The 61,534-nt window shown below is 50.2% G+C and overlaps 1 protein-coding gene across 2 annotated transcripts; it reads right to left on the bottom strand.

Annotated features, from left to right (window-relative positions):
- Positions 1-29,296: 29,296 nt before the first annotated feature.
- On the bottom strand, positions 29,297-58,530 carry SLCO4A1 (solute carrier organic anion transporter family member 4A1). 2 transcript variants are annotated; one of them, XM_074605417.1, is made up of 12 exons: positions 58,468-58,530; positions 43,333-44,312; positions 42,175-42,265; positions 41,159-41,280; positions 40,729-40,840; positions 36,011-36,165; positions 35,131-35,326; positions 34,375-34,540; positions 33,567-33,739; positions 33,125-33,189; positions 32,446-32,594; positions 29,297-31,667 (listed from the first exon to the last, which is right to left on the bottom strand). In XM_074605417.1, the coding sequence occupies exons 2-12, from the start codon at positions 44,156-44,158 to the stop codon at positions 31,518-31,520; spliced, it is 2,205 nt and encodes a 734-aa protein (XP_074461518.1). In that variant the 5' UTR covers positions 44,159-44,312; positions 58,468-58,530; the 3' UTR covers positions 29,297-31,517. The 2 variants fall into 2 exon arrangements, with proteins under 2 accessions (XP_074461518.1, XP_074461517.1); XM_074605416.1 differs by lacking the exon at positions 58,468-58,530 and having other exon boundaries at positions 43,333-44,625.
- Between the last annotated feature and the right edge of the window lie 3,004 nt (positions 58,531-61,534).

The raw sequence follows: 61,534 nt of genomic DNA, 5'->3' as shown, positions 1-61,534 counted from the left end.
AGGGATGCTCCATTACCCTTGGACGTCCGTATGTCCTGCTGGTCCCCAAATACCCACCCACCTGCTGCTGCCAGGAGAAATGCATTTAAAGGAGGGGAAAAAAAAAACACTTAAAAACATCTACCTCCGCCCTGGTGTGCCTGGGACCCCCTCGGCACCATGGCACAGCAGTGACAGCAGCGACCTGCTTTGCTTTGGTCCCCACCAGTGACTTTTCTCTTACGCACATAGCCTCAGATTTGGGGTCCTCTCTCAGCTGTCCTGTTGCGGGGGCTGTGGGGGTGGCACAGTGATGCTGAGGGTGACAAGGGGATGGCCCACATGAAAGGCCCCCCTGGGGATGAGCGTTCTGTGGCGGGGTTACCCTCTCAGCCCCGGGGCGCTGAGCTGCCCTGTGAAACTCCAGCGGGCTGTTGGTCCACTCCGTTGTCTTCATGATAAACCTCTTTACAAATGCATAGAGGAGATCTAGGAAAATCTCATTCAGGAAATCACTGATTTGCCCAAAGACAGCCATGGTTTATCCCATTTATTCATTAGCGGGTGTTGGGTACCTGGTTGCCAACAGCCAGTGGGCTCTGTGTGTGCTGAGGCCCCCGCAAACTGCTTATCTATTTGATGCAAGAACACGTTGATCAAATCATCTCTGCATGCAAACAGTGAACTTTCCACCAAGCCATTCACCAAGAGCCAATATTCCCCCAAGCTTTCCTCCTCTTAAATCCATCCAATAGGATCTCCATGGAAGACTAACCAAAATCAGATTTATTTAGTCATATTATTCATGCAAATTTGGAGAGAAATGTTTTCCAGCACTCAGCCCACACTAGTTTAAAGAATGACTAATAATCTCTTAACACCAATGTTCCTTGCCTTTAAAAGCTTCTGTGAGGAAATTTCTATTAGCCGAGAGGAGTTGGTCAGGGTTGATGTTCCCAGCCTGGTCTCACCTGTGGTTCCTGGTCCTTGGACGGGTTCTTGGGATGGATCCAGAATATTTATCCTGAAGAAGGGAAGTGGAATGTGGAACAAATGGTGAGTCGTACTTACTGAAGGAGAGCAGCAGGTGGGGTGAAGCATTCTCTGGGGTGCCTGCTGTCCCTATTCTGCAGCCCCCAAGTTGGGGGGAGCTTATGGCCCCGTGGTCCAAGCACAGACCCACGCTCCTGGACTAAAGCACTTGCCCCACAGAGGCAGCAAGTGAGTTCCATTGGGATCCTTGTCTATAATGAAGAGTTGTTGTCCCTTCCTGGTCCTATAACTTCATTTTGGCCTTGTAGAAAGCAATCGCTATCCCACAAACAAGATACCCATCTGCTGGTCTAATTCTGCAGTGTGGGTGTGCGCGTTTGTATCAATAGCTGTCTCTAGAAACGCTCTGTTTTGGCTGCTGTTGCCGCGTGTTTCTGCACACAGGCGACGCGCGAGCACGGCTGCTAACAGGGAGGGTATCGCACCTCCCTGCTCCGTCCCAGCAGCTGTTCCCGAGGCCTCCGTGTGCCGCCTCCTCCGCTTTCCCTCCCCGCCAAGTACTGGCAGGGAATATCAGGAGACAGAGTTAAAAAATAATTCTATTTACACCCTGAAATAGCAGCTACCCGGGATCAATGCGGCTGTTGATTTACAATCCACACCTTTACCAGGCTGGCGCACCTTGTACCAGCCAAGTCTCTCCTTCCATAACAGTGCATTAGGCGGGTACCGGCCGCCCAACGAATGGGCTGGGTGCTCCCATCATTAAAGGCTTCAGCAGCATATTTCTGTGAGCTAATTTAATAAATTCCATTAATTCCTTGGCAAGCTTGTCTCAGCCGCACGTGGAGCATTCTCGCTCTGCTCTGTTCTTTTTCTCATAGACCTGGGTTTGAGCAAAGAGCTCATCTTCCGGGACGAGCCATTCCCCATGCAGACCCCATTCCCCCTCACTTCTTGTAAGGGAGAAAATAAAAGAAAGTCTCGTCTCTCTCCAGATGGGAAGGGGTCAACCTCTCCCCTCTCTTTTTAGAAAGCTTTTTGTCCGGGCAGGTTCCACCTTCTGTCCCGACATCTCTTTTACAGAGCTGGACACCCGCTGCTGGTCCAGAGCCCACCCCCTGCAAACCCTGGGAGCAGGAGGAGGTTCTGTGCTGCCAGAGGAGGACGTGGACCCCATTCCTGCCTCGCTGCCCAGCACCCCTTTACTCTCCCCATTGCTACCGCGTGGCCTGGGGGATGTGTGAACTCCCTTTCCTGGTGTGAGGTAATGAAATGAATGACAAAAGTATCTCTTCTCGCCTTCGCTTCTGCTCCCTGCAAGGTTTTAATCCATATTCCCCTTCCAGCAAAAGCAGAGCTGGAGATGCACCGCTCTCTTCTTGCATGCCGAAGTCTCCGACCTAAATCCCTGCTGTTTGTCTCTGAACGAGCCGACCTTTTAGCTAAGCTGGGCTCGTTTTAATGTATTTTGTATGTGTGTGTCTGTGGCTTAAAAAGGAAAAGAATCATGGAAACCGAGAGGCGCCTGGTCTCAAATGTTACAGCGAGGCATTTACTTAAAATCTTGCAGGAAAATGTCACCCAAAGACCTCCTCTATTAAAACTGCCTGGACTTTGAGCTGAGGGTCCCACAGTGCCCGAGGTGCGAGGCCCACAGGTTGCCTCACCCCCTTCTATGTTGACCCAAGTGTTTTTCATCTTTGCTTTTTCCAGGCGCAACCGGGGACCACTAGGAATTTTTCCTATTAATCCGGTTCCCATCTGATTTCGCCGCGTGGGATTTTTCCGAAGGGCACGGAAAGCAGCAGAGAGAAAGCTCTGCAAGAGCTGGGTGCCAAGAGACACCATCAGCCTTTATCCCATTGAAGTCTGAGCACCCAGCCCCAAATACCTGTTAGAGGATGTTCCCAAGTCAGGTAACACTGGGCTGATTCAAGCCTTTAAAATCAATTCCCAGTGGACTCACTATAGACAGGGTCTCCCTAAAAGTAAGGAGTGCCTAAGGTGGGTTAGGAAGGTAAAATCCTGGGGTATACAGGGCTTTTTTAACGACACTGAGCTTGAAAAACAAGGAAGTGAGGGAGAAAGGGACATTTATCGGCTTTGTTGATGACAATATTGACTGTATCATTACTTGCAGGCATGGAGATGCATCCCTTCTTACACTCAACATATTGCAAAATAAAGTATTGCTGGTTTGGATGAGCAATAAAAATTCCCAACGGCTGCATGTTATTTACTGCCTTTAGCTGAACTGATTTCAAGAGAGTGTTTTAAATCAAAGCAGCTGATGCACGGGATATTTCTTGCCTCTGGTTTTCACAGCAGAGCACTTGCCGTGTGGGCTGGCAAAGTGGCCAGACCATGCCCAAGGCAGGGAATGATCACACACTCCAGCACCCGTGTCCCTGGGCGGGTTTAAAAATAAATAAAAAAAAAAAGGCAACCCAAAAAGCAGAACACACCAGGATGTGTATGATGATATCGGTAAGGGAGTTACTCTGAAGAAGGATGAGTCTCTGAGAGGAGACAGCTGGGAAATGAGGCGTTCGGTCACCTTTCACTGGTTCTGTGTGCTGCGTGGTCAAATCCAGTCCTTTGCTTTGACAAAACTCCGTTAAAGTTAACGGATGTACTGGCTGACAGAGCCTGGCATATTTGTCTCAAACAGACAGAGGCTGGTAGATTAACTGGACACACACGGGAGATAGCAGCTGCTTTGGTTTAGAGATAAAGTAGTTTTTGGGTCCCCTGGGCTGTTAAAGCAACAAGCCCAAATCAGATTCCTCGTGGCGATAAATGCATTTTGTCTTCATATGTGCCCTGTAAGTGTTCAATATGTGCAATATAAGCATTCAACACATAGGCAGTCGTGCTCACACACTGTGCACAGGGTTTCCCTTTGGAAACCCTCCGTTTTATTCCAGGAACAAATACAAAGAAAAGGGACAGGGGTGTCCAAGGGGAGATCTTGCATTTGCTGCAGCCGGGAGCCTCCCCCGCAGCCCCACGCTGCCGCACCCCCCCGAGCGCCCCCGCAGACGGGCCCTTCCTCGATTCCCGAAGGATTTAATCTGCTTTTGCAGCCCTGGCTCTCCAGAGCCTCAGCGGCTTTTGCCAGCGGCTCTTCCAAGAGCTCCGCTCAGCGGTGCCGGCTCGGAGCACAGCCCGCGCTGCCGGGGCACCGTCCCGCTCCAGCCCCGGCTCCCGGCTCGGCACCGGCCCTTCTCCCCTGCACCCCACCGACATTCTTCAGGAAATCTCAGGAGGCACGGATTAATCCCCTTTTCTCTCCCTCCCCCCGCCCCCCGCCGCCCCCAAATAATTCCTGTTGTTTTTCGAGGTTTCAGCGTGCCCGGCAATTTTAAAATGCAAATGAAAACGCAGCACAGTAAAAAGCCCCGCAGCCAAACACGCTTTACTGTCTTTTTTCTCAGTGGCCTTCCCATACTTTTGAAATGCTCCCAAGTCCTTATTAAATGCCTTGGATTTCAGGAAACACGTGAAGCACAGGATGTGCTTCTGGCTCTTTCCTAGGGTGAGACTTTTTATCAGATGCTGGAAATACCATGGGCTGGTAGGGCTTTGTCTTTGGGCATATGTCACCCAACAACATGACATTTGTTCAGACACCCCTCTCTGCCTTGGTCCCTTACACCCAGGAAAGCCCTTTCCTTACTCTGGGGAGAGCGGGGCTGCAGGAAGCAGCAGGGTCAGCCCCAGAGAGGTTCCCAGTGGAAATTTTCCTGGGATGCCCTAGACTGGCTTACAGTCACTCTGGGCCGCTTCAGCAAACTTAAAAACTTGGCACTTCGTGTCTTCCAAAGCACACTGTGACCTGCTGTAAACACATATTATTTGTACTCTGCGATCTGGCTCGTTCCTGCTATTCTTCCCTTTAAGAGCCCACATCCTCCCATTTTTCGCAGCCCCAGCACCCTGGATTTGCCTCCTCCTGACCCCACGCTGGCACCCCTCTGGCTGTGCGAGGAGAGGGTGCTAACACTGGTCTGCAGCCTCGGCGAGTGATGAGAAGGTTCCTCCAGACCATCACCAGGAGGAGGAACGAGAGGCTGCAGAGGCTCCTGAGCTCCATCCCTGCCCGTACAGGCAAAGGCACCGCGCAGACGCCTGGGCACAGACAGAAAAAGTCCCGTTTCTGTCCTGCTGCTCCGTCTGCAATGTTTCTGCAGGACCTGCTGCTCCGATGGAGAACGTGAGCTTGCGAGGAAGGGTTTATTCACACCCCTGTGGCCAGGGAACTGGCGGGAATGCTTCTCCATGGACTCTCCTGGGGCCATTCCTTTCCTAAGGCACTCCCCGGGTTGTCCCACAGACCCCAGCACGGCTCCCAGCCCCATGCACGCCGGCCCAGCCTAACATCCCCAAAACACAACCTCACACCTCAAATGCTGCCAATTTTCTTCCTCCGTCTTGGCCAGACTTACCCAGATGCTTTCTCAGTTGGAGCATCTTGGCCCAGAGATGACAAAAATAGTTTTAACCCTCTTAGAGTGGGCAGAGGGTCCCCGGAGGGGGATTTTCTCTTCCTTCTTGTGTTGTGGCTCAGTGGTTGTTGCAGCCACCCCAAGGGAAAGGGCTCCCACGCCTGGGGAACAGCCCCTGTCCCAGGCTGCAATGCCCTGGGGCTGCTCTAAATTAAGTCGTAAGAAAACAGCCGGAGGAGGCAGGACAGGAAAAAAGAAAAAAAATATCTGTAAGAAATGGTCAGGGAGGATAATTCAGTTCAGCCTGCATTAGAGAGGGAGCTCATTCCCTGCTTTTCAGCGTGATACTGGGGCTGCATTGTAGTTGCATTCAGCGGCTGAGATTTTTTTGTAAGCCTGATCAGAGCTGTTTGGGGAACTGCAGATACTAAAGAAATTTTGGGGAAAGAAAAGCCCAGCTTGTGTGAAATAAATCTTTGGTTGATTTAGTGGAAAAATGTTTACCGAGAAGGGGAACTCTCTGGACAATAACTATCTTTCTAAACTTTCTCATAAATCACAAACTGTTCTCACTCCAAGGACAAGTATTTCCAACTGTTTCATTGTTAAAAAAGAAATGAATTTTGCCTCTTACAGAAAACAATGTCTGCTCTTGCGGTGTGTGCTCCTTTTTGCTTCTGGAGAGTTCCCCCTTTCGCTTGTCCTATCTAAACTGCAATTATCTTTTCAAAACCCAATGGCAAAGCAAAGGGATGGTCCCACAGTGTCTTTGCTACAACTGATCACTTGCTCCTCAGGGGACGTGGCTGTAGCTGTGAGATGAGGAGAAGCTTCTCTGGTGGAAGCCTGTAGCAAATGGTGCGAAGAAACCATGGTACAAGCTTCATCTCAGGCTCTTCTAGAATACCTTCTGAAGAAGACAATCCACCTCTTGGCTTGAAATAAGGAGTCCTTTACTGGTGCAAAGGACATTTAAAATAATAATTTGCTTCTAGCTTAGATTTTACAGCATTTAAGGAGTCTTCATGAGGAGCCTTATCCAACCCGTGGTTTCACGTAGCCTAGTACCACTGAAAAGCCTGTATATGGGTATTGAAACCAAAATCACTTCTCTTTTAGGGCAGTACACGACTTCGCAGCAAAACAGAAAAAGCTGCCCACCCAGCCTTGAACCAGGGCTGAATGCTGGAGGAGAAAGTCTAGAAAATGATTTGGGCGGAAGCGTGCATTCATACAAGAAATTGCTAAACAGCAGCAAGGCCACACTGATGACAGGGAAGCAAAATAGGTTAGAAAAATTACGTGGAGTCCTTCTTGCTCAGTAATGATCATTTCACCAAAGAAGGTCATATTTCACCACGTGGCAAACGCAGAAGGAACCACGATGATAGCTGCCACACAAGCAGCTGCGAGACGAACTGGCAGAGAGCTGAACAGAGTTCAATTAGCAAAAAGATTTCCCTAAATGATTTGATTCTCCAGAATTTGCTCAGGTTCTTCAGCCAATCCTTCAGCAAATTTTGCAGCCGCCGGTCAGCTTGGCACAGACGTTGTATAAGGAGACGGTGCGGAGAAACTCTTACAGTCTTTGCCTCTCCTGGAGCTACGCCGACAAGACGACTGGCTTGACCTCAGTGCAAGGATCAATGTTCCTCTGCCGGCGAGGAACGAGGAGAAACAGAACCTATGAAATTCAAGAATTAAAATCCAAAACCCATTCTGAAGTCACAGTGGCAGAATCCGTGCCCATTTTGTTTGCGCAAGTTATAATTTTGGAGGGCAGAAGTACCCATACAACACCTTCTTTCACCTCTACAGTTTAATTTGGAAATGCTTGGAAATGCTTCTCCAGTGTTTGGGGCGTATAATAATGTGCGGCACCTAACCATAAATGTCAGGAGCTACTAATAAAGATTTTTAGTTCTTCATTTGCTGTCTCCAAACAGCTTGTCTCATTTGGGTGTCTCACTGGAGAAAGAGAGGCCCCTGAGGTGTTTCAATGGTGGATCACAACTGAGAAAACAACTTGAACTATCAGCATTTCGTGAGCCTCTGGAACAACTGGCAAATGAGCTGAGCAAGCAGCGAGTCCTAAAGGCATCTTTGTGAGGACTTACATTCCAAAGCATTAGGAAGCTCTGTGCTTCCCACTTGCTCACATCTACACCTTAATGGAGACCTTCACTTTCCAGAAGCCCCTCCAAAGAGCTGAGAAATATGCCCCTGCCCTCTGCCAGGCTGGCTGCTTTCCTTGATAAGAATGCGAACCCATTTGCTTACGAGCCTAATAGACCAGGTAGAATAAGAAATTGATAGTTCGCCATATAAAGAGATTTGAGAATACGCTTGAAAAAGGGCAGACTTATGAGAAATAAAATACACATCCTGTCGCAATATGAGCAACCTCTTTATCCATTCATCTTTTATTGGAATAAAAGGGCATTTGTAGGTATTGAGTTAGCCGCGTGACATGTCTCGGGCTGAGCTCTAAGTGGTATGAAAAGAAACATTTTGATCAAATGCATGCTTACTTCAAAATTTAAAAGGGATTATGTTAAGAGACAATTTTGCATATTTCAGATTCAGAACAGATTTTGGACGGCAGATAGAGACAGCAGGTGTGCAAATCCCACCCTCACCAACCGATCATCCCTCCACAAACCCAGCTGCAGGGGTCCTGTCACAGCTGGTCCCTTCCCTCCTGCTGCCCAGATTGAGAACTCATCCAAGACGTTTAGCACATAACTCTGCTTTAGCTCCTGCAGCTTTATCTTGGCTTTGTCACACCGCGAAGAATGGTACAAGAAGAAGAGCCAAAGATGGGGAGTCCAAGTGGCCACTTTCACTTGAGGGATGAATCCTAATCCTGTTCTGTGGCTTCTGAATTTAATCAGAAAGGATTTGGGAGACAGTGATGTTCCTAATCCAGGAGAGGGGCTGTAGTCTCATGTTCAGTCACTGGCAGGTTGAGTTTCTTCTGGCACTGAAAGTCAACTAGGGAGGTTGAAGGAAGATTCCTCTATAGATTCTTAATTTGCCTAATTGCCAACTTCCTTGCAACTGTGATGCTCATGGAGGACTCGGAAGGCAAGAAGCTATTTTCATTCTTCATTTAACTTTTTTAAGCCATTAGCAACTGAGAAGTTGTGATTAGTGCTGCGAGTTCTCCTGTAAAACAGTTATCCAGTGAATCACTCTTCACTGACAAGCCTCTGCCCACCTTCCCACCAGCCTCACCGTGTGATAGCCTATAATTATAACTCCTCTGGGGACCACCTATTTCACAGAGACAGTCTTTTTTTTCTTCTCCTGCCTAGTAGGGAGCTGGTCTGCTCAGCTCCATAGCAAGCAGCGGTTGCTGATGGAGATGTCCCCTCCGGCTCTTGGTGCTTCCAGGGTATCCTCACGGATGGGGCTTCACCTGCTTCCACACCAGAGAGTCCTGGGGAATGTTCCTGCTGGCTCCAAGGAGCTCATAAAGCTGGAAACAAAGAAATGCGCCCCTAAATTCCTGGAGATCCACTGTCTAGGACATGCAGGGTGATGTGAAGTGGTGGTTCTGGGTTATGGAGATGAAGTTTTCCACTTGAGCAGAAGTGTCCCCCCTTGCCTTAGCCAGCTCCAGCTGGATCAGGAGGGCATTCGCCCAAAATGAGGACTTCCTTCCAGCATCTGGTGTATACAGCACTCCTGTCCTCCTCTCTCTGCCAAAATCAATGCACAACAATGCAAAATCAATGCACAGCCATGTGCAGTGTTTTGCCCCTGCTGCGTCTCACCGGGAGGAGAAGGGAGGAGCGGATCCAGACCTGCTGTAATGACTTGTCCTTCCATCCCAGTGGATGGGCTGGACTGGGCTCACCAGGTGTCCAGAAACACTGCTATTGATCCTCATTAGATTGTGCTGGAGAGGAACTGCTAATGACGACAATAATCGTCATCATTCTCCTTATAATGCAGACAGAGCCCCCAAACGCAGCAATGACAGGAACCCCCTGCGAGCATCTTTGATTTTCTCTTCGGGAAATCGCAAGTTTTGCTGTTGTTCCCGAAAGAGATTGCATGAAACTCATCACAAGGCAAATTAGGTTCAAATATTGCCAGTTCGTGGAGAGGGGATGGAGACAGCCTCATTGAGTGATTTGTCTCTGATGTACCCAGGGTCGGTGGGTGGGCTCCACAGGTGAGCCCCATGCTGCCTCCGACTGCCCAGACCTCCTCCAGAAATGAGGAATTTCTGATTTTTGCCACCTCCCAGCTGACTCCGGGAGCTAATTAACAGGCTGTGTTCGCATATCACCACCAATGCGTTTCAACCTTCCCATGCTACCACCTAAATCAACATGAGCGGAGAAATAGCAGGGCCGAAAGCCATCCCCTTCCTCTAACTCAATGTACACGTATCTTACTGTCTCCAGCTAATGATTACAGCTTGTGTTTATGTGTTTTTTGCCAACCTAGAAAATAGCAGCGAATCCTCACACTTGGTTTTGGCTTTGAGCAACCACCTCAAACACAACCTCCCGTGAAATGGTCGGGTTCCTGCAGCCCTTGGGTTTGCTGTCATCGTCTTGGGTCCTATATGATTTAAATGGTGTGAAGTGATTTATCCCGGCTTTCCTGTGGCTCCAAGAGCAACCCCCATTCCGGAGTGCAATTTCTACCCTGGCACACACAAGTGAAGTCAATTTTGTGTGACCGTATGCAAAGAAATGCCCTTGCCTTGGAATAAAGGAAGGAGCGAGCTGGCAGCTCAGCTTGCAGTAAAACCACAGGTAACCTGCTATCACTGCTCAGAGCCGCTGTTACCGGAGGCAGGCTCAGCACCAGCAGTGCAATAAGGCATATAATTCTAGATTATATGCAAATTATATGTAAATACTATGCATAACATGGTTTGGCCAGCACATGTGAGTTTGGGTCCATGAGAGGAGCTGTAGCCTTTATTTTCCCTCCCCATCTCTGCCCGCTGAAGATTTTCTTCTGCAGAGAGAAGATATAAATCCCTACATTTATAATAAGCTCTGAGCGTGGGGTGAGTGGATGTTAAATGTTAAACATTGAAGCTAAACGCAGCAACTTCTGCTGTTCGGACAGGAACCCGCTCCCTGGGGATGCTCTTTCGTAGGTGTGTGTATTGGGATCATCCTCGTAGGAGCCAAAAGCGATGCTGAGTCCGCTACGACACGACCGCGGAGCTGAAGCCGAAGCCTGTGAGCCCCCTGGTCTCGTGCCGGGGTCCCAGCTCAGCCTGCGGTGAGGGGACGTGCATCCATTCCCAGAAACTCCAAGGCAGCTTCATGGTACAGGGATTACAATTTTCCAAAGTGCTTTGCTCTAATTACAGGCTTCCTGTTAAATGAAATGCTTGAATAATTCTAGAAATAGGCTTGAACTAGAAAATACTTCACCTGTAACTACAATTTGCTGGGAAATAGGGGAAAAAAAGGAAAAGCTCAAGCAAAAGCAACTAGTGTGAGCATAAAGGGGGCCGGGAGAGAGGAATTAAGTGTGAATATTTATCACCATCAACTTACATTTATGTTACCCTCACAGAACAGAGAATCCTGAAGACAAAATCCATGAACAAACCAGGATAAATATTAAATTTGCATTTATGTTCACTTTCACTTCGGCAGGGCGAATACTTAAGCACATTAAGAAAGATTTAGATTTTCTAGATGGTCAAAGGTTTTGTAGGCACTGCCAAATTTGATTGAAGGTGATGAACAGGTTTGCGTGTTATGTATGCACGTGCATCTTAGTAAGCCTTGTGCCCAACCTAAAAAGCAAGACATTTTTAAGCAGCAGACTGCAAAGAGGATCCACACGACCTTCTCATGTTTGCTCTGGAAATTTGAACAAAGCAGAGGTTCCCCAGACCCTCAGGAAGGACTTGAGCTGACCGATGCGCGGGCTGTGACAACTCCATGCCCATGCCAAGAATTTGGCTGTGGGACAGAAACTTTGCTTTGGGAATTAAAAAAAACCTGAAAATCTTTATGTAGGAGCACAGACGGCTTAAAATGAGGAGATGCAGCCTCAGCCACAGACGCGCAGATCTGGTGTAAATTAAAACAGAGCTGGAAACCCAAAGTATTTTTCTTTAACCTGGAAACTTGACCTCTAACATCACCACTTCTCTGTGTGTCGATTTACTCTCATTACACCACCAATAACATCTGAACCGTTGAAACGGCGGGGGGGTTGGAACTAGGTGGTCTTTAAGGTCCCTTCCAACCCAAACCATTCTGTGATTCTATGAAATAAACTCTCCTTCTGTGCATCTCAGGTACATAACGACAAAGTTGGGAAGAAACGTGCCACATCCAGACCCGCAGATCACCGAGACTTATTGCTCAGGAAGACGCAGGTAACGCAGTGAAGGCCCCTGCTTCCATCCTTCTGATGTTATTAAGGCTTTTTTATAAAATTGATGAACAATAGTAAGACAGACTCATGGGACTGTCTGTGCTGCAAACACAGAAACAATTGGTAGGAAGGGGAAAAAAAATAAATCTGCATAACAGATGGTGTCCCTCCGCTTGCCATTCGTAAATGAATAAAAATACCCCCAGGCTCAAAAAATCTCTTGCTTTGCTGCTGTGTCTGCCGACTGACACTTATTCGAAGCTAACGTGAAGATTTTATAACCAGCCTTGAAGAGGAGAACAGAGGGAATGGCTGAGCAAGTGAGGGGATCGGCTCGACGACTGCCTGCAAAACACCTCCCCGTGCCCGTTCCTGCCCTGCTCCGGGCCCGACGCGCGGCCAGGGCCGGTCCCAGAACCCAGGAGAATGGCACTGGGTTGTCTTCTTGCTTCTGCAGCTCCGGGGGGCTGATGGAGCCTCTGGGATGCTTCAGCCCATCTGCCCGGTAGCCTGGATGGCTGGGATCGGTGGGCACCGGTGGAAATGCAGCTACTGCAGCTTCGCATTTGGGACCTCTCCAGCCCCGTTCCAGCACCTGGCCAGGCTTTCCCGGCTCCCCACTGCCACCTCGGCTGCCCCTTGCTGTCGGGCATCGCCTCCTGCACACGGGCAGGAGGACAACGGCCAGGTTCTGAGGCAGAGGCTGAGTTTGGTGCCCGGTGATGAGAAGCTGCATGGAGAGGTGCAGGGGGCATAACCCGTGATGAAGCAGCGGTGGGAGAACACAGCCTTCCCCAGCGGATGAGCCACGTTTTCCTTGCAGGAGGCTGGAGAAGATGAGCCCAGGACTGGCCAGGCTGTTCGTGTTTAACCGAAGCCCTTGCTCCAATCCGTCATGTTTCTCTGTTGATTCATTTGAGAATTCAAGTGTGACCGAGGGCTGGAGGCACGGCAGCTGCTAAAAGGCTTGTGCTGCTGCGGCTGCCGAGCTGGAGGGTGCTGGGAGCCCGTGGGGGCCTCCTGACCTGTGGGCTGCAGCCCCCAGGAGCTGCTGGGCTTTCCCCCTGCCCTCCCCGTGGCTGAAAGGAGATGAAACCACGGGAGGAGAGAGCCGGGGCAGGAGCAGGCGCCATGCCCAGCCTGGGGCAGGTGTGTGCGATAACTCCAAGAAAGCAAAGGTGTGTTTGTCCCCTGATTTCAGTGACTCCGGCTGGTGGTGCCGGGTGTCTGGTGGCCGTGGTGGCGGCTCCATCACCCAGCTCAGGGACCTGGTCCACCTGAACACTCACCTTCTGCGAAGGATGAACGGCTCAGCTAGACCCTGTGCAGGGCAGCAAGCACTGTCTGGAGCCACAGACTGCTTTTTATTTGGGAATTAGATGAATTTAAGGCATCCGTGGCATTGCAGTATGAAAGGGGTCCTGGGGCGGGTGCGCGGTGCTGTGCTCTTGGGAAGACTCGGCACAGGGAAAGACACGTGTCCACCACAGCTTTGTCCACATTTTCTGGAGATGGGAAGAGGCGACAACATCTGGATTGATGGCGATGTTGATGCTATTTAATTTTCAGGCTTGTAAAAGCGGTTACAAACTTGAAACTTTGACTCATGACTAAAAGCAACATATGATTACTACAACATTTGGACCAAAGTATCGGTGAAAAAGAAAAGCAGCATATGAGGCAACATATGGTAAATATGTATTTAGAAGCACAGAAAGTAGACAAACTCATTTGGGTCAAGATTTAATCAGATAATGTCTGGTTTAGACCCAGCACTAATGCTACTTAAGAAGCACATTACATTGGAATCAGTATTTAAAACTCTGTTAAATGCAAATGGAAATACAAAACAAGAGAAAAAAAAGAAAGAAAGAGTGGCAAATTTATGGCATGGCAAATTTATATTTCTTTGGCAACCAGAAGATCAAGTCTAATTAATCTGTGCACATCGGCTTTCTCCATGCAGCTTGCTGAAAGGGCTGGCCTGGGTACGTGTGTGCATGTAATGAGGTTCACAGCTAATTTCCTTTTGGTTTCTTCTTCTTTGTTCATTAGTTTCTGGGTTCCAACTAGATTTACAAATACCATCTTAGACTCTGAAGAAGCTCCTGAAACGGGGAAGAAGAAAGGCTATGACAATATTGGAAGTCCTCCATATGTTAATGCAAGCCCTTGTGGTTCAAGATGCCCTGCAGGTTTTTAAGCATAATATTTTCCCCAAAAGCCAATGAATAACAAAGCACAATCAGTACTATCATGGCTTGGAATAGTGCTGTAAGAGCACCATGGCCCTGGAGACATAATATCATCTAATGTTTCTCCAGTGCCTTTATAATTTCCCAATTCCATCACTCTGTGTCCTTTGACAGTCTCCATAAGCATATGCGTATTGTCGCTCCAGTGCAAAACACATCGGCCGCTTTCAGATCTCTCTTACTTAGGTGAAGACAACGGAGCATCATCACTATCAGCAGGGTGTGAAGCAAATCAGGATCCACCCACAATCTTTTCTTCAGCCAAATGGCTGTAGCTTCAAGCCATGAATAACACAAGACGCATGGGATTTAAACATGAACATGCATGAACCCGTGGTACACACAGACTGCCTCTGCGTCCTGGTGGACGGGGTGATTCAGCTCCGTTCTCCATCACTTCTTTCCCCCCAGGACCGTCCCATCGCAGATGGCCCCTCGAGGTATGCAGAGCTCCAGCACTCCCTCGCTGCAACACAAGCCCAGCGACCAGCAGAGCCTCTCACGCCTGCTTTCCATCACCTCCTGCTTGAAACAGTATGGACTTTGTGACTTTTCATTATTCCGCCGCTTGGCCTTGGCCAAATTCTCAAAAGTCACAAAATCTCTCCCCCATTTTGTACAGGGTGCCCTACCCAACTTGCATTAACATGTATGATTTAATCCTTTTAGTGAGAACTTAAGGACTTGGTAAAGATCACAGGAGGGGGTGCGGACTGCACAATAGTTAAGACCCAGGAGAAATAATTTCTGAGCAGGTATGTCTTTCTTTGAGGGTCAGGTTTAAGTTAGGATCAGGCATTTGATGGGGTCTCTGAATTTCCTACGTATTCACGACTCTACACATGAGAAAAGTTGCCAATTTTTATCCTTAGAAACGAAACGAGAAGAGTTCGAAGTTTACTCCTCTTTTATCAAAGGCAGCAGGTGGCTGGCAGAGAAGCTGTGTGACTTAGCAGCGAGCAGAGCAGAAGGCTGGCTGCGAACGAGCGCCGAGCTCTCGCTGAACGAAGCCAAGCGGATGAAGCTGCGGGATGGAGCCCCTCCAAGTGCTGAAAGGAGAAAGGAAGGGGGGCCAAGCCGGTGAGAAAACCCTGGCACCTCTTCCAGGCAGTCACAGAGACCTTAAACACTCCGTTCTGACAACTGTGAAATCATCGCCTGTCGAGACACGTGCTTTGCCTCCATGTTATTGTTCCTCGCAAGGGCTGCTGTCTATAGGACAGGGATTGCAGTGGCCCCCCCTGGGAAGCATAACCCATTAAAACATATGGCTCTGCTCCTATACATCTGCTCGGATATGGTAGCAGCGGTTCTCACGCAAGATCCTCAGCAAAGGTGGAGATGTGCAGTAGCGGTTCACAGGTACCTATGGCTTTGGAGGGAAAAATTCCACTCTCCTGGTTTTGGGGCCATCTCTCCTAATTCCACCAGATTATGGTGTTAGTGAGGGTGGGGGAGGCAATAAGCCTAATGCATTAGCATTTCAGGCGCTGGGGGATTTACTACCCTCCTTTTCCTTATATCGCAGAGATCCAACGTGGTTTGACATGGATATTGTGACTGTGTGCAAGAAGCTTCTCCCGAGTCCTGGGAGTAATTAATGTGTCCCTCCATTTTAAAAAGACAAATGAAAATAACAGACTTTTGGGGGGCTTGTGACTTTTGTTATCAGGATTACCAACAGGTATTAAAAAGTATATGGGTTTGAGTCTGCCCAGGAGATCAGACAAATGAGAAAGGAATATCTCCAATTTTAACCGGAGAGGACTCAGATAAAGGATCACAAAGCTGCCAGACACCGTGTGCTGCCTCAGAGAGTGCTCTGAATAGCCACAAGGCAGTAAAAGCAATTACTAGAACATTTTCCTTTTCCTTCTCGGTGGGGATTCAGATGAGTCCGGGCAGCACCAGTGACGAGTTCCATTTGCATGAATAGCAAGGGAAGTTCGAGCACAGCTCTCAGAGCTCCACTTTGGCTGAACGCGTCGGAGAGGACAAGCTTTTCCCAAGCTATTGCAGCCCCCATCAGCTCCATGGGAGATCCAGAAGCTGAGTTTATCCCATGATTTCTCCTAGTTTTGCTCGAGTAAGGTTTGCAGCAAGCAATGTCTGGCTGGAGATCTTCCCCTGGCCGAGCAGGTTGGGTGCTCCCTCCCTGCAGAGCCCTCGGTTCTCCCTGCTCTCTGCCGCCAGCTTAGCAGCGATCTTCTCTTTATCCCCCTGCCTGTACATCTGCTGCGAGCCCTCCTCAGAGCTGGTGTCTCCGGGGGGGTAATCCTCTTTTAGTGCCTTTAACTTTAATTAAAAGGTCACCTTCCAAACGCAAGTGAGAGGAGCGCGGTGGTCCTTTCTGCTGTTCTCACAAAACGAATTAGCCGTGAAGTTACGGCTGGGAAATTCAGCATCTCTCAGCACCGGTGATAATTAATCCCCATTTCACTTTAAAGGACTGTCTCATTCACCCATGACAGCAGCCACGAGGAAAAGGAAAAAAACTGAGGAACTGTGAATGACGATCTTAATCCAACAACGTTATTGTCAAGTCAACGAAGCCTTGAGAACAGGTTAACAGACTAGAAACACAAACAGAATAAAAATGGAAAGAGGGGAAAACTACACCTTCTTCATGGCGGTCACGTTCTGCTGCCAGTTTGAACTGGGATGATCAAAAGGAGGAAGCACTGGGAATATTCTTCTTGCGTTACAATCCATGTAATGGTATTTTGGGGCAGGTGACGTTGAAAGTTACTCTCTTTTTAAACGTCCAAGAACCAGGTAAGCTGGCTTTGTGGGTGAACACAATGTGGTCCATACATCCTCCACCAAAAAGTCTCGGTTTCTCTTCTCCTCCCTACGTGCCACCAACCAGGAGGTCTCAGCCACGAAGTCCTGGCCGGAGGCACAGCAGGTCGGCGAGGAGCCCTTCCCGCTGCCACGGGGGGATGGTGGGGAGGAGCGGTGTTTACAGCCTCCCCTTGGCTGAAACAAAAGAGGCAGAGCAGGACTGCTAACGAACATGGCAAGGCGAGTAGTCAAAGCCACAGGGACAGTTTCATAGTGCCTCTGGTAATTTGTAGCTGCTCGCTGGAGTTTTCCCTCACTGCTATTTCACAATGCCGGCTGATTAAATTTTGCTGTCTGGTATTAAGTCTAAATAATAATTAATAACTTATGAGGTCTTCTAATGAAGGGCGCTCCATTCCTGTGATTCATTTGGTGCAAAGCGCTGGGACCCAGGGGAGTCAGCCAGGTCTGCTGCCCATTTTCCATAAGTTTGGATGTGGCTTGGTGAGTGTCTGTAGCTGTCCCCGCCGGGGACGTTCCGCTGCCTTTGAGCTGATGGGTGAGGGGACCCCAACCATCGCCCCGGCTCCCGCAGCGCCGAGCATCGCAGCCAGCTCAGGCGGTGAGGTGACCAATGAAGTCCCCAGGCAGAATACGAAGATGAAAGCCCACCAGCCCCCCTGGAAGCATCCAGCCTATTTCCTCTTACCCAGCTTTTATTAGTTTTGCCTTTTCTGCTTTTAGGATGTCAGGTAATGGTAGGACTAGAGGGAGTAGATTAAAACTAGAGATGGATCAATTCCTACTGGATGTTAGGAGGAAGTTCTTCACCATGAGGGTGGTGAGACACTGGCACAGGCTGCCCAGAGAGGTGGTGGAAGCCCCATCCCTGGAGGGGTTCAAGGCCAGGCTGGACGGGGCTCTGAGCAACCTGATCTAGTGGGAGATGTCCCTGCCCATGGCAGGGGGGTTGGAACTGGATGATCTTTAAGGTCCCTTCCAACCCTGACAATTCTATGATTCTATGCTTAAGGCACGACTCCACCAGAATGAAGCACTGGGTGAGATAATTTGAAATATTTTAAGTCCTACAGCAGGTTTCAGCTCTCCCAGCTCCCATGTGTGGTGGAAGAAGACAGTGATTCTGCCCAGAAATGGTGCAAAAATATACATTGGCTTTTCCTGGCTGAACTAGTGGGAACTCCACCACATCTCACTCCCCCTACACCCCGGGCAGCGGGGTATTTGAGCCCACCAAGGGTGGGGTATTTAAATCAACTCGCTTCGATACGAACTGTGTAGCCGGTTCACAACGGCAGCTCTGAATTCCCCGGACTGAAATGCACTCCAGCAGCTCTTGCGCAACTTCAGCTCTGATGATCCACCATCAGCCGGGTAACGCAAAGCGCCTGGTTCCCCTCCAGCCTGGGAGGAGGTGATTTCCTCAGCCCGAGCGCCGCGTGTGTCTCCGAATCGCATGAAGAGCTGCTTAGGTACTAGTCGCCAGCGCCTGCCAAACAAGAAATAGATTTGCCTTCCACATTCAAGTGAATTTTTGATTTTGTCAATCTTGCCTCTCTTATAACAAGCCCCCCCGTAAAATGTGTTGAATGGAGACAACCAGGCACGATGTGTCCTCGGGGATTTGCAGTGGCAAGAAAACAATCTTGATATTCACAATGAAAAATGTCAAGTAGTTTTATGCCACTTATAGTATCAAACGATGATGGCTTTTATATCCTGTCTGTGGAGAGTGTGCTTCGGGAAAAGCTAGACTATGCGAGTTTATGTACGTGTGTGTTTATTTAGTGCAACCACCGATCGGATCAAGAAAACAATGAGAAATCACAAACAAGCCTCATCATTTTCCCTGCACACCCCAGGCTTGCTTTTCTCTCTGTGTTTTGTTTTTTTTTTCCCCCTGTCTAATTACAGTGATGATATCACCCAAATTAGCCGCTGCGAAAGCTCACAACACCGCAGGCAAACACACGGGAAAACCTTTGCAGGATCAGGTGCGATGGCAGCGAGACAAGTGCCACCAAGAACTGGTAAAGTGCTGTCACAGCCAGAAGGACCAAACAGGTGGGATTTTGGGGAATCTCCTCTGTTCCCTGCAGCTACGGGATCCCTGAAGTATTTTATTCTTTGTTTCTTTACTCTTTGTGGACCGTTATCTAAACACAACTTAGAATTCAGAGCACCTCTGAGGACCCCGCGTAGGGAAGGCAGCGGGAGGAAGGTTTACTCACCAAAGGGGATTAATTAGGCGAAAAGCAGCTGATGAGCATTGAATCAATAGGAACTTAAGGGTATGAATGAGTAAGAGTGAGACAAGAGCATTTCTCTCTCAGCTACTGGTTTCACCGTGTGTTTTCTGGTTTCTGGCATCTTCCTCAGCAGGAGGAGTGCTTAAAAAACCCAAGGCAGTGAAATGAAGCCCATTTTCCAAACACATGCAATTGGCCTGGGGGAGAATGACTTGTGTTAACTCTGTCTCTCTCGCGTGAACTTTTAAAAAGACAAGGCAAATGTTTCATTTCCCAGGAGATTTGTGCAGACGCTGTAAATCGGGGGTGGTCAGAAGTGGCCTGAGCACTGAGACCCACACCCCGCGGAGATGTAAGACCCACCCCTCCTCGTGTTTTATGTCAGACCTAACGCTCCTAAAATTAGGCAAACGCACGCATGTTTGCATTATCTAATCTGAATTCAGAACTGGACCTGTCAAGGTTTGGCAGCATTTGGGTCTGATACAGTTTTAACTTAATCCACCCGGTCTTCATGTTATACCGCGACAAACCTCAGCCTTGATCTCACTTCCATCTTTTCCAAGGTGACTTTCAGTCTGGGTCCATTTAATGTCGTGGTCCAGGCTTTTGACATCTAATTAGCCGGCGGGACAGCAGGAGGATGCAGTTTCAGGCTCTTCCTCTTGCCAATGGCTCTGCTTCGATGGGGCTGCCCCAGAGGCATCACCCAGAGCCACCCGCCGGTGCTGACGGAATTTCGTGCCATTGTGGGTGTTAAAGGAAAACAGCTTCAGGCAGCGAGATGGGGAACGCTGCAGAGCAGAGGAAGGTGAGGAAAGCCCGTAACTAGTGTTGTCAGAGCAGCGCAGAGAGAAAAGGTTAACATGAGTGATCCCCCTCCACTGTCTTCCTAATTGCCTGCTTTTAATTATACCCTTCGATCGGCTGCAGGTAGGGAAGGATTCATTTTCACCACTTCTAACAGCTGTTTAGGAGTTTTAATTACACCTGGCACATTCAGAGAAGCCTAAATCAAAACGCCTGGCGTGGGGGAGGTTAAATGTCGCTCCCTTGAAACTACGTATTGTGTTTAGATTTATCTCCATCAACAGGATATTACGGAAGCAAATGTGGCAATGCCAGGGGAGCGCTTCCTCCTTAATCCACTTCAGCATTTGCATGCTCTCAGTTGGTTTCTACAGTAATTACATTTCCTTTATCTTTAATTCATAACTTGATCTTTCATTTAAAGAGTTCCTTTCTTCCTCTGTACGTCGTACGTATGTTTATTCCTGCTCGCGGCTCTCGCAATACACAATATAAGGCAAAAACCTAATGCCAGAGGGAAAGCGAGGTGGATTTTTGCACAGTGGAATTTCTGGCGGAGGCTGACATTTGAGGAAGGATTCAGGTGCCTGAGCATACACCGTGTGCTGCTTTCACCCCCCCAGGGGTATGTGAGGCATCCCCAGAAGGGCTGGAAGACGTGACAGAAACCCTTTGGGACACCCAAGTCCTCGTGGGAACCGTGGCCCCCAAGGCTGGCTTAATAGAGCACACGGAAAATCACGTTGTCGTGGCAATTACTCCTCGTGTTGAGCAAATCCAGGGGATGACGAAACCCTCCCGTCTGTCTTCTTTCTGTCAGGGATTTGGGGAAGGGGAAGGTGAGAGCTAGTGGTCTCCTTTGGGGTGTCAGATGGGCAGATGACCAGGGAGGGTCGTCCCTGCGTCGGGCTGCACGGGGGATGCTCTGCACGCGGGGACCAGGGGCGCTGGCCCTGTGTTGGGGGGGTTATAAGCAGCTCAGACCCAGATTTAATCTACCGACGGGATTTGTATAAGAATTCCATGAAAGCTGGTAACTAAAGCTCTCAAGAGGTAGAGGATTTGCTGTGATCCTGGGCGGGATAAGCTAAGATGGTGTTTCTTTAAAACCCAAAGCTGGCATAAATGCAGGCGGGAACCCCCAAATCCACAGAAGTTCTCTTTTAGGCTGAAACTACCCAAAAAGATGTGTTTTAAAAAACCCTGGGATTCCAGATCTGGGATGGGTGCTTTTTGCTGAGTTGCAAAGACATAAAGGGAATTTATCCGTTTGAATACAGCGTCGGGGTTTGCTCCGTCGCAGGCTGAGCCTCGCGGCCGTGGAGAGGTGACAGGAGGGGACAGGGATGGGAGAGACCCCCAGGAATAGCGGCTGGGAAGAGGAGGGTTAATAAAGCACCTCCCAAAGCTGCTGCTTGAAACCCGTCTGTCCCCGTCTCCTAATGCACTGACTACACTCCTCATCCGGGTAGGAAAACTGTTTTCCCAGCTCTGGGTTTCACTGCGGTGAGTTCCATCACTTTGGGAACGAGGAGCCAGAGAAAAGAAAGAATAAACTTCAATATCATGCAGCTGCCTCCCGGCACGGGGCAGCGTTTGCAGCGGGATCTTTCTTTAACCCCTTGAGCCTTTGGTTTCTCTGTCCCGTGGAAATGAAAAATGGGGTGATGCCGGGGAGGAGGGCTTTGAAGCGGAAATGTGCAAAATGAAAGGAGGAAAAAAAAAAATAAACAAATGGCAAACTAGAATAGCAGCAGCCCGGGAAGCGGATCCATTGAGCAGCTTATCTGTGAGTCAGATCACAGCGTACCCAGCCCTGGTGCCTTTCCCACCGCTTCCCCTGAGAGCCTGTGAACGCAACACTAATTCTGTAAATACAACTATTCGAAAATTCTTCCTAGAAGTAACTTTATTTTTCCCCCCGTCAAAGAAACAGAAACGAAATGCAACAACGATCCTGTAGGAAGTGAGCATAAAACTGAATCGGTTGCATTACTCTGCTTTGCAAGTTATTGTTTTTTAACGGGCGAATAAAGAATAAAACCATTTTCCACAACCGGGCGAGGGGCTGGCTGCGAGCGAAAGCTGAAGCACACCCAGTCTGTGCCGCTTGTTTGTCACCGTCCCTGCGTGACCCAGAGTCACACGGGATCTGTCACCATTCCCAGGGACGGGACCAGGGGCGGGCAGGGAAGGCAATGCCCGGGCCACGGTTACGGAGGGCTTTGTGTTGCTGGCCCTGCTCTGGGCTTTCATTAGCCCTGCCTGGGCTCAGATGGGCCATGTGTGGCTTGTGGGCTGTTTTCTGCTACTGGGGCAAACTGGACCAGGCAGATGCAGCTACAGTGCTCTGGGGAACAGGGCAACGCAAGCAGAAAAAACAACACCCTCTCAAGCTGCTTGCCTGCAAGTTTAGACCCTTCTAATATTAAACTTATTTATAGGCAAGTTCTCTAAGAAAGTCTGCAGCTCTTAATATTTTTATAATAACCTCTCTCATCCAGCTGGTAGGATGAGAAAAAGGGAACATGCGACCAGAATTTGCATTTTGTCACTTGTAAAAGGAATAATTTGATGACATTTATATTCCGACACCAAGAGGAGCTGCTGAAGCCTGGGAAACCGCTCTGGCCGGTGCCTGTCAGGCCCTGCAAGGGGCAGCTGGGCTGCGGGAACGGCTTCCCGGGATAATGCAGCCCCGGGACAGGCGGGACAGAGCCCGCTGGTGGTAACGGGGAGCGTCCAGGAAACCTCCTGCAAATTCCCTCATTGCCTCTGCATTTGGTGTCTGTGGAAATGACGGTGGGAAAGACATCGAGGAGGAAAAGCTGGGGTTGTTATCAAACAGCGATGGTGTCGGAGTGGTTAATCTGCTGTCTAGTAACAGTGTGCCCAGCTAGAAGGGCTCAGCTATTGTCTGGGACAAGGAGATGTGCAAAACAGGGATGGCTGCGGCTGCTTCTGCCGTCTGCTGGCACAGACTCCGAATAAACCATGGGATGGGATGGGATGGTATAGGATCAGTGCTCTCCATTCCAAGGCAGAAAAAGGCACCCAATGACACCGTGAAATGGCTGGAATTATTTCAGATCAAAAGTCGATCTCTGTGATGTCAAAATCTGCATGTGAACCAGTCATAGAATCATAGAATCATAGAATCGCTGAGGTTGGAAGGGACCTTTGAGATCATCGAGTCCAACCTTTAGCCTACCCTGACAAGAGCCACTTCTAAACCATGTCCCTAAGTGCCCCATCTACCCTTTTTTTAAACACCTCCAGGGATGGTGAATCCACCACCTCCCTGGGCAGCCTATTCCAATGTTTAATAACCCTTTCAGTGAAAAAATGTTTCCTAATATCCAATCTAAACCTCCCCTGACGTAACTTGAACCCTTTTCCTCTCGTCCTATCTCATCTCTATCTCTGTCCTACCATCATCTCCATAGTCAGCAAAAAAAAAAAAAAAAAAAAGGGCATTCCTAGAATTCTGGTCATCTCATCCTACGGCAGAAATTCACTTTGACTCAGAGCTTTGGCCGAGTCGTGTCCCGGGAATAGCCACTGCTCTGCCAGCAGGGAGGAGGGCAGGCGCCCGTGTCTTGGGCTTCAGCAAGAGATTTAAACCTCCTCACACTTACCCCTCTAGGAGCTGCAAATTCCTGGTCTAGGCACTAAACAAATTTTCTTTTAGATATTTATGAAACTGGAAAAAAGAGAAAGCAAAATGCAAATTTAGAAACCTCATTTTGATGAAAATGAGTTGTGTGTTTACAGGTTTTTGGCTCACTGAAGCCCCAAAGATTAGTACTTTTTTCCCATGCAGAATGGAAAATATTTGCAATTGTTACAAGATAGGAAAAAAAATTAAATCTTGTTCCCTTTTATTGCTAATGAGGCAGGAAAAATAACAAACCCTCACTTTCCAAGACTCTCTGTTTATTCTGCACTTCGGGTTTTTCTCTTCTCTCCTCCCGTTGCCCTCATCGCTAATAATCATATAAAAATGCTAAGCATTTTACAAAGACAGAAATGAGATGCGCCTTCTAGACACACAACGTATTTGCGACTTCAGGCAAAGAGGCATTCGCAGCTCCGAAGCTCCGCTAATGAGAGCAACCTTGTGCTTAGTGGGAATGTTAATCAATTAGACATGCAGAGCATTAATGATGTTTCTTTTGCCTAATTAGATTAGCAAAACATGAGTACAGCCACTTTTTTTTTGGTTGGTTTTTTTTTTTTTTTTTTATCCTTTCAGCTCTCCAGCTTGTGTCTCCCAAGGAGCTACCCCATCTGGATGCTCCAGGATGCTCCGGAGGGAGGTATTTCCCCAGGCACCCCCAGGGCTGAGAGCAGCTGGGTCGTGCCTGTACCCACACCCCTCCCCGCGCCCACCCTGGGGACGGGCAGGATGGCACTGTGGGACTGATGTGGGAAGATTTCTCATTCTCCCTACAGCTTTTAAATCTTTGAGGCTGAAAGCAGAGGTTTAGCATCTCACCGGGCTGTTCTGGGTTGCCGAAGGGACCCCCCCGAGCCCCAGCACCCACAGAGCTGGAGCACGTTGTGTAGGTGGATCTCGGGGAGGACCAGATGCTCTCTGGCCTCTCCAGCATCCGCAGGAGTCACACGGAATGTCAAACCCAATGGGGCATTCCCGTGAGCCATCCCAGGCAGAGCTACCCGGATCTCCGCGATAACGATAACAACAGGGCAATGAAAAAACTAGACGAAGCTTATCTCTAAGAGAAGAGCATCATTTGACTCAGAGCGAGACAAGAAGCAGATAAGGTGCCAGAAACGCTCACAAGTCCGGAATAATACTGACCTACAAAGTGTGGCATCCCTGAAAACCACCGATAAACCCTCCCAATTCTTCATCAATTTTCTTCCTGGTTCTCTGATATACGCAGGTGCAGGTAACACGCTGCTCAGCGCCCGGCGCCTCAGCACGGAGAGAAAACGAAAGAAATCCACCGCAAGGGTTTAGCAAGAGAATATTCTTAGAGCAGATCCAAACGAAGTGTTACAAGGATTGCACGAAACCAAAGAGCCTTCCCAGCTTGCTGGTTGGGAATTGCAGATTATTGTCTAAATTTAAAAAAAAAAAAAAAAAAGGAAGAAAATAAAGTTTTAACGTATCATTAAAGAAAGTTTAACCACACATCAGAAAGCCCCAGATTGGGTTTCTTTAGCAACTTGGGCTGTTTTTAGGAGAAGCCACATTTCTGCACGGGGTGCAGTGAGTCTTTAAGAAGAGAGTTAGACGGGCAGCCCCTAATGATCCTGACTGATGGAGAAAAAGCATAAAATTAGCGCTGCCAACAACCTTTTGCTCCGAGTCGAAGTGTTTCAGCATAATTCGCCGCGTTTCCATGCAAGGGCAGAGTTTGCCGGACTCGTCGGCTGCTGCCCTCAGCCCGCGGTGCAGGCGGGGAGGCGGCTGCGGGCTCGCTGCTCAAGGAAGGAACTTAATTGCTATTAACGGAGGGCCAGGGGCTCTGTATCAAAGATAACAGCACAAATCCATCCTTTTTTGGTGCACGGAACTCAACCCTATTGCTTTTTTTTACCCCGGAGTAAAACAAAAATTAATGTCTGTGTCTCCCCGGGTAAATCCACGGCCAATCCATCCTTGGGAATGAAGGCATGCAAGGATGTTGGGTAGCTTACTTTTCCCGTTAAAAGCATTTTTCATAGATACTGCTTAGGTGACAACTACCAGCCAGATTTTATCTGTAACGCCATAAAGGCTCGGATAGCTCATGATTTTTAATTCTTACCCCTGCTGAGTGGAAGGTTTTATCTGTGATTTCATCAACTTTCAAAGCGTTGCTCCACTTGGAACATACTTTGTATCTTTAAACCAGACAGCTAAAATAGTAAGAGAGCACGTATGTCTTATTCGTTTGAGCCAGGGGACATTAGTATGTTGAACATTCATGTCTAGAGCTACAGTTTCTATAGTCACTAGTGCATTAGTGTTTCACTGAACTACTGCGATATTAATTTTATAGTAGCTTTGCTTCCCCCCTACTAGAAGGGTAGGTCTGTAATAGAGTTTTTGGTGGACCCATCCCATTGGATATACTTTTTAGGAGGTTTCTCAGGACCCTCTATTAAGTGACAGTGTTACTTGGTAATGAAGTAGGCAAGATGCAACACAACTGAAAATTCTAATTTAATGTGAGATTTAGTCTTCTATGCGCCTCGAGGAAATTGGACGGAGGGTCTCCAGCTGGAGAAGAAATGCAGCGCCTCATTCGAAGGAGCAGAATGGTCTCATGTTCATCTCCTAAAATCGATTTGTGCAGGTCAATATGAAAACTTGCGGGGAACATAAGAAAAAATTGGCATTTATTCTGTTCCAGAGGAAATAATTTTGGCCACAGAAAAGGCCAGCACATTCTGCTTCCTCGAATCCCCTCGAACTGTCTGATAGAAATCCCGTGGCGTTCCCCAGCCGAGCCGCAGCCGCCCCCCACACCTCCTGGCCATCACCGCCTTTGCTGGGTTGAGTCTGCCCAGGCTGGTAAAACACACACATTTCCTCTAACCTGCCACCCTTCTTTATCACACTCTGGTTTTAAAGCAAGCCGGAGAAGTTATTAATCATGAACCCAATCCAGAGCCCTCTGGGCTCAGTAAAGGGTGTTCCAGTGGGTTCAGCTGGACCAGAGCACCCTGGGGTTATTGCTGTGCTCCAATAAAGTGTTCTTTGCATCCGCAGGAAAAGGCAGGTAGGCTTTTCTGCGCAACAAAAACAAACAAGGATTTCCCGTGGGGATGTAAAGATTTCGTCGTCCTGTAGTGGAATTATTTTTTCACTTCTGTTCCTCACCCTGTGTCGCGTAGTCGACTTCAGTCGATTCAATTTCTGTCCTAAGCAAAAGGAGAGTCAGACCTGAGAAGTTTAATACTGTGTGGACAGAATAACGTCGCTTGGTCTTGGCTAGCCAAGGGGAAATTCTGCTACGGGGAGAAGCAGCCAGGGAATCCCCCGCGAATCCCCCTTTGCATCGCTCAGACCGGGCTGGTGCTGCCACACAGCCCCCTGCCAGGCTGTGCCAAGGCAGAGGCAGCGTCACTGCTCCCCTCTCACGGCCCCCGCTCCCCCTCACGCTCAGCTATCACCTCTTCGCAAGTCGTGTTCTCCAAAAAACCCAGCAGCTCCAGCGCCCAAAGCTTTACCAGTGATGGAGAAGGAGCTGCACAGCTCCAGCCCCACACCCAGGGCATGGCCGAGAGCCAGGGGGGCTGGTACCCCCTTAGCCAGCTCTGCACCCCACAAACCCTCCTCACGTTTCATAGAATCATAGAATGGTTGGGGTTGGAAGGGACCTTAAAGGCCTTCTAGTCCCACCCCCTGCCCTGGGCAGGGACACCTCCCACCAGCCCAGGTTGCTCCAAGCCCCGTCCAACCTGGCCTTGAACCCCTCCAGGGATGGGGCAGCCCCAGCTTCTCTGGGCACCCTGGGCCAGGGGCTCACCACCCTCAGAGTGAAAAATTTCCTCCTGATTTCTCATCTAAATCTCCCCTCTTCCGGTTTGAAGCCATTCCCCCTCGTCCCATGGGTCCCCTCCCTGACCCAGCGTCCCTCCCCAGCTTAGTGACAACACAGCAACAGCGGCGTGGGAAGGTAAAGGGGGCTGAGTGTGGGTTACCCTCCAAACACGGGTAGATAATCTTCTAGGGTTAAATGCAAAGGCGAGTCCGGACGGCAGCACAGAGCAGGGATGGTGCCATCCCTGGTCCCTGGATCTTCACGTCGCTCGGAGCGAAAGGCTCGCGACAGGCTCAGGCTAATAGTGATCGCAACTATCACATTTAGGGGAAGAAGAAAATCAAGAAGGGCAAATATATAGAGAGAATCTGTCTTTTGAGTGACAGCTCAGAGCTCTCCATCCCTGCTTGGGAAGGGAAGGCTTCAAATAAAAGTTTATCAACTTTTGTAAAAACAATGCAGCTGGTCTGCTTGGACCCTCACCCGCTGCATCACTTTCCGATTACAAATGGTATCTGATTTCCCTGGAAAGCTCTGTTTCTAGATGCTGAAAGATTCCCTTGGGCCTTATTCGGATATTATAAAATTATATTTGCAAATTTTGCTGGTGCAAATCCGGAACCAGCGCACGGGTCCGCTTTCGTCCGTTCCATAAAGCGCGGAGCCCCCGCTCCCACCCAGCGCAGGGAGACGCTGGGCCCGGCCCCGCTCGCCAACGCCGCCGTCTCCATTGCCATCTAGTGGCACCGGGGCCACCGTCCCCACCCGCGCCCCACAGCGATGGCTGCGCTCAGGAAAAAGGTCTGCCCTGAAAAAAAGACGATTTTTTTTTTCCTTCTTTTGATGCAATCAAAACACGCCAAACAGTTGGGTTTGTTGTTGTTGTTTTGGTTTGTTTTTTTTTTTTTTTTTTTTTTTTCTTCCTGAATTATATTATTCCAAGTATAAAAAGTGGGTTACCAATATTTACTCCCGGGCTGCAGGGGAGGGAGCCGGGACGGGGAGGCGTTGGGGCTCTTCTGCACGCCTGGGTGGAGCAGAGATCTATCTACAAAATCATCTGCGTATCACATTCAAAGCTTATATTTGCTGTAATTTTAAAATCTCCAGGAAGCTTCCAAACAAACTCTTCACTGAAAACGGCTCATTGACTGCCTGGGTTTTTTGTCTACCGTAAATAACGTTCAGTTCTTCCTGCTTGGACTCCCTTCTGGGTGCTCATTTGTTTCACTTCCCTGTGGCTTTTCCTCACTACCAGCCACTGTTTGTTTGTGTTCTTTAACAGCGGGAATCACGCCTTAAGCAAACCACAGATGACACGGGACTTTGACCTCATTTACGTAGTGTAGGCCTGGAGCAGCTCTATGGCTTTAACGGGGTTGGTCTGCGGATGAAGGAGGGCAGCGAAGGTACTACCTTGCCTCCTCATTCATCTTCCTCAGCAAATAAAAACCTCATTTTGCCTTCAAAAGCAATTATCCCCTATCTCAGGAGGAGAGGGTCAGTCAGTAGGAGACAGCAACCCGCAGGGTCTCCATGTCACCTGCTGTCCCACCAGTCAGACGATGCTGCCTGCAGCTCAGGTACCCATGAGGGACTTTATCAACACGATGATTTAAGCACAAACCTAAATCCAAACTCTCACGTTGGGTGGATTCGCAGACCCTTGAGGACACCACGATGACCTGCAGCGAAGCCTGGACCCCCACAGGGTGGCCCTGACCCTGTCAGCAGGAGGCTCTGCAGGACGCACGGCACGGATCCAGCCCACCGCTGCCAGGGACAGCCACTGGGAAAGGGGGATGACCGATGAAAAACACGCACACAAGTACCTGTGAAATACTGATTATATTTCTAAGCTTTTATAGCAATATAATACTTCATATGGGACTGAGAAACATACTTTCAAATCTTTTAAGTTGCCGGTACACCTACATAACCTGTTTATGGAACAGGAATGCCTTGCTGCTGCTTACTTCAATCCGTGACTTACGAGCCCCACACCAACACAAAAAATGCCCAGAATCCATGAACTTTTCTTTTGCTCACTCAGATAAAGCTCATTATATAAACGCTAGAATTGCATCGCAATATCCATATATATATATATATACATTAAGAAAAACTTCTACCTTTCATAAATACGTCATACATAAAATATGTTCCCAAAATACATTCATGCATTTTCCCCCCTTCTAAGATCCCTGCTTGCACCCCAAGTGTCTGTAAGTTGGGAAGGGCAAGTGCTGGGCAAGGCTTGGAGACAGGCTCATGTCTGCAGGTGGCTCCAAACCCAGGTGGAGGTTGTGCAGAAACCTTTGGTTTGGGTGGTGACGGGGTTAACTCCTGCATCCGTGGGTCTAATCCTGCCTCCCTGGGAAAACAGGGCTCCCCTGCATGCTGTGCCCAAGCGAAGCTGCACCAGCTGCCCATGTTCAAGCAGCCAAAAGCCATCCTCCATCTCACCCTCAGCACTTCTAGTTTTTCCAGCAGTTACTGGAGATGCTTGAGTCTCTCCCAGCACTCAACAGTGGCTGGGAAAACAAGGGCTTTGGAAGTGGGAACGTCACTACCTGGCTTTGGTGGAAGGGGATCTGCGAGTGGAAGAAGCTGCTTTCTTGACCACCATCAACCTGAAGATTGACCTGAAGATCGACCACGCTCCCAGCGCCGCCGAACGGCTTTGCCTCTGCTCTGGGAGTTGGTCCTTTGCTAACGAAGGAAACAATGCCCATCCCGCGTCCGCTTATGGAAGCATAAATACACCAAATATACAAAAAACATCTACAAAGTAATCCTAAGTAGCGTCTGGCACAAAAGAAGCACCAGTTTTGCAGCTCAGCAATGTAGGTCCCGTCCCCGTGAGCGCGGTTTCTACAGTGTAGGACTCCAGGGGCCGGCCAAGCTCTGCCCCAGAGCTGTACCCGGATCGGCGGCTGTGCAAACACAGACTGAGAACTACCCTCGCCTGGGCTGGGCTGAGAGGGAAGCCAGACATACACCCACCCAAAATCCACTCCCCCCCACCTTCAGGAAGGTCCTGGTCAATGTTACAAGTGCACATTCATCGGTCGTTTTGGGAACGCTGCCCTCTCTCCTTGCAAGCAGGCCAGCTACAAGTCAGCATCCCCTTTCCACAAGGCAGACTGTCGCTATGGCGAGCTCTCCCTTCAGCTAGCAGTCCGGAGACAAATCAAATTAATTCTGACTTTTCCTGTCCACCCAAACCCCCCGCCTTTACAGAGCGACTGAAGAGAAGCGTTGCATAGATCTGTACCTCGCCTCTTCCCCTCATCCACCAAACAGCAAGAAATAAGTTCAAGTTTTGCACAGTACATCACAAAAGGCATCACCTTTAAACAACGTAAGAAAAAAATAAAAGGAAGTGTCCCGGCGGTGTAAACCCTGCAGCGAAAGGAGGCCGTGAAGGCGCAGTGCTCGGCAGCTCGCGGGGATGGCTGCCTGTAGTGTACTGGTGAATTTGCTCGCGAAATCTCATCTCAAACCTATCTCCCGTGGCGCGGTGATGCGAGTTTGCATAATTAGATAACCCGCTCCTGAACAAAAGGAGCGATGCTGCGTGTCACGGGAAGGAGGAGGACACAGCGGGGCCGTCTGCTTTGCATACAGTAGTTTAAGGGCTGGTTGTCCCCTTTGCCACGCGGGCTGGAGGGCAGCAGGGCTCTCCGCAGGCTTCCCACGTCCGACAGAAGTTTTGCTACAGTTGGCTTTACAATTGAGATAGTAGGGACCAGATCCTCTGGCGGCTTAAACCCCACGCACTCCATTGGAGTTACCGGTGCTTATTTCCACGAGTGGAGAATGTGGTCCTTGCTTGTCACAGACAGAGAATAAAGCTACAGTAGCCCTTTCTTTAAATAAAATTAAATAACTGCATACGGCACCAGCGCACAATTTAAAATGTGCTTCTGCTGTTAAGAAAACAGCAAGCACACCAGTGGTTAATTAAATTATTTCTCTTGAACTAAAAAAAAAAAAAAAAGTGATAATATTACTATTAATTTAAAAGCCCCTAGGGACTGCAGAACGTCTTCTCATCGTGTTTTTGACACTGAGAAAGTCACTTCCACGCGTACGGCACTATATATCCTCCTCAGCCGGCAGTGAGGGCTTGTGTTCCTGGGCGTCACAGTTGCCATTTTCGGATGCATCCGAGCTGCCCGGAGCCGACTCTTCCGGCGGGGGTTTGTAGAGTAAACAGGCGACTATGAAGAAGGTTGTCCCAAGCACCTGCAGCCATGAAGACATCCCGTTACTTTCCGCTCCCACTAAAACCAGGCGCCCGGTCCTCATTTGGGATGAGATTTCCTGACCAGATGAAGGTGAAGGCCAGCCTGGGCAGCAGACCAGCGTGGGCAAAAACACGAATCCAGCCAGCCCCATCGCAATGGGACAGAGAGAATTCGGAAGGCTCTTCGGCCCCACACGGACTGTCACCACCAGAGCCTTTTTCTGGAAGGCTTCTGAAAGCCTCTTTAGCACAGCAACTGCTGAACACCACTTTCTAGGGCAAGTGCTTGTTTGGGAGCAGTAAAAATGATGGTTTTCAGCTAATAAATAAGAAACACAGAGCTAAGCTCTCTTATTTTCTAGCAGTGATCGGGGAATGGTTGTTTACAGCCTGCCCCGAGTGCCGTCCCTCACTCTCGCTAGCACACTGTAGTTATATATTTTACTCCATTTCTAGCAAAAATCGCTTTGGTAGCTGTTGGGAGAAGAGGAGATATTTCACACGGTGCAACAGAAGCTGTAAGCCTAGAACGTAAATGGAATTTAAGAGAATGATGGTGCCTGGAGCACCATTACCTGGCGGGAAGCAAATGGAGATTTTGCCTTCCCTGAGAACAATTTTTTGTGTGAAAATCGGATTTGGGGGGGGGGGGGGGGGGGCAGGGGGGGTGGCAGATCAGGACAACCCCGTGTTGTAAAATTCTCTGCCAGAGCAAAATGCTGTCTTCCTAAAGACCTGCCGGGTTTATCAGAGAGTGAAGTTAACGCGTAGCATCACCTTGTAGACCAGTCCAGCGACGAGGGTGTATCGGCTCATGGCCGAGTTCTGGTAAATGTAGCAAGAGCCTTGCTCGCCGCACTGGTCCTGCCAGAGCAGGCAGGATTTATCGATCATGGACCCGAAGGCGATGGGGCCAGGGATGCCTCCTGCGGGAAGGAAGAGAGGACCTTCAGTCTGGGCAGCACCTACGCCCCAGCCTTGCAAGGTGCTTGCAGAAAAGCATCAGGCTCTGCTGCTACGGTAATTAAGCAAACTCAGCCTGCAACATCTACAGCCACAAGGTACCCAAAATACGCTGAGTTTCAAGACTTGAGAGCCCAGCGAGTCTTTTGACCACCCTGACCTACATGTTGCACAAGAGCCAAGAGGCAAACGCAGAAGCTTCAATGCCTCTGCTTCTTTTTTTCATAAAATAAGGACACATTGCCGGGACATTGCTCCTCCACCCCACCTGTGATGCGTCACAGAACCCTTTGTGCAGTTTGCAAACCATATGCAAAGGAAATTACGTTTTTCCAAACGACAGCAAACAAGAGAAAACATCCTCCTTTCATCACGGTGCGTCCTACCCCCTTTCTTTTCCAACCCAACCTGTTTTATTCTTAGGTAATGGCTTGGCACACACTCCACAAAGCCAACGGACCATACCCATGCCCAAACTCACTCCGTACCGTACCTAGTGTTCGTACTACAATCCACTGGATCCCGAGTGCGAATGACCTTTGCCTGTCGGAGACGCACCTGGGGAACAAAAGGGAATTGTTGAAAAACGCTGCCAGGCTGCACGGCACCTCCCCACCACGTGCCTGGGTCCAGCATGCCCGGGGCCTCCATCCCCTCTGGAGATGGAGGTTCACCCCAGGGCAACGTCCCCCCACCGCTGCTGCAAACTGGGACACACATGTGGGCGTCCCATGTCAGAGGGTAGAGCTGCCAATGCCAAAATTTGCTTTCCCAGCTAGACAGGGAAGGGAATTAGTCCTGATATCGCTGGGCTGCCCTCATGAGGTGGTTTCCATCACACCTTCCCCTTGGTTTGACCCAGCAGGATAAAGCAGAGAGGTGGATACTGGGGCTTCTTGCAGCGCTGGCGGAGGACGAGGTGATCCCATGCTTACCGCAGAGTGGCGGTCAGGGCAGGAATGCTGCTCAGGAAGGTGAAGAGGATCACCACGAACATGAAGAACAGGAGAAGGGGCTTTTTCGCACAAGAGGAGGTGCATTTCCCTGCCTCTGCGTCGCCGGGGCCGGGCAGGAGGGGTTTCTCAATGCAGCTACACTCCTGGTAGACCTGGGAAAGAAAGGCTGGTGGGTGCTTTGCTTGGGAGAATGGTGATAGTCAAAGCAGGGCTTTAAATACAAAGAAATTCAGGGAGGGCAGAAACCAGCTGGTTTCGGTCCCGGAGCAGAGCGAAGCAGAAATCAAGCTGCATTCTTGACACACCTCTGTCTCAAAACCGGTTGTTAAATAAGAGAAATTAACTTTGCCAGGCAGCCCTTGAACACTGAATGTCACCATTACCCTTCTCGAGCCTTTGCCCGTCCCAATGAGCGACATGCTGGAAGGATGAGGAGGAGCATCATGTGCACTGAAGACTCAAAATGAACATTGGGACAGGAATTAGGTGCCCACCGAGCTCCTCGCCTGCCTGGGTGATTTCCCAAGGATTTTGGTGCAGTTTGACGCAGAGCGAGGCAAAACCAAAGTTGGGAACACTGAGGGAAGCGATGCAGGGTGACCTCAGGGTACCTTCTGCCTTCATCCCATGGTGCCCGAGAGCATCCTCTACCTGCTCGGGGCTGTCTCTGCCTTTTGCACTTATTTGCAGCAAAGCTCAAAGCTGTGGAGACTTTTGCAGAACCAGCCGAAACGCTCCCAAGAACATGTGCCACCACCTTGTTAACACACAGTGCTTTCAGACATACCTTCTTGCCATTCCTGAGGTTTTCAGACACTCCTTGGCAGCCGGCGTGGCAGGGAGAGTAATACATAACGTCATCGCTCCCGCAGACAGGGCTGTAGGTCTCCTGCAGGCAGCCGCACTCGGCGTTGCAGGCTGCTGTCAGGTTTAGGCGGCCACCAGGCAAAGCACTAAGGGAAACACAGGAACAGTCAGTGGGGAGACACCAAACAGCATTTTCCAGGAAGAAACGGGTAGAGCAAGAGAAGGAGAAGGGGGGACGCTAAGAGGTGCAGTGGAACCCGAAGTAGCACAAAGCCAGGACTGGAAGGGTTTCATCCCACCCAATTTTAACCATGAACAGGAATCATGCCCTGGAGCTGCCTCTTTCCCACCGCCACCAAGGGAGTTGAAGTGACCGGTTCATAGGGAGACACCTCCATTTGGAGAGGACATTCCCACTTTTAGTCCAGTTTATCTCACAGAGATGCGGGACTCTGCGAAGGCAACTGAAGAGTGGAGTCTCTCACACTCTGGCACTGCTGATCTCCCCTCCCTCACGAAAGAGGGAGCCTCTTCCATAAACTCCAATTAGATGCAAAAATTAGGACTTCTGTATTCTGGGTCACACTCTCACTATCTGCCCATAAGACTGACCGGACGCCATCTTCCACCACCAACACATTCACACATGACTACCCCCAGCACCGTGTATTTGGAGTTATCCTTCCGTTCTGACCAGGGCCAGGCAGCACAAGACAGATGGGATGATTGTTATTACCTTCCCTCGTACATCTGGGTTACTCCTGCCATCGGCATGTTAGGGCAGTGGATAAAAAAAATGAATATAGCCAGCAGACTCGACACCGTGCAAAGTAAACACAATTTGATGATTCCTGAACAGCGGAGTTTAAATTTATTCACAAGGAATCCTCCCAGGAATGTGCCTCCCCCTCCGGCTGGCACAACCAGATAACCTGAAAAAAGAGGGGAAAAAAACCCCACAAGCAAGTTTAGAAATGTCGGCAAGGAGTTTTCATGGCTGAATACATGAACTACAGTGTGTCTGCGTGAGAATAACCCCTTGGTTGCTGCGTGGCTTCTTGGTGGAAGTTCAGTGGACTTTGCTGCAGTAGGTGGGCCTCCATAGCAGCTCGGGTGACACGGCGTGAACCTGGTAAGGCAGCTTTTCCTACCCAGATACCTTACAACAGACGCTCTGAGGAGCACGTCATGAGTATTGATGCTTGCTGGACACCACTTCCTCGCTCTACAATTCCTCAGTCTAAGTGAGGATCTTTCCTGTTGTGGGATGCTGACAAAATATGTCCCCCAGTTCAGACATCCCTCGTTAGAGGAAACATTTAGTTAATGTTCCCAGTAATGCGCTAGAAGGAACAGACCACGATTATTTTGCCTTCCTCTAGAGGGTAACAGATAGCTACAGAAGCGACACGTTTCTTCCTGATGTCAGTAGATACAGCTCTGAAAATGCACTGGGTACAGATGTGCTGATGGGAAACAATCCTATCTAACAGCTGAAGACAATAACCGCTCTGTAAACGAACAGCAAAGTGTGTTTGTCTCCATTCTAAATGGGCTGCAGTGCTCTTGCGTTTGTAGGCAAATGGGAAAACATTGCAAAAACCCGTTTTCCTTACCAAAAAAGGTAGCAGCTTCCGAGGCACTTAAACTAAACTGGGACTCCAGGAACTTGGGTCCAAACGTGGACATCCCAGCAATGAGGGTGGCTTCGGTCGCTCCCGCTAAGCAGAGGAAGATGAAGGTGGGGTTCTTCAGGAGCAGCAGTACTGATCTGGGAGGGACAAATATACTGGAATTGAATCAGCGCTTACCCTGGCCGTCTTTCATAGCCCCATGGCTACAGCCAACCACCAAGAGAATCTAAGGGACATCAACCAAACACCTCAAACAGGAGGGAATAATCTGGGACTCTTCTCTGTGAGCCTCATGAGGGCACCAGATGGGTCTATTTATCTCATGTGCATGTTCAAAACGCGCACTGGGCACCATCAGCGCGTGCGTGATGTAATTCACACTCAGAGTGCCCATGACTTGGATGTGGGTGATTTCAGTGGTAATTTTCCAACATTCAGGGCCAGGCTGAGTAACTTCCACTCCTAAACGGGGCAATACTGAAAGGACCCTACTCCTCAGCAAATCTCAACCATCGCAAGGTTTGTTTAGTCCCCAATGGCGGTTATCTTGGGACTCCTGACTCAAACAGCCAAGAGCAGGGAACAAAGTTGCGTTACACCCTCACGTCCCCATGTGCACACGTGCTACTCACGCGCACCCACGGCCTCATGAGAATAACAACCGCTGATAACCACGGGTGTTTTGCAGCTCGGGGGAAATACCAAGCAAGCTTTTCTATATGGAGGAAGCACCTCCAAGACACCTTGTATCCCACTGGAAAACACAAATCAATCTTTCTCCCACAATCTAAGCACAGTTTTACTTTAAGCTTAATGAATAAGTTGAGCAAATACATTTTCTTTTTGACCCACTGGGATTTAGTAGAGAGACAAAGATACGCCTGAAAAATTGCCATGTGTCATTTATATGTGGAAAGATGATCCCGCAACGATTCCATGTCGGAGACAGGGAAATGCCCTGGAGCACATGGGATGGTCTCAATTATCTCTCACTATCTCGGATATTGGACTAAGAGGGTTGACACTGCTTTGCAGGGAGCGTTTCGTAACGAGCTTGAAATTCTGCAACGTGACTTTCCCCAGGCCCAGCCCGGACCAGTACCAGAGATCACCCCATTTCTGAGACAGGCACAACCCCGACATCCCGCAGCGACGGCAGCGGCAGGGATGCCACGGGACGCTCGCCGAATTGAAAGGCGCAGTCACGTACCACCTGCTGCTTTGGAGGAAACGTGAAATCAGAGAAAACCTACCGTGGTACAACCGAGCGAGAGACGTGCTGAGGCTCAGCAGCACGTTTATGCAACTTTACCCGCATAAAGTGGAGAATCTCATTATCCCAAAAGAACAAAGACGCTGAAAGGCAGAAATACCACACATTCTTACTACCTCGATTACAGGGGGCTTTTTACTAACCATTGTAGAGCTGTTGGGATTAGTTCAACTTAGTAAATTATTTTCCAGGAATTATCTTTTCGACTGAGCTTTATTTGGAAGCACAAAGCTTATCTCTTAGTGAGAAAACACTTCTCGGGGACCTCGTGGCTGACGTAGAAATCGTACAATGCCTTCACCTTCTTACAGTTCAAGAGAAAAGAGAGGAGTTGTTCCCTGGCACTGGTGTGACCTCATGCCTGCTGGCCAAAGGTTACAAGTTAGACTTGCAGGTGGGAAACTCCTTTCGCTGCTGAGTAAGGAGTTACTCCGGTAATTTAATCTATTTTTAGACAGAAAATATAGTTGTGAGGAGCTACGGCATATAAAACCTTACCAAAGTCAACTCAGAGCTTTTCGCTGCTATCAGGAGGACTTTAATCACACCCAGAAACCACCTAACTCTTGAATAGTTTTGACTGTCCTCAGTTCTTGCAGCCCAAGGGATTTCGGGAAGCTCAGCACCGTCGAGAGAAGAATCCCACCATCTCTAAAAGCTTGACCCTGCAAGTCTTTACTGATATGGGCACATATGGGTACTCTTTCCTCACGGAATGGTCCTGCTGAGTAGGTTGGGACCACCTGTGCCATCAGAGCCTGCTCCTCTGAGGAACACCCGCATGCCCAGGACACCCCAGAGGGTAACAGAGTACGGCCACAAGCTAATGAGTCAATAATGATATTTATGCAACCTTAGGGCATGTGAACAGGGACTTTTCCAGCATGCAGAAATGACACCTACCGTCGCCATCACCAAAGGAGTGGAGGGCAGCAGGTACGTCCCGCAGGAACGTCCCGCAGGAGTGTAAACCAACCTCCCCTTGCAACACACTCTAGCAAAGCCGCGGGACGAGCTGAAGCCCCGCTCTGCCAACTGATCCGAGGGGGCTGAGTGAAGTATCAACCGTAGCGTCTCGTGTTGAAGATGAGGGCTTGACGGAACGGCGAGTGATCCTCGCAAATTCTGGCCCACGGCTAGCTAGGACAAAGCCTCCTCTCCTGGCACAGCCCTAGGTGTCTTCCCCTTGAATCCCTCTGCACTGACAGCAGGGGTTATTTCTTGAGAGCAATCATATGGAACCAGAGAAAGGAAAATGCTATTTTATCAGGCCTTTTCAACCCACGAATTAAGACAGAAGTCTCTTCAGGGCAGAGGATTAAGCCGAATGGGCCGCATTCCTGTAAGCTCCTGCTATCAGGCAGCACCGTGAACACAGTAATTCGTTAAGCTGACTCCGAAAGGACCTGATAGTGTGGAATAGCATTTTATTCCACCCGTAATTCTGCTTGTCTTTGTGAGACTCTTGCTGTCTGTACTGTGAGAAAATGTGTAGCACCTGATCCCTCACTAGAACAAAAGCCACAGCATCCTTCGGCCTCGCTCTCCAGCCGGGGCCACGTGTCCCCAGGAGCTGCACGCACAGATGGCATCTCCTCCTTAATGCAAAGTCTCCAGAACAGCAACCCTTGAAGGCACTTCCCTTTGATTAATCAAAACCAGGGAACGCAAAAAGCCTGTTGGGTTTTTGCTTTCAAACGGAAACCACGCTAAGGTCTGGACTGACCTGAATTATTTGATAGGAGTTGCCCCACCTTTGGGTATTTGTTCTTCAGGAACGAGGGGTGAAAGAAGATGCTCCCGGAGGGGGACTGGCCCCGTACCTGCTGTCAGACGGCCTTCACCGAGAAACAGTGGGGGCTTTGTTCCAGGTAAGAAAGAAAAGCATCAACCACCGAACTTCACCCCTCTCTGCTACCCTGTTTGTGTTGGTTTTAGTCAGAACCTTACTGTTATTTAAATGCAGGTTTTGAATTTAATTTCCGTGTGGAGAATAAGCCCTGACCTCGGAAAATGGCACCCGGTCAAGAATGCCATTTAATAACAGTATTGAAATCTGTTCAATGTAATATTCTTCATAAAACTGCCTTAAACCCTGGTAAACTTCCTGAGAAGTCTCCGAGAATTTCAGACCGATGCGAGCGGTTGCATTGACACAACACAGAGCGGCTGCTGCTGAACCCCCCGCCCCCGGGCGAGCACCTGCTTCAATCCCCCTCTGCCGGCAAATCCCACCACTGGCGTCCAGCAGGAATTGCTGGCAGCACCGCGGGCTTCGGCAACGCCCAATGTTTGCCTCCGCATGGGGCAGCCCGTCACGCACGGATGCAAACGCCTCCCTAAGAACGGCCCGGGGAGAAATACAAAAAAGAAAAAAATCCCTCTGTTGGCTGCAAGCTCCGAAAGGAATCGATACCCAGATCTCTCTGCAACGTCCACAGCTCGCACACCGGCTCAACCCAAGCCGTAAATAAAGCAGCCCCTCTCCCCCTGCCCTCCAGTTAAGCACGACTCAACACACACACAAAAGAATCGTGAGAGATCTCAAAGATCCATGAGGAAATGTTTCCAGGTTAAAGAAAGTGTATGTAATTTTGGCCACTCACTCGTTCCCATCCCCTCAAACCGTTTCCTACCGAACCCCCCCCCGGTGCAAGCTGCTCGCCCGCAGCACGGAGCCAAGCGGCGGCCCCGGGACTAAAGGCGCTGCTGCGTCACTGCTTCGCTGGGGAGATAAGAAGTAGTAACACAGAAAAGGTGGCTGGAAGATGTGAAGGCAAAAGAAAAAAGAATAAAAGAGAACGGGAACAGCAAGCTACAGTGCAGGATATCTCGTTCCCTAGGTTTGGAATGGAGCTGTAAGACTTAGAGGTTTTGTTTCCTCACTTTTCTCATGAAAAGCACAAAACAGGGATCTGACACAGGCAAAAATAGAGGCCAGGAAGAAAAGCCCCGAGGGGACGGGGGGGAGATGGTGTCGGACAACACTCAGCCGGGCCGGGTGAGGCCAGGCACAAGCAGACAGGAGATAACACCGCCAGGGCACCGGAATGGGATGGCAACGCCCGGGCATCTCCTGTCACTTCAGGGTTGCCACCAAGCCACCCCCGGTGAAACTCCGCGTGTCGCACAGGACTGCAGGTGGCTTTTCACATGTGGACGTGAGCTTCCGGAAACTGCAGACAGGACCAGCGCCTCGTCCCTGGCCCTCCCTCGCCGTCCCCGGCGGCGGTTCTAGTTCAGCCCGTTTGCCGAGATGGGACCAGGCGCTTTGCAACCTCCTCTGCGAGAAAGTGTCAGCCCCACGTTTGGAGAGGGACAAAACCTTTTAGCCAGCGTCACAAAGGGCAAGCACCGCAGAGAGCAAGCTCACTTTGGGCCCATTGCTCTCATTCCCTGAACCTCAGGCGTGGGGCCGTTTTCTTACCGAGGCAGATCTTTAACTGTTTTCCCAAAGTCCGGATCCGACGCTTTTTTGTGGCTCCCATCCTTTAGCTGATGAGCCTCTGACACCCTCATAACGATATACCGCTGGGATCCTGAAAACGAGAGGCAAATGGGAAGAAGGAGCAGGTGAGACATGGGATGCGGATGCCACCAAAGGGGTGGATTTGCTGGGGCAAAATGCCACGCGACATCCTCCCTCCGCCAACGGTGCAAGGCAGGAGCAGGGAAACGGTCAGCTGGAAAGCCGTGGGGGTGAAATCCATGAAGGAATTACAATTTAAACGCTGGAAGCTCTTCCTCCGCCCCCGTGTCCCCAGCTACACGCGTGCACAGGGACACCAGCCCCAAGGCGAGCGCGAGCACCGTGCAGCCCCAGCCCCGATTCCCTGGATTTGCGCGGGGCCGCATACCTGGGAGGCGCTGGGGGTACCCCAGGATGGGGATGGAGATGAGGAGGGAGGCTGCTCCGGCCCCGAGGAAGCCGATCCACCATGCCCCCACCCACAGCGTGTTCTCCGGGGCGATGTCGACCCTGTAAGAAACGAAGCCGAAAAGGACACAAGGGAGGGAGGCGGCGGTTCGAAACGGAGCGGGAGAGCTCGGCGTGCCTCTCGCTGAAGCTGGCAGGGTGTGGGGGGACACAAGGGGGACATCAGGAAAGGAAACAGAGCTCTGGCGGTCTGCTGGGGATGCCACATCCCCCACCCCTCCTGCCACACCACGGCGCTGCCTGCCTTGACAGAGAGCACATCACTTAACGAGCCTGGGAAACTACAGCATTTAATTCTCCTTTAACCTCTGCCTTGGACTCGATGATCTCAAAGGTCCTTTCCAACCAGGAAGGTTCCATGATTCTGTGATTCACCTCTCCCCATCTCATTTGCCCTTTGGGGGTTGCTGCAACCCTTATTCCACCCCAGAGCCACCCTTTGCAAGAAAACCGGTAGAAATAACCCATTCCACACCCCGGAAACCTGCTCCCCCTTTTTAACCCATTCATCTGCCAAAGAGCCTGTAAAGAGATCAAAATAAATTACAACTACTAAGAAGCGAGGAGGGACTAAGCATCCTGGCGGGATGAGCGGGAGGAGGAGCAGCGCTGCTGGTAGCGTTGTCTCATCAGGGAACTCCTTGAAAAAATTCACCTGCTGCTTGTAGCCTCATTAGCGCGGGCGCTGCAGCGTGAGGAAGGATTTAAGCTGACAGGTTCGTCAGCAATTTTCTTCCAGCAACAGCACGAATGCAAACCGCCCTTCCAGCCTCATCCCCCCCCGCAGAACCACCACTGAACACCACCGGCACGTTTCCACCCAGCTACCGGGTCATTGCTCCGTTTTTTTTTTGTTTGTTTGGTTGGTTTTTTTTTACCCCAAAGGAAACATATAGCATAAAGGAAAAGGAACAAGATTATTTTTTAGCGACTTACTCTCTGCCAATTTCAGTATAAATATTTAGAAACATTCCTCCTACCAGATAACCCGCTGCAGGCCCAAGGATTGCAGCAGTGTAGAAAACAGCTGAAAGGGAAAACGAGCTGCGTTAGAGAAACATCAGCGTTTCAGGCAGGGATGCTGCATCCCCCTCCCCACCATGGCGGCTCAGGTCCCTCCCGGACCAGGGATGCTCAGCCTCCTGCCGCCTCACACCCCGCTCCTCCAGCCACCGACAAACAAAGCCGGAGTTTCCACAAGTTTTCATCCCCCGTTTGTGTCCCAGGGAAACTTCTGCATCCAACCTGGGAATTTTTGTAGCATGGGGCAGACAAAATTAGTCCGCTGGGAAAACACATTGACGTAGCTACTGTTTTATTATTTAGCAGGGATGTAAGTGCCACATCCCGACTGCCGGCGTGGCGAGCAGCGGCGTTGTCTCCCCACTGACAACACGCAACGACTGCGCTAAATGCGGCACCACCGGCACTGATTTTGGTTTGCTGCTGTGGAAAGATCATCAACTTACTGGTGATCTCCTGGTGATCTCCTCCTCTCCCTGCACAGCCTTCTGATCCAATGCTACGGGCAGCCTGCTATGTTTTGAAACCGCTAAAAGGTCAGCCCCGTTTTCCCCAGATAGGACTGTAAGGATCTGGCAATTGCTGAGCAGAGGAGTGTGCCCAGCGTCTTCTCTTGGCTGTGCTTTGCACCAGCAGTATCCAAGCAGCCCGGTGACCGTCCCTCCCACGCTATGGCACTAAAGGGTGATGTCCCCTGGCACGGATGGGTTATGGCTTCGTGGTCGCTTGCCGGAGACACTAATGCCATGCACGTGGGGGGCAAGCTGGAGGGCTCTCCCCAGCTGGTCCCGTGCCAGGAGCAGGAGGCACCTCCTGATCTGCAGGGCGAGCGCCGCCAGAGGGGAAATACCCAGCTGCGCTTCCAGCTCCTGCCTGTAAATAATCAAACCCTCCCCAACAGCTGCCGCTTCCCTCCGGTTACCACCTCGCCCGTTATTGGGAACAAAAGACTGGGGGCACCTCTCCTGAAAAACCACTCGATGCGGTCTGTTTGGTGCCATGGCAGACGGACCGGTTCCCCCTCCCACCTCCCAGCCCGGGGGTCCGACCTGCCCCTCCGGCTCCACTCACCAATGTACACAGGGGAGTAGTTAGTCTTGACGTTTTCGTCTAAATAGGTGACGCCGAGGGTGTAGAGCGGCGTGGCTCCCATCCCGTGCAGGAACTGCCCCAGCATGAAGACGAACCTGTAGCTGGAGAGGCTGGAGGCAGCCTGGGCGCAGGGCAGGCTCTGGTTCCCCCCGCAGACCCCCACCTCGGCCGCCGAACGCGCCTCGTACCGCCCCGTGGTGAAGTGGGGCAAGGCGAAGAGCAGGGAGCCCAAGCCCATGACCAGCACGCCCCAACCCAGCCATCGGGGTTTGTGGCCGTTCCCCCCGAAATAGCTGACGAAGGTCAAGCAGACGCAGGCCGCGATGTCGTAGGAGCTGGCGATCAGCCCGCTCTGGTAGCTGCGGAGGTCGAAGCGCCGCTCGATGGAGGTGATGACCGTGTTGATGAAGCCGTTCACCGTCATGCCTTGCAGGAAGGAGGCCACGCAGAGGAAGAACAGGACGCCCTTGGACGTGTTGAAGAGCTGCAAGCACCCGGGGGTGAACCCCCCCCAGCCGCACGCCAGTTCCTCCCCTTCGGCCGACACGTATTTAATCCCTTGGCCAAACTGGGTCCCCTCCTCTGGCGGGGTGGCGGAGCAGAGGGGCTCGGCGCAGGAGTCAGAGGGGCTGGGGACGCCGGAGGACGCCGTGCCGTTGCTCAGCGGGGTCCCGGATGGCTCTCGCCCACTCGGGGCGGTGAAGGTCCGGCCAGCTTCACTGGGAGGAAGAGACGGGCAGGATAAGTCAAGTGTCTGAGCAAAACAAAAGCCATTTTCTCCGGTCGAATTCTGGGGCATTGCCATGAACGGGAACGCAGAGTCGAGCAGCAGGTTGCGGTGGGGCTGGTGGCCGGGGCGGCTTCGCGGGGCAGCGAGGACCTGCCTACCCGGGAGATGCAATTTTTGGCGCTTACATCAGCAGGGAGATGGCGAAGGTCTGAGCCAGGACCATTGCGATCTGCAAAGAGAGAATTTTTAAACATGCCTTTATATCAAACCATGCCCCAAACCTTCAAATATTGTTTATTCCTTTTTTTTTTTCTTTAAATAACTATTAACATTTCGCTGTGCAGTTCCACTGGATGTGTGCCCCCACCATAGGGTGTGTGGGTACCTCAGGTATCAGGGCACCACTAAACATTACAAAAAAGAACAAAACATTCAAGAGCGTTAAAAAAAAAGCACCTTTAAAGGCAGACTGCCTACCAGCTGCAGCCCCTTATCCCTCCTCTCGAAGAGGCCCTGGTTAGCCGCCGGACACACACAACCTCCGTCCTTCTCCTTCCCCCTGCAGAGAAGGGCGCGCACAGCCACAGGTTTCCCACTGCTAGGAGTCCTTTGGTCTCTCTTTCACACTCTGCCAATAACAGTTTATAATTATCCGGAAAAGTTTCCACCGTCAGAATTGATTTTATTCCAAGCCCTCAGATCTGTTTACAACTATTCAGTAAAATCCTTTCTATAACTAATTAGACTACATGCCATTTCAGAGCGAGCTGGAGGGCAGAGGCAGCTGACTCTAACCTGATTACCGATGCAGACTGCCTTCTCTCAACCGGTTCCTGTGCATCGCAGCACCTGATCACGCCAGCAGCCAAGAGTATTTTTCCTTAAATGCCTTGGCTGAACTATAAATGATGAAAACAGCAAGGTTCTCCCTTGAACGCTGGTCTTAAATATGCAAAAAATGCTAGACAAGGGTAGGGTAGAGGGTAGAGGGTAGAGGGTAGGGTAGGGTAGAATAGAATAGAATAGAATAGAATAGAATAGAATAGAATAGAATAGAATAGAATAGAATAGAATAGAATAGAATAGAATAATTTCAGCTGGAAGGGACCTACAAAAACCATCTAGTCCAACTGGCTTGACCAATTTGGGACCAAAAGGTTTTAGCTTTTGTTAAAGCCTGTTATTCAGGGCATTGTCCAAACGCCTCTTAAACACTGACAAGGCTTCAAGAGGTTCCTATATAAAAGTTCCGCTTGAGATGGCAATCAGCCTCCTCAGCAGGGAACAGGAAAAATGGGCATTTCTTTTCCCAAATAAAATAAACCATGTTCAGATCGTTGTAACCGGGGAATATTGCAGCCTTTGGTGAAGAAATTAATACTCACCTGTGTGATGCTGGAAAAAATTTATTGACATTTGCTTAGTAGATAATGGTGTGCTTGAGCACCAGTGCGGTTCCCTGTAGCGGCAGTTCTCGCAGGCACTGGGGCAGCAGGACGTGGCAGACGGGGATGCTCAGAGCAGCATCCAGGTCCTGCTCCCCCCGCAGAAGCGCAGAGGACAGACCACAAACCCAAGCAAACTTTAAACATCCAGGCCAGTAGTGCTGCAACAGGTCTGGTCCTTAAGGCAAGTTAAACCAATGACATCCACCCCTTTTGTCTGCAAATAATTCTATCTTAATTACCCCGTCTGGGGGAGCAGAGTGCACGGAATGTTTCCGGGTCCAGATTTTAGTAGGGATGCGATGATAGCGCAGGGCAGGCTGAGCTTGGCAGCCAGAAGGGCACTGCTTTCTGGGTCCACGCCAGACTCCTCGGGTGACTTCTGCTTCAGCCAGCTGAGTACAGCACAGGGTAACTCTGATGTGTAACGTGTAAATGCAAAACCAAACTGCAGGCGTTGAGATTTTGCTGCAGTGACAGACTTGTAATGTGTTGGCACAAAAAGATAGCGCCTTGGATGCAAGGCTGTATTTTTTCACTTTTTCATCCCTCCAATGTTCTGATGCCTCTTACAGCTCTAAATATGTTTTCTTATCTTTGGATGCAATATTGGAAACAATAAATAAGAGGGCTTTAGCACTCAAACTTTATTAAAGTCAGAAGCGATTATTAGGTACCGGATCAGGCTCCAAGGGGTGGAACTGGCCACGTTACCCCAGTGTAAGCCACAGGTGCCCCGAGCACGGCAGCCGGCTGACTTCAGCTGCACGCCTCCCATAACAAACAGAGGTCTGCCGTTCCATTTGACTGCGCTGGTGGAGGTTGCTTGGCTGGGGACTGGTTTTGCAACCCCTGATTTCAGCAGATAGAAAAAGCCCATCTCTGTTCGTCATCCAAGCGCTCCCAAACGGGCACACCTTCACCCCGGAGGAAACGCTCCTCCTGCCTCTTTACCAGCACTTGGGATATCTCATAGAATCATAGAATCATAGAATTGTTGAGGTTGGAAGGGACCTTTAAGATCATCGAGTCCAACCTTTAGCCTACCCTGACAAGAGCCACTTCTAAACCATGTCCCTAAGTGCCCCATCTACCCTTTTTTTAAACACCTCCAGGGATGGTGAATCCACCACCTCCCTGGGCAGCCTATTCCAATGTTTAATAACCCTTTCAGTGAAAAAATGTTTCCTAATATCTAATCTAAACCTCCCCTGACGTAACTTGAACCCGTTTCCCCTTGTCCTATCACTTGTCACCAGGGAGAAGAGGTCAGCCCCCATCTCTCTACAACCTCCTTTCAGGTAGTTGTAGAGGGTGATAAGGGCTCCCCTCAGCCTCCTCTTCTCCAGGCTAAACACCCCCAGCTCCCTCAGTCGTTCTTCATAAGGTTTGTCCTCCAGGCCCCTCACCAGCTTTGTAGCCCTTCTCTGGACACGCTCCAACACCTCAATGTCCCTCTTGTAGCGAGGGGCCCAAAACTGAACGCAGTCCTCTCATACTTCATGAATATATATTGATATTCTGATATTTCATGAGTCAGGAAATAGATGACGGCTTTTCATTAAACTACTCTTTTCCTTGACGCAGCGGGAGTCTGGGCCACCGGACCCGGGTGACCACATCATCCTCCCCTTCAACTTTGGTTACCCTGAGTCCTACATAACCGTAAACACGGGGTGAAACATTTCCAAGAAAGCAACCGGCCTTTCTTCCAAGCGGCAGATGTTTCCGCACAGCCAGAAGCCGCCTCTGCCCCCAAAGCCCACGTCCTGGCCATCTCCCGACGGACCTGGGCTAACGACTGGTACCCAGGTGCTCCGGGCAAGAAGCCTGTTCCCGCCCGGTGCTGCCCACCGAGCTGCTTTTCATCTCTTGGAGTATTTATAAACTGGCAGTGACACATTCACTGGGAATATTAGCTTTCCTAGCAGCCATATGCCACTTTAGAGGACAAAATATAATCTTTAGGGAAAAAACCCAACCAACTTCACGCATTTCCTAATCATTCTTATTCATCTGAGCCATCCATTTATGGCTTCCCATTCATCTGTTTCTAATGACTCAGCTGGTGATTTCTTGCTTACATTGAACCAGTCCCGATGCTATTATCTTGCAGCTATAGATTTACTCATTTTGCTGCAAGATTTTAACTCAATTTTTTTCAGCTGTACAGCTGGTTCCAGACTGCCAACGTCCCCAAGTCAACACGACAACAGTAGCAAGGCAATGAAAAGAATACGATTTGCACTTCGTGATGAAATCTGTAAAGACCTCCCTCCTCCTGCTAATATTTACCATTAAGTCAATAGTAAAACTTGCAAGCTTTTCATTTGGCGATCACTTAAAAAGTCACAGGACCAATTAAAAACATTTTGTGTCTCTGCCGAGGACTGCGATTAGATTGTTACAAATTAACTCAAAACTGACATGCAAAATAATGCCATTTGCCGAAGCACGCCCAGGAATAGTTAATCTTCCCTTTCACGCTATGGTTTTTGACTTTCATAGGGTATTATTGTGGCAAGTAACATCTATTCATAACTTCTGCTTTCCATAGCTGAGCACAGTTTACGGTTTATGAGCAGGCTTAATCTTTTTTTTCAGTTCTATGGCATAGACGGAGATATTTGCTGAGGAACAGGATCGGGGGATTAAAAATGATCAGAAAACGTGCTGTAAAGCTGGGAGGAGCAGCCGCGGGCGACGCTCGGTGGCTGTGCCGGGCTGTCTCGGTTATTCTCCTCCACATGCGAGCGGACCTTGCTAAAGAGATACTTGGACTTTGGGGAAAGTCCACAGCCAAGTACCAAGCTCGTGCTACTCCAGAAAGGGACAAATCCATCTGGGTTTGTACATTTGATTTCTCTTGGTAACACGTACTGAATTTTCCTCGGAGAGCTGGGCTTCAGAGGATTATGAGTATTACTCCTGTCGTAGCTGATAAACACCATATGGATCAAGTGTAATCCACTCGCTGGTTTAGGCACGGGGAAGCCTCCCAGAAGTGAGACAACTCCACGTCCAGGTCCTGCGCACGGGGCTTGTCCTCAGGGCGCTGCTTCGGTTAAAGGGAGATAAAAGAAAGCACGGGACGATGGGGTTGTTCACGCGCAGCACTGGATTGCTTTCCTGCCAGCTGAGGAACTTTACCCAGCTCACACCAAGTGTGAACCTCGCATTTTTTAGCATCCTTTTAAAAAGCATCTCTTTGGCTCAGCAGTACAGAGGAGGCTGCTATTGCCGGGAGCAGCGCGGGGACCGGCCTGGAGCCATTCGTAAGCGATTCCTACGGGAACAGCATCGTCCTGCACACATGGAAATGTTTCAGGAATGAGAAACACGGCTAAAGGGCAGCCGCTGACCATAAACCCAGCGCCGTGCTCACCGTCAGAGCTGCAGGAAGCCGACGCGCAGGGCGGGAGGCAGCGAGAAGCGGTAGGAATTCCCTGGCCCACCCTCACGTGGGAGGCGTGTTTTCACACGATTAGTCCCACCGGAGTCTGAAGCACGGAAGAGAACGGTAGAAACTGGCTTTAAATTATCACAGGAGCAAGGACATATTTATAATTAAATAAACTCCAAATAGTCAAGCTCAGCGCTCACAAATCCTTTGTGTGTTTTCCAAGCGCTTTTCCATTCGCTGGCAAATTAATGCAATAACATGCAAGAAATCAAGAAGGTGGCTTGGATAATTTTCAATTAGCTGCTTGAAAATGCTTTGAAGATAAAGCTAGCCAGATTTTCCGAGCTTACTTATTTGTTCCAGCTTATCTCTGCAAACCCAATCGGCTGCAGCTGCCTTAGACCATCTTTAAAAACTTGCAGTGCACAAAGGAGATTTAACCGGGCCACTATATTCCGACATAGCAAAGATTAGCCAGACAAAAGGTTCTTTTATGCTATAATACCTCACTCTCTCTCCCTAAGGTCACTCTTGCTTTAATATCTTTTTCCTACCCGTAAGTTTGATGAGTGAGGAGAAGGTTTTCATGCTGCCACTGTCCCGGGCTCTCCAGCCACCGCTGCTGCCCGCGGAGCTGGGTGTCTCCATGGCTCTTCCAACGCAGATACAACACCAGCATTTTCCCCAATATCTATCCCTACCCACAGCACGCAATTATTTTCCAGCATTCGGATTCTTACAACCCATTTAAGGACGTTTAATATTCAGGATAATGTTTCTGCATGAGCCATTAGTCAGCTTTTCCCAATGACTCCCAGTAAGTTCCTATAGGTACCCCTTCTTTGTTTCCATGCAGAAGATGCAAATTCAGGCAAATCTTGTATGATACAAGAAATGAAACAAAATGAGCAAAACCCAAATGAAGAACGCAAGACACGATTCTTTGCTACTTCTAAAGATAGAAGCAATAAAAATGCCAAAAATGCAACATCCCGTGTTACACAATGCAAGGACGTTGAGTACAGGATAAATATAATATGCTGACATCTACCATGGCTTACAGGAACTTATTCTTTCTCATCCTCCTGGTTTGATCAGTATGAAGGTAAAAACAACAAGGGCAAACCAGAGGAAACGATACCATGAAACTTTGTGGAAGCCATGCCGCACAAAGATGGATTTGGCACAAATAATACGAGGCCCTTCTGCTGTAGGTGGTGTATTGCTACTGTACAGAATTACTGCATCCTCCTCAAACAGAGGGCAACGCTCATTGCTGGAGCAGCAAAGCCTTTACACGGGCTTTTCTCCCACGGCGCTGCTGGATAACAGGCTTTTCATCGAGAGATCTCCTTCATCTGGCTTTTTTTTTTTTTTTTTTCCACTGAACGATCAATCCATGGATTACACCAGGCTGCGCTTCTCTTGCAGAGTATCGGGAGTCTATTTTTGGCTTCATCGTAAGAGAGAAAAAGCATAAACACAACCGGGCTTAGAGCCAGAACTATTTATACCCTAACTCGGACCACTACCCCCTTTTCTGTTGTCACCCATTCAGAAAATTTAGAGAAATTTGCACATTTCCACAACTGTGCTACTTTTCCGTGCCTGTGCTACGGCAGACCACGAGCGAGGAGCCGTCAGAAGCTGGTTTCACACGAACCCTTGCTGTTGAAGAACCATTCCTTCGTGGGGTCTTAACGCCTTATTCCTTTCAAATGCACCAACTAGATCAAAATTTGGAGATGAAACACAAATCTTAAATCCCTGATTTCTGCTACGGCATGGGAAGAAATCTATGTGACATCCTGGAGCGTTACGCAGTACTGTAAAGGGAGAGAAGATCTGGCATGGGGCATGGCCTCCATGTTGTGGACAAAGCAGGTTGGAGGTCAACATCCAAGTTATCTAGTACTTTTTCCTGAGACAAGATTGCCTTCCAACCCCTCTTCTCCATAGTAAATGGACTTTCTGGGAAAAATCACGTACCACGAGGTCGTATTGCTCTACCAGCCTGGAGAAGAGAAGGCTTCGGGGAGACCTTCCAGCCCCTTCCAGTCCCTAAAGGGGGCCTACAGGAGGATGGGGAGGGACTCTAGATCAGGGAGGGGAGCCATAGGATGAAGGGTAATGGTTTTAAACTGAAAGAAGACAGATTTAGATTAGATATTAGGAAGAAATTGTTTGCTGTGAGGGTGGTGAGCCCCTGGCCCAGGTTGCCCAGAGCAGCTGTGGCTGCCCCGTCCCTGGAGGGGTTCAAGGCCAGGTTGGACGGGGCTTGGAGCAACCTGGGCTGGTGGAAGGTGTCCCTGCCCAGGGCAGGGGGTGGCACTGGATGGTCTTCAAGGTCCCTTCCCACCCAAACCTTTCTGTGATTCTATGATTCTATGACAGTCTTTAGCTTGAGTTTTCTGTGGCAAGTTCTCCAGCTCAACCCTGTGTCGGTGGGCTGGATGCCCACCCATTCCTCTCTCAAAGCAGACGACACAGACCTGAAGGCAGCACATCCAAACAGCTAAATGCATCACAGAAAAGGAAACTGGCTGATCATCAGCATCCCCTGCAACAGTCGCCATCCTCAGTGAGCACAAGAGCCACGAGTCCATGAGGTGGGCAGAGGGTGGAAACACCGCGTCAAGTGGGAGCACGAGAGAGTCAGAAAGCACAGGAAGGATTCAGCCGAGGGAAGAGTATTTCCCACACAAGCCCACTTTTTTTCCAGATCAGCAAATAATAGCTTCCCCAAACAGCCCCCGCAGCACAAGCTCACTGGTGCACACCGCTTAGCCTGGATCTTGTTTAACATTCAGCGATGCTCTCTAATCCTCTTAGGTATTAGTCTTGAGATTCCTGCCAAGCAGGGGAACGGCGCAGCCTCCCAGACAGCACTTAAATGAACTCGCTGCTTGGAATGGGCCATTTTGCAAAATACAGCAGAGCTCCAGCTGTTCAGCTGTTGGTTAACCTCAGATTAGCACCTAGGAAGTCACTATGGCATGCAAAATGCAAACTTAAATAACCCCGATTTCTGCGTCTCAGGTGACTCCCTAGGAAGCCGTTCTGCATTAAGACTGGATTTCTCTCTCTTAATTACTTGTTTAAAGTTAAGTGCCCAATTTGAGTTAGACATTCCTATTGTCTCCCTGTTGCCCACCGCAAGGAGATCCTCGCAGGTTATCTACAGCCCTCAAGCCATGTCTCCACAGTCACTGTTTTGCGTGTTACTAAATCACCCGTTACTGCAGATACGATCTGGGGCAGGAACGGGCACCTAATCATATTTCTGTTGGATTAGCCAAGCATATTACCCCGAGCTTATTCTGGCTTCATGTTGGCTACCACAACACAAACAATATTTGATCAAGCACAAAGCCAGATGGCGCAAAATTAACCCTTTCAGCACAAACCTGATGTGGCACCAGGAGGTTTGGACGAGATCGGAGCACAGGCTCACAAGCTGTCGGACTTCAGACTTGACACCAAGTGCTCCCCATCCACCCTCCAAAGCTAAACAAAAGCATCATACTTCATCGTATTTCATCCGCTTAGAATAAACACAACGTCAGCTCGCAGTTAATTTGCATTTGATCATGCAACACCCTAGATCTTGACACACTGCGGTATATTTTTGGGCTTTCTTTGAAGAGGGCATATCCCTGCTGCGTAATGGAGAAGAAATGATGACCACTTCCAAAGGGATGACTTCTCTTCATTCTCTGACTCAGAAGTCCCAAAGCAGTACTGTAACCACAAACTATAGCAACAGCAACTACGAGATGAAGGGTAGGAACCCCGACCCACAGGGAGCGGGACAGAGCCCGAGATCAGCAGGCTGGCAGCGTGCAGGGCTGCTGGCCACGGCCACCAAGGACGGGAAGAAGCAGCCAACCTGAAATAACCACTTCCTTAGATACGTTTCAACAGTAAGCCCTCATGCTGCGAGTTCCTACAGTGGCTACAGCAAACATCTCGTGTAGAAAGCACTGAAAATCTCAAGGGTGGCCACAAAGCGGAACAGGTGGCAAGCGGGCAGGTCTACCCTGGCTGCGCTGGCCTTGGCCGCCTGCTTCTCCCATGGCTGGCTGCATCGAAATCGATCAAAATCACTGCTGGTCGGAAGAGGGAAGCCTCCACTGATTCCTCTGAGAGGTGCTGGAGGAAAAATGCTGAGCAGTATCATTCTGCATTAAGAGGCCTCTCTAAGAAACCTATCTTGGTATGAACCAGCCATCCCATACACACGTATATACATCCTAATGTACATAAAAAGGTGGGTGCAGAGGTGCACGCGCGCTCTCCATGCGGTTCGCAAGCTGCCCCTCTCGCGGGCTGGCACCTCTTTCGTCTGACGAGCCTCAATCAGGTCAGTAACCCGTTCTTACTGCCAGGGAGCACATTGCTGCCAAATGGTGTTTCTTCCTGAGATAAAGGAATAAACAGGCATATAATGTTCCCATTGTCAACCCAAAACATCTGCTGGAACCCGGGGAGGGGGGTGTTTGCTATCCACGCACGCCGCCGATGATACGGCTTCCACTTTGTACCCTCCCTGTTCTCTCGCACGAGGAATGGCAGCCTCAGACAGCAGCAGTTGGAGGACAGATTTCCCGAGAAATCTGAAATCTGCCTTCAAGGGATCCCTGCTTCCCCGCAGCAGCGCGGCCGGCTTTTCATTTCTGGCTCAGGAAACTTTTTCATTTTCCTTGGTAAGGGCCTGCTGGCATCCTACGGCCCCCACCAAGGGGCTACGAGAAACGGGCACGGCGGGTTAATCTGGTTCTTGGTTGAACGAGGTCATGGAGGACTGATTTTTGATCAGTGCCCCCCAAGAAATGACGGGGCTGGTCCTGCCCTGTCTCCTCACCCGTCAGCAGTGTTCGCCCACACCAGGCATCCAAGGGGGGTTCCCGAGATCGCTCACAGAAAGTAAAAGGTAATTCAAGGGAATAAAAACTGGCCGGTTTGTGGTGGTAGGCAAGGAATACTTTTCATTGCCCCTTGAAAAAAGGCAATATTTTAAATTTTAAATTATTTTAAAACAAGAATATTGGAGGCAGATAATCAGCGTACCACAGGCTGGATACCTACTTTCCACTCCTTTTAATTCAGTTTCTTCAGCATCCTAAAACACTCTTTTCAAAGTTTTCTGCCAAATAAGAGGAAAATACACGACACAGGGATCACAGACTGATGGGGGCTACTGGGGACTCCAGAAAAGGCTGTTTCTGTTGTAACCAAGACCCACATCTGGCTGGAAGGACCTAAATCCTCCGTGAGCCTGACTCCACTCCAGCAATACAAAGAAGACCGTAAGGTTGCTTTGAAAGCACTGTGAGGAAATCCCTTTTTTTGGGGAATTCATATGCTAACATAAAGCTCCGTGGCATCTGCCCCGTCCTCGCTCACGCTGCAGCGGGGCAGGATCGGATCAGTCCCGGAGGGAAGGTGTCCGCAAGCCCTCCCAGCTCCGGCCGGGACAAGGGCTGGTTTCTTCTGGTTTCTAAAGGGTTTTTAAAGCAAAAGAAATCTTGAATTAAATTTTCGACTCTGTTTTATTTGGAGTAGGGTAAGCTAAAAAATTGATGCAGTTTTCCAAGGAGAGGTTATGAAGGAAGAGGAAAAATAAAAGAGCTCACGTCCTGCAGACCTTTTGGGGACTTTTTATTTCTGTGTCATGGGTTGGTATCATTTATCAGAACTGTAGAATCTAAACGTATTTTTTTAATCTCTCTTAATGCCATCTAGAAAAATAAACTCCTATCTCAGAGCATACCCAAAGCACTTGAATTCACAGTTATGAAACCATAGCTATAAAAATGCCAAAAAGTACTTTTTCTTGGATTTTTTTTCAGCCAGAACATTGCAAAGTCAAAGTATTTTTTTGGGGGGGGGAAAAAAAGTGTTTGGCCTTGCTTTCTCAACATGAAAACGACTCCCTGACTCCTTCAAACCACTGGACGGCGGTTAAACAAAGCTTGTCAGCATTTCATTTTCTTTCTTGAAGCGACCAAGCCAAGCTCTGAGAATTCAAAGGACTGAAGGTTATTGATGCCATACAGCAACATACTTTATCCATGAACAATAGCAATCGAATTCAGTTTTAGTGCAACTATACGGATGTCAGTGGAATAGCACAGGAGAAGAGACGGGGCTTGTGTCTTCGCTGCTCCAGAAATTTAAAAAAACTTGCTGCAAAGGCTCAGCATTTTGCTGAATGAGGCGAACAAGAATAAACAGAGTATTTCCCACCGCTAACGTATTCCCATTGCTCATAAACCCATTTACAATCTAGAAGTGCCGTGACAATATTTTTTACGCCAGCAACATAGCAGTAGCCCAGATTTAGGGGTACTTCTGCCTGAAGAGAGATTTGAGGTTAGAATAACATTACTCTGTTAATATTAAACACTTCACTGCCTCATCTCATGCTCTCCACTGTACTAACGAGAGGCCTGACACAAAATCTATTAAAGTTAGTGGCCCTCTCTCAGTCCTCGTCTGCAGTCACTCATCACAGCTACCGAAGTAGGATGGATGCTCTTGTCTGGGATTCATAAACCAGATGAAGTCCTTGACTTCCCTCCGAGCATTTTTTTTCCCCAGAAAGCGTTTGCAGAAACTCTTTGTTCTCAAATCCCCCAGTTCAGCATCACCATGCGTACGCCAGGAGGTCGCTCGGGGCCAAGATGGAACAAAACTAATTATATCGCGGGGAGGTCTAGCAATAAATCAGTTTTGAAAAGGGAAAGGAGAGCGGCTCCAGGAGAGGAGGAGCTCTCGCATCCAGAGATGCCAGAGCCAGAGAGGGCTGGAATCGCCGGGGAACCTGCCGAAATGCAGGTGCAGGGAGAGGTGTGATGCTACCAACCCAGCAAAGCCCCTGGTCCTGCCTCCCAACTTCTGCTCCTAAGACCAAGATAATGTGGTTTTTAAATGTAGTAGGGAAGCACAATGCACTTCAGGGTGGCTATTGAAATGAAGAGCAGAACACCAACGCATTTCAGGGCAGCCCAGATCCGAAACACCCAGTGCGGTTATCAGCTCCCACGCACCAGTTTAACGCAGCCACCTCGGTTTATTAAGCACAAAATCCCAAGGGGGAAGGTTTCCCCTGAACTCGTACTCAGCATCCCACTAACCCACCAGCAACAAGCCGCCAGCTCTGCTAGGTGGTCGCAGAGTCTTGCAAAGCTCTTCCACCCTTCACCATTGCATTAACGGGATTCTGCAAGACGCGAATGTCCCAGGCTCTGAATAATTAACTTACAGGCAGCAGCTCAAGGAGCCAGGTGAGGAAGACAAGAAACCCAAACGGTAAAGCAGAATATTTGGCAATCATAGAATCTTCACGGTTGGAAAGGACCTTTGAGATCATCGAGTCCAACCATACACACACACAAAAAACCCAAACCCCTACAATCTGCCACTAGAGCATGCCCTGAAGTGCCACATCTAGACATTTCTTAAACACCTCTAGGGATGGTGACTCAACCCCCTCCCTGGGCAGGCTGTTCAGTGCCTGACCACTCTTGCAGTAAAGTAATTCTTCCCAATATCTAACCCAAACCTCCCCCGCCGCAACTTCAATCCAGCATATGAGCACCTTTACCTGTGGGTTGTGCCCAAGCCCCTGGGCGAAGGCAGGTTTCTGGCCTTAGTACACTCAATTAAAATAAAGGAAAGCAAAACAAATGCTCAGTGATGATTTTGGGGGTGGACTGAGCAAAACAAGCGGTGTAAAGCAGAGCCATGATTCACTTTTTGTGCTACTGCAGGGTGTAAAGGCCCAACTCGGAGGGCAGGATCCTCCCCAGCGAGCTCCACGCTGTAAAGACAGACCCAAAAAAAGATTAAAGCTGCCTCAAGGAGTTTGCAATCGGAAATCGTGAGGCACCGAGCAGCTGGATGCTGATCTCCCTAAGCCGCTGGATATTTCTTTTGTTAGTGGCTGATCCCATCTCCCCCCGTGCCTGCAAATCTCTGATCTCCATCAAGATTTCTAGTAAGTACTTGCTCAGGTAGTTCCTGGTTTTGCTGGCCAGGAATCTCTAACCCTCGCAGGAATTGCTGTTTCCCGTCTCATCCGTCATCCTGGGGTTGCGCTTCATGTTTTGGCCACTGTCCCTTGGTGGGTCGGATCCACACGTGTGGGGCCAATTAAAGTAATATCAGTGGGGTGGGGATCTCACAGGGCTTCTGGTGAGAGCGGTGGTGGGGCAGGTGGCTGTGGTCTGTCCCTCCCAGCGCAGAGGGCTGGCTGCTTCACTTTCCGATCATTTTTGTCGCCTGCAGGCTAGACCTCTGCATAAAAATAGCTACTTTTTTTTCTTTCTTTTCATTATTTGACTAACCCACCGCTTCATCCTTTTTCTCACGTTTCCAACAGCTCAAAGCCTGCGTCTCTAAAGGTCTCCTTCGTGTTCCTTCCCTCTCAAATGCTGTTTTAACGTGTGATTTTACAACCAAGCGGCAATATAGAAAGTAGGAGCCCAGAAATTTAAAAAAAAAAAAAAAAAAAAAAAAAAGGAGGTGCGAGACTGGGATAACTTCATGTCTGTAGCGTGTTGCCTGGTAAAACCAAACAGCCTAAAAAATGGTAATAAAACGTTAATGCAACAAACTCATGGGATTAATGCCCACTGGAGCCTCTTGAGCTCTCAGAGATGAAAAATACATTTTTATTATAATAATGCTTTTGACTGTATCATCTAAATCATCGTATCATCTGAACAAATAGGTTAGTAAAAGTAATATAGGTCAGGCGATGAAAGTGCTCTGATTTCGGCTCAGCATGGTGCCCGTGACTTCCTCCTCTCACTTCAGTTACTGCCCGCTTGAAACAAGGATCATTTTATCATTAACATACTTTTTACTTGTTGTAAGGACCATTGTGACATGCCACCTTACTAGCTTGTCTTATTTTCCGCCTTTTCTCTGCAGCTTTTTAATTTCCTATAGAAAGAGCGGGGACACACACACACACACACACACACACCCCCCAACCCAAAGCCGGGTGAGTCAGTTCTAACGAATTTCAGTTACAAGGTAGCACCACCGGCTTTGAAGCATCACCGGCGGCCGCTTGCAAACGGAAAATCTCAATGAGTTTGGCTATTTCGGTGACTTCCCCCCCCCGCCCCCGCCATCAGACGGGCTTTCCCCGAGGCGCACCGGCAGCTGCTGCCGCCAAACCACCCGCCCCGCGCAACTGCCCGCACACCGGGGGCTGCACCGCCGCCTCCCGCCGGGCACCGAACCCCTCACCCCGACCCCCCACCCGCACCCCCGCCAGGCTCCGCCGCCAGCCCCATCTCTGGGCTTTCCAGCCCCGGCGGAGGATCCGCGCCCATCCGCGCCTCCGCGGGGCTCCCGCACGCCGCTCCCGCAGACACGTGCGGCACCGCCCGGTGGGTCCCGCCGTGTCGCGGGGAGGAGGTCGGTCGGGCAGCCCCCGCCCCTCGGTGCCCGCCCCGCGCCCCTCCATCCCTCCGGCATCCCCCCTCCATCCCTCCCGCATCCCCCGCCCGGCCCGGTACCTGCCGCCGCCGCCGCTGCCCTCTCGCCGCCGCCCCCGCCGTCCCCGGGCCCCGCCGCCTGGGGGGGGGCGGGCACCCCGCCCTGACGGACGGCCGCTTCCGCCAATCGGCGGCGGCTGCCGGCGGCGGCTGGGCCAATGGCGGGGAAAGGGAGGCTAAAGAGAAAGCGGAGTAAGGCGGGCGGTGCGGGGGGAGAGGGAGATGGGGAGGCGGGGGGGGGGAGAGGGATGGGCAGGAGGGGGGAGGAGAGGGATGGGCAGGAGGGGGGAGGAGAGGACGGCGGAGGGGGGAGAGGAGGAGAGGGGCAGGGAGACAGGGATAGATGGCAGCAGGGGAGGGGAAGGGCAAGGAGAGGGTCCCACGTTGAGGTGGGGGGGGAATAAAAGGGGGAGAGGGGCAGCAAGGGGAGGGTGGGGAGAAGGATGGGGGAGCGAGAAGAAACGGGGTAAGGAGAGGGCAGGGGTGGGGGCAGGTGCATTTTATGAAAAATGCCCGATTTCGTGTCACACAGCGCACCTCGGCCCTCGCAGCCCCCGGGCAGGGCTCGGGCTACCCCCACCGCCACCATCCCATCCCCGGCCATGGGGTATCCCAGTCTCCCTGCATCCCGGGATGCTCAGGGAGAAATTCTGGGATACATCCACGGACCGGAGTGAGGGGGAAACTGCGCTGGAAGGAGCCACATCCGTGGCTGTGGTGGCAGAGAGCAATGGCGGGAGTTTAATCTTTACCTCCAGCGATTGCAATGACCTGACCTCGTGTAAGAGGAAGGAAAAGTACGAGAGCGAATGCATGAATATTATTTTATCGGGGGCATAAACACAGCTATCGCGGCGCTATGTTTATTGGTGCAATATAGCGCCAGGGGCGATGGGGCTGGGCACGGCTGGGCTCACAGTCGCGGAGGCCAGCTCGCCTCCGGAGCTGGAGGAGACACACCAAACCCCTTAGATTTGCATTAACACCTTTGTTTGGGCCTTTTTCTCTGCTGTTTGGGGACTTGCTGTCACGGTGGTTGGTTTATAGGCACAGTATGGGCCCCTGAGTGGTTAGATGGGGGAGCCTCTGGACCAGCACCCCCACCCGAGCCCTCCGCGTCCTCCGGGGTGTAGATCACCGGGGCAGAAGAACCTCTGCAGATGTGACACGTGCGAGGGTCTGAGCACGCAGCTCTCGTGTGCCTCCCCCTGCAGCTTCTGCAGCCCCCTTTGCCGTTCTTGCAAGGGCTGTTTCACATCACTTGGGAATTTGGCCTGTTTCTGCATGTTCAAGGATAAATAATTCAGGCGCTGCCATGTTTAGCTCTTTAAAGTGCAATCAGCTCCGGAGTGCGCGGGATAACCTGGGCGATGGAAAACCCCAGCTAACGCTGCGCAAGGTGGGGATGAGGGCAAAGACACCGCCAGAGGGGTGGCATCCAGCCACGCCGAGCCCTGTGGTCCCCGTCTCTGCTCGGTGCACCTTTCCCACGGCTGCTCCCGGAGCACGGGGACCCATAGGTAACGGAGAGCCAGGGCAGGAGCCGAGGCAGAAGCAGACCCTGCAGCTCGCTGAGGCTCATCCCAGGCTGCGGCAATGTGCCACTCACATCACTCCTCCTCATCATCCTCTGAAGCAGCGGCTCCAGGACGGAGCTGGAAAGTTGCTGCCTTTTTGTCCCATCCTTGCCGTGCCCCACAGCGTTGGAGGTGGATGGGCTTCTTGCAGGTTTTGCTTTCACCTACTGGGCTAAATTGGGAGCTGTCGAATAAGCTTTTAAAGCAAAATTACATGTGGGGGAGCCTGCTGTTTGCGACATGCTGTGGTCAGGAAAACCAGGAAGCTTTTGCTCCACGGGCACACACTGATGTGGGTTTATTACGTATGAATCGTTTCCTGCGCATTGAAGTTAGGACACCGTTTTGGCCGGTGCTGCACTGGTGAGTAAGGCTCTGTTTCAAACTGTTTATATTTTAAATAAACAGGGTGGAAAGGACAGCAGATGTGCAAAGGCGAAGTGGTGCATCAAAAGCATCCGAGCCGGGGAAACCCCCCCAGTTCCTGTTCAACTGGGACAAGTTGCATTCACGGCTGGGTCCAGCATCAGGGGGATGTATCCCTGCTCCCCAGCTCTGCTCCCTTCTCCATGTACGTTTTGGTCCATCCTGCCTCCGGTGAGGTTGTCCTCAAGTGCAGAGTAATTAATTTACTTAGTTTCTGGTGATTTTTTTGTACAGCATCTCAAAATACGTTACCTCTTGGGTGAGGGAGATGTAAAGATACGGAGCTTGTCCTATGGATTTGCGTGAGCTGATGGCAACTATGATAACGCGTGGGAGGGAGATGGTGTGGTGAGGAAGGAGAGGTCACCTGGAAGAAATCCCTCTCCTAGGAAAGTCTTTAAAAGAGGCTTGGCAGTGGCACGGCAAATCAGCCACATGCTGATTCACTTGTAAATGAGGAGGAGTCTGCCCCAGGGGCAAGTTTGTTTTAAACTGGGTTTTAACGCCCCCGGGGGCTCAGCCTGCGTGAGCCAACGCAGGCCTTGATGGGTGGGTGGCAGAAGGTTCCTCCAGAGCTCGGCATCTTCCCAGGACTGGGCTCGTCCTGAGGATCTTTGCAGCAGTCTCAGGGGACAGGAGAAGCTGAAATTCGTTTGCCAAAGCTATAGGAAGGCACGAAGCGTGTGGGGTGCAGTGCAAGCTGGGGGTGGCGGGGGGTGGGAAGGGTGGCCACGGTTTGGGCAGAGCCCAGGTGGGCACAGGGGGGAGCACAGGCAGGGTGGCAGGGACCCGAGCCGAGGTCCTGGGGGCTTGGCATGAGCTCAGGTCGTGCCACACTCCATTTCTCTCCTGGCTCTGCAAAGCTGCGAAGGGGAAGGATGCAAGGGGAGCCAAGTAAAGGTGTAGTGCAGAAGAGTTAGAAAAGGACTCGCTACAGCTTAGTCCTTGTCCTGCTGCGAGCTACAGGGAGGTGGGGACAGGCGATGGGGAGACACAGCCCGGTCCCCCCAGGATGCTCATCAGCTCTCCTCGACAGCATCTGGCCTAAATCTTCCTCCCCTCTGCTAGTGTCTCACCTCAGCATC

Source organism: Larus michahellis, chromosome 12 (genome assembly GCF_964199755.1).
Source record: "Larus michahellis chromosome 12, bLarMic1.1, whole genome shotgun sequence".
NCBI lineage: Eukaryota > Metazoa > Chordata > Aves > Charadriiformes > Laridae > Larus > Larus michahellis.
This window is presented reverse-complemented; position numbering and strand designations above follow the sequence as displayed.

What these genes read in the sequence shown, in the direction of transcription:
- SLCO4A1 (XM_074605417.1), bottom strand. Translation starts at nt 44,158, where the DNA reads ATGGCAATGCCCCAGAATTCGACCGGAGAAAATGGCTTTTGTTTTGCT. An exon ending in GTACCCCCAGCGCCTCCCAG is followed by an intron (nt 40,841 to 41,158) that starts GTATGCGGCCCC and finishes TCTCGTTTTCAG; the next exon opens with GATCCCAGCGGTATATCGTT. An exon ending in GGAAGCTGCTACCTTTTTTG is followed by an intron (nt 35,327 to 36,010) that starts GTAAGGAAAACG and finishes CTCTTTTTTCAG; the next exon opens with GTTATCTGGTTGTGCCAGCC.